Raw genomic sequence first — 66,696 nt, 5'->3', positions numbered from 1 at the left:
ATCGTCTGTTGCCAGCTGACAGCTCTCGCTTCTGAAGCTCGTCCTCCTCGTTACAGGCTTGGGAGGTTTTCAGAAATGAAGAACGAAACATCCGAGCGCAGGCAACGGCAGTTTTCACTTCTGAACGAGGACAGGTGACAATAACAGGGCTCTCCTGGGCGGGCTGTTCTGCAGCAGGCTGGAGAGGCCACAAAGCAGAGACCATCCGTGGTCTTTTAGGACCAAACGGGAATGACTCGATACCTTCGGTTTCTTTCAAAATGTGGGAGCGTTTTGGATACCCCTGGCTGTCGTAACGCAAAGACAGCCGCCAGCTCCATTCCCAGCCTGTGTGCTGGTGGAAGGACCCACACCTTCGTCCTCTGCCCGCCCCAGTGTGGGCCGGGTGCTGCTGGAGAAGCACCAGGAGAAAGGATGCCCCAGTGAAACCCAGCACTTACACCTCTTTTGGAGGCCAGGAGCTGGGCAGAACGACATGTAGAACATGAGGAGCGGCTGAGGGCACTGGGGGTGTTCAGCCTGGAGAAAAGGAGGCTGAGGGGAGACCTTCTCGCTCCCTACAACTGCCTGAAAAGAGGGTGTCGCCAAGGGGGGCTTGGGCTCTTCTCTCAAGGAACTGGCCATGGGACAAAAGGAAACAGCCTCAAGTTGCACCAAGGGAGGTTTAGGATGGATATTAGGAAAAAATTCTTCACCCAAAGGGCTGTCAAGCATTGGAACAGGCTGCCCAGGGACATGGTGGAATCGCCATCCCTGGAGGGATTTAAAAGCCGGGCAGACGTGATGCTGAGGGACATGGGGTAGTGGTAGTTTGGGCGGTGTTGGGTTGATGTTTGGACTCAATGATCTTAAATTTCCCTTTCAGTCTAGACAATTCTATGATTCTATGTTCTGCTGCGGGAAAAGCAGGCACCCAGACCTCTGAAGACCTGCCCAGGACATGGTTAAAAGAAAGGCAAGAGCTGGGAATTGGTGAAGATTCTTGGAAGAGAGAAGGAACAGTCTTGGCGTATCGACAGAACTGGTTGATAAACAGAACAGCAGAGTTTAAATACATACGTGTTAGTCACAGACTGGTAAGATGCTTCAGGAATGATACAACCGCTTCTTTTCCCTTGTTTGCAATTTCCCTTGAGTCTGTCCCAGCTATTTAAATGTGGAGCTTGTTTTTCCTCCAGGCACCTTCACGAAAAGATGACGGGCTTTGAGCGCCGATAAGAAATTTAAATACCAACTCGTTTTTCCATGGTGTTGTAAGAAGGGCTCGGTGGCAGGGATTGTCACTTTTCACGGTACGTCCCTCCACGTACAGCCACCAGTAAGTGGATTAAATACCACCCAGCAGCAAGTGCCAACCCCAGTAAGTTAAAAAGGAAGGCAGGACTTTTTACAAGACCTTTCCAAGGAGTTTTGTAATCCTCATCCGTGGCAAGAAAACCTGCTGCCCTCTGGCATCAGCATCCTTCAAACATGCTGCATTTGGATGAAGTAAACTCCCTTCCGGGTCACTGCTTTTCCCGCTGCATCAAAACCCAGCCATGAGGAACGTTGTCCCACCGCTCGCTGTCAGCTGTATGCAGCCCATGGCGAAGAGCGCTTGGGGACACAAGGATGTCCCCAGGAGCTCTGGGCCAGGCAAAGCAGGGATAAGGACACACGGACCTGGAACAGGAGGGTGTCCTGCCTGCACGGGGGGAACGAGAAGAGGAAAGGTGTTGGAAGACACTTGTCTAAGCCAGCTCATCTTCTCCTGCAGGAAGGGTGTTCAGCCGTCAGGAGACAAAAAGACAGGGACCGTCTGCACTGCGCAGAGCTGGCCCTGGCTGTGCACATCTGCCCTGGCATCCAGCGTCTCCTACTCAGAGCCTTCTCCTCCACGGAGCTGCTCCCACGGCTTACGTGGAAAGAGGGATCCACTATGTGTTGCCAAAAGAAATGGTTTTGTGGCCCTGGAATGAATCCCCTCCAGTCGTAGGATAATATCCCCGCATGCAATTTCCCTGCGTTTTCCCAGCCATCCCCACTTGAAGCAGCAGGAAATCAGTGCAGCCCCGTTGGGAGGCAGGACTGGGGACTCTGATGGGACCGGGACATCCATGTGGCCTTTCCTTACAGGCAACGTTGAGGGAAGACGGCTCCATCCACTCCCAGGGAAGGCGGTGGAGCTGGAGGAGAGCACAAGGAGGAGCTGCCTCTGCCATTGGGTGCTCAGCATTTTGGAGCCACCGGGGCCTTGCGGTGAGGGCAGGTGGGAATCCATGGAGAGCCAGGAACGGCAGCGGGTGGATTTTGTGGCATGCTTTGAAAAGCAAAACCTCCTGCTATGGATACGGCAACTGCTAAGGAGCCCTCGTTCGCCCAACCCCCTGGCCCCATGGCACGCGTGGTTCACAGGGAACGGGGGTCCTTCCCACGGGGCAGCTCTTCTCAGCCAGGTCCCTCCCAGCAAAAGTACCCCTGAGGGGGTTTAGAGTGACCAAACGCCAATGGGAAAGATGGGGGTATGTCCGGGATGTGTATCGTAGTGCTGTATGCATAGGTACGTGCTTTGTAAAGAAGATGTCACCAACAGCAGAGGCCAAAACCAGACTAGATCTCACAAACCCACCTCCTCATACGGCTCAGCTGCCAGAGAAACCCGTCCACCAGAGACATGCGAGCCCCCGGCACAGACAGCTTTGCCTCTTCTGAAGAGAAATCCCAGGCACGGTACAAAGATTTCAAGCGATAGCTGCGCCCCCCCGCCCGTAAATCGTCCTTTGGCTAATGCCGCTGCTTCAACTTTACAGCACGTTTCTACCCTGAATTTCTCTCTCGTTATGTCTTTGCCCGCTGAAGAGCCACGAGCTATTGGAAACCGTCTCGTCATTTATCTGCTCGTGAATATTAGTTTACCTTTGGCTCCCGCGACAACATGGACCTACAAGAAGGCCTTGTTGAGCGCATCCGAAGAGACGCGCTGTCCCAAGCCCCACTGTTGAACCGGGGTATGCTTTCACTCGCTAGCAATACAAAATGAAGATGAATTAATTAATGCCTGCATCACCAAGACGTGAATTTGGCTCCCCGGCGCAGAGAAGTTAGGGCAAAGCTCACGGCTATTTTGGGCTGTTTATAAACTGCTTCCTAGTTACCCAAGTTTGCCCTTTTCATCACTAAGAAGACATGCTATTATGTAGTTACAATATTTCTAAATATACCCACTCCTCGCGAGATTGAGAAGGGAATGGGGGTGCCCGGAGCCAGTCCGAGAACAGAGCAATGTCTGCAAGAAGAGCCGTGAGGCGGGCACAAACTCAACCTTTCCCTTTAAAATACCTTATTTTGCGCTTCGGAGCAATTCCCGCACATCCCAGCTAACAGCCAACGTCCCACCAGCCGCTGCACAACGAGGGGGCAAAGGAGGGAGGGAAGAACAGGAGGGAAGAGGAAAAATAGGTGTGGAGAGAGGAGAGCAGCCGCGCGGGTCAGCGTGGCCCCGGTCCCGGCGGGCTGCGGGAGCTGGAGGGGCCGTGGCACGGCGGGGGCTGCCACCCAGCCACCTCCCAGCTTTGCAAAATGAGTTTTAGCAATAACGACACAGCCCGAGGCGCCGCTGCGGAGCTGGGCTGGCAAATCCCTCGTATTTTCTGTCCTCAGTGCCTTCATGCAAGGCAACTGCGGACCTGTAAGCTCTCTGCGGTTCAAGGACAAGAATCTAACCTCCTGTCCCTCCCCATGGAAGAGACATCACAGACGCAGCATAACATCTTCCAGATGTCCAGAGGGCCAGTCCCGCTGGAAGGACCTCCCATTCCTTCCCTGCCCTCGTGCCCGCGCTTCCCTTCCACGCTCACGAGTCTGCCTCTCGCTCGCAAAGGTTTTGCTCGATGGATTCAATCAGGGATGCCGGGCGCTGCGTGGGTTTGCAATGCACGATGCTGGGAGCCATCCAGGGAGAGGGGCAGGGAGGGACACGGCCGGGGCGATGCCACCCCCGTGGGTGTGCAGCCATAACGCCGGTGTTGGCAGGCACAAGTGCTTCGCTGCCTGCTGCAACGCGAAATCCACTGATAAGAGAGAGGGATTTGTCATCAGAGGCCTGAGTGCTCTGAGCAGACGGGTGAGAGCTCGGGAGGTGCCTGGGATGCTCCGGGTGGCTCCGTGTTCTCATTCCATCCTGCAGCAAAACACAGCCCTGTGGTTCCTTGGGTGGAGGGGATCATCGGCTTCCTGGGCTGGTTGCTGTGATTGCTTCTGTGGTCCAGTGATCCCGTCCCACCCTTTCCTATGCCATGCCATGCCATGCCATGCCATGCCATCCCATCCCATCCCGTCGTCGTGCCCCACGGTGGAGCAAAGGCCCTGCTCCACCACCGGCATGTGCTGACCTGCCAGCGCTGCGAGCTGGCATTTTCTCGGTGCTAATCCCAGGTCCTAACAATGCCAAGGAGGAAGGGGCGGAGGATATTTTTTTCTTGGCCTCCAGGGATTGAAATAGAAGAAGAAAGTCAGTTCTGCTATATCTAGTTACTGCAACGCAATCTAACCGGGCCGGTTTCACTGACAAATTTGACCGGCTGCCAACTTGCTTTGTCTTCCACGGCCCGACGCTACCGAGGTTCGAAGGAGAGCACAACGAGCGCTTTTCTCAGGACCTCCGTGTCCTCCATCGCTGCCCTCCCCGCCGGCTGGAGCTCTACACCCTCTCCCGAGCACCTCTCCTCCCCGTGCCATCCCCTGCCGCCATCCCGAGTCCTCTCCCGCAGCACAGACACGCACACACCCCCCCACACGCAGCTTCCAAATAACGTAGTGTTTAACCAGCCAATTTCCCAGTTTTCCAATTTCCTCCCTTTCTCCTGATCACGGACACTTCCCTGTCCCGATTCCCACTCGGCTCCTCATCTTCCCACGGCGAAAAACACAATAGCATCACTACCGATGCCGAACGCGAGTTCCCCCCTCCCCGGCCTGAAAAAAGCAGCTTTTTCAGTGCCAGCTCTCAGTGCCGGCTGCGAGCCGGGACCACCTGCAAACCAGTGCAAACCCCTGCGGCATCACTGGGATAACTGGTCCCACACGACACCACTTCTCTTTCCCGACGGGTTTGTCCTGCGGCGCCTGCAGTTCCCCACCGCGGGGGAGATTTTTCCGCCCGCTCGCTGGTGGGAAAACAAACCCAGCGCTCTGGCGGCGCGGGGCACGGCGCTTTCTGTCCCCCCGGCCCACGCCAAACGCCACATATAGAAGGTGAAGGCTGTGAGTGCCTCGTCCTCCCAGCCAGACGAAAGCTCCCAGCTTGGAGAGGGGTGGGGGGAACTATTTAACCCCTTGTTCAGGTCTCCAGAATAAACCTTCATTTATTTCTCCTATAGCTGCGATTTTCATCTCTTTCTCTCTGTTTTCCCCCAGGACCCAGTCAGGAGAGGACCCTCCTGGAATACACATCCATAAAGAGCTGTTTCCAAGTGCTCACGGGCCAGTTAGAGCTCGGTTACTCAGCTGGGAGGTCCAGGTTCCTGCTGGGTGAGCTGGAATAGGTAAGGAATCGGAGCCCCAGGGGTATCCACATAATCCTCTGCTCTGCTTACGCTGCTGATCCTCCCCAGCCCCGTCCTGTCCCGGCAGACGCGAATCCAGCCTGGGCTATGAAATCTGCCCGCGACTCCACAGATAAATAGCCGAAGAGTCTCCTTCTTTCACCCTCTGGCTCAGCCTGCCGTGAAAAACTCGGGAAACCAAACGCTTCCCAGCCTCCCACGCACGGGGCACATACCAAATATTCTCAGTGCAGAGGTTAATAAACGTTAGAGAGAAGTGGGACTGGCTCCCACTGAGGCAAAAAGATGAGAGGGATGGGCATGAAGCTTTCTCGCTGAAAGCAAGCTATTAAAGGATTTGCCAGGGGCAAAGGAGGAGATAAATGTGCTCAAATCAAAACAAAAGAATGAATTTTAACCGAGCAACAAATACGAAACAAACAGTTTGGGGCAAAACCTGCTTCTCGGGGTGATTTCCACAAAGCAGCGAACTTTTTTTTTTTTGTTTTTTTTTTTATTCCACAAGAACCAGAGAGAGTTTAAGCTTTTGCACAAGCGGAACTGAAGGGACTGAGAGGCCGCAGCTCTTCAAAGGAAAAAAAAAAAAAAAGAAAAAAAAAAAAAGGCGGGGGGGGGGGGAAGGAAAAAGAAACGCAGCCTGCGGGATCGCTGTCACTGCACCGGCCCCTCCGGCCACCTTCTGAGAGCACCATCTCTGCTCCCAGCCCTGCCTGAGGATGTTCGAGCAAAGGCAGAGAGAAAATCCCTGGCACTGGCACAGGATTTGGCTTTGCGCGTAACACCAGGATTTCAAGAAATACCCCGTTCCCTCCCGGAGTGCCTGGACCAGCTCCTGCCTGGCTCCTCCGGCCTCTACACGACAGCTATTCCTCTTTAACGGGCACGGCAGCCTTTTCTCGGGGTTCGTGTTTTCCATCTCGTCCCCCACAACAGCCCAGCGGGGTTCCCAGGTGTTGCCCCTGCATTCCTCACAAAACCAGCTCAAGCGTGGGGAGATGTGACTTACGTCTATCGACTGCTCCCTCTGAAGACGTTTCCTGGTCTCCTTTTCGCAGTGATTGAGCATGGCATCGCAGTTTTGCGGGCCAGGCGGGGAATTTTCAGTTTGGTTCTTCTGACCGGGCTCCAGAGGGATGCTTCCATCCGTATCCACCACATCCAGCTCCTTTTCCAGCTCTTCCATCTCCTCCGGAGACAGAGTAGACAACAAACTGTCAATATCTGGATCTTCACTAACTTGTCGCCGATATTTGGCCACTTTGGACATCTTGGCTCGCTGGCGAGACACGGTTGCGGTTGTGTGTGGTACCCAAGGAAGGAGAAAAAACAGAAGCCGAAGCTCCACCACTGCTTCCCCCAGCGGCAGCAGGTGCTGAAGTGTTAAATCTCAGCAGCTCTCAATCCCTGCAGCCCGGGATATAGTAGTTATAAAGAGGGGACACCCCTCGGTCCAAGAGTTGGCCAATAACAGGATCCAGCCGCGATTCGGGTGCTGGGAAGCCAATGGAGCCCAGCGGGAGGCGGGGAATGGTGCTATCAGAGGAGCCTGAAACCCGAGGACATTCCAGGGAACCATGCAGAGCTGCATGACCAAATTTAGTCCGGAGCATTTAGCCTTTTAAAGGCAATGGGCCAACCTAGTGAGAAAACACGCAAAAATGCACAAGCTGGCAGGCTGGGGATCTGGGGGTGGGGGAGGCAGAGCCCTAGCACGTGCCCATCGGTGCCGGAGGGCTACTAAAGAGGTCAGCGTGGCTCTGAAGATATGGGGTGTCTTCTCCGTTACAGGAGGGGAGAGTTTCTGCTGTGACAGTGACAGGTCTTGGCTGAAATCGGCAATGAAGGGCCCAACCAGGGGAAAGTTTTCATCTTTACCCCGCTGCCCTCCCGGATCCGCACGGTTAGCCAAAGCGCACAGCCCTTTGGGAAAGAGGTGGCCGGTGGTTATGTTGCTGGCGCCGACCGGTTTCTTTAAGAAGGATGTGCAAAGTCGGGCGCTTTTGAAGCGGGGAGGAAGGAGGCAGCGAGTGCCAGCCCAGCCCGGGGCCGGCTCCTCGCTCGGCAGAGCCTGACCCCAGCGCCGTCCCTGGGGCGCTTTATCAGAGCTGACGCCCCATCCTCTGCAGGGCTGTTTCTGCAGCTGCTCTTCAGCACGACACCCCCATTTCCCCTCGCCAAGCCCCAGAGACGGCCCTCCTTCTGCACAAGACTAAATCCCTGAGTCTCTCCTCCTCCTTGTTCAGACGGCGCCCTAAGCCTGGGCTTTGGCTGGAGGCACCTACTTTCCATCAACCTTAATCCATAAAGAAGCTTACTGGCACCTGCGACTTCTCCCAGAGGGAGAGGGGCAGACGGGCTCTTCTCTCCAAGTCTGAAGGCAGCTTTACCCCGTGCACAGGATTTTGTACCCGTTCGTTATGCTGCCAGCTTCATCCTTTTTTCTTCATCCTTTATCATCCTCCTAAAATTTACTGTCTGCTCTCAGGCCTCACCCTTTGCTAGTCCAAGCAAGCAGCCCTTTGGTTCTCTTCCGTAAAATAAGGTCTCCTAAGACTTTCCTCGTCAGCCTAATTACCTTCTCTGCCCACCTCCCTAGCTCAGATCCCACCCGGAGCAGAGGCACAGGGTCTTCTAGGTGAGTTTCCCAATGCCTTGCGTTACAAACTAGACATTCCCCATCTTGACGGGAAACGCACATTCTTGTCGCATTCTAGGATTTCACTTATCTCCAGCATCACAGCGCCTGGCTCCTGCTCATAGCCTTCCTGTGATTCACCAGCACCACTGAGATTTTTTTCCAGGCTGGAGAAAAAAAAAACCTGTTGATTTTAGTTTCCAAGTGCATAACCTTAAACATCGTCGCATTGAGTTTCATCCCACTTCACCCCATCACTTCTGTCGCCCCGATATCATGACCCTCGTCTCGGTGCTCACTTGCGCCAAGGACTAGGAGGGACACGGGCATCCCCTTCATCATCTTCTCTTGGTCTCGGCCCAGTCAGACTCTCCTCCGTTCCTCACCCCAAAACTGCCATGGCTGCAACAGCGCGGAAGGCAACAGGAACCAGAGTGAATTTAGCATATTGGTGTCCTTTTGGTGCCCTTTTTGCCTGAAGAAGCCAAATGAGTGTCTTGCTTGTTCCACCTTGCTACAGCCTGGACCTCTCTAACGCACTCTCTGGTTGCTTTTCAGGATGCACAATTCAAAAAGGCTTTAACACCGCGTCTTCTGGAAGAGAAATTTGAGTTACCGGAGTCTGGCGATGGAAGAAATGGCCAAATGCCTGGTGTTTCTACGCAGTGTCGCTGCCCTCGGTCACCAAGTGTTTGTAAGCGGTAAGCAACAAACTGGAAGCTCAGTTCCCAACTGGAGAGGGCAGGGAAAAAAGGAAAGAAGGAATCATAGCTACGTGTCTCCCTCTTCCAGGAAAGATCGGAGCTTTGTCAGGTGTGCCACCCCTGGCCCCAGGGACAGGGTACGTGTGCAGCCCCAGGGACAATTTGCAATGCTAAAACAGAGAAAGAACTTTTTCCACCACTGAGTAAACCCTGGAATTGTCTTTCTGTCTCTCTGCCTTTCCTTCATGACTGTTTTGTGTGCTGCAAACTGGTTTTCAACAGAATAAAATCACGATCGACACCCCGATGAGGTCTCTGCTTTGTTGTTCCTGAATCTTGACTCCTGTGATGAGAAGCACCAGGCACCGAGTTCCATAAGAAACCGTAAACGCGACCTGGGAGGCTCCGAGTTTCTCCTGAAGCACCGCACATCCTTCCCCGATTTGGGAGCCCACGTCTGCCGGGCTCTGCTCCGCTGAACTGCAGAGCTGGCTCCGCACAGATAACACAGAGTCAGAGTTTTGCAGAGAAATAAATATTTCTTCCTTAGCAGAAAAAGCGGGAGAGAACCAGGGGTCACTCTAAACTTGTCGTGGTTTATAGCGGATGGTCTTCCTGCGGTTTATCTTGGCTGTCACACGTCTCTTTTTAGACGGGGATATTAGCAGAGCTCTCACTGCACCGTATTCCACAGAGTTCTCGTTGCTGCATGAAAAAAAAGAACAAACGACACAGAAAGAAAATCTAGTGTTTTCACCCCAGAATAAGAGGAGCTCTGGATACGTCTGCACTGGCGGCTCTTTCAAGGGCCACCAGCAACTGGGACCGGAGACGTGCGTGGGGATCCTTGAGCCTTCTCCGCAGCGGCTCCGGCCACCGCAGGACGATGCTGTCCCTTTGAAGCTGTGCCAGTCACTGGAGTGCGGTGCGGTGCGGCACGGTGCGGTTTGGCGCAGAGCAGCTCCCAGCAGCTCCGAATTTCCACCGAGGCTCCGTCAGTCTCCGCATTTATCAGGATCCCCATCTCCATAGCAACTGAGCGCCTCGGAGGCACTAATGAATATTTCTGCACAACGCTCCTTCGAAACACGGCAAAACGATTAGCCACGTCTTAGAGACGAGGAACTGAGACAGAGTCAGATTAAGTACCAGGCACATGTACAGGATCTATGGCAGAGCTGGGAAAGCCTTCCGTGTCCCCATCTCTTGTGCCACCACCGAGGACTGTCCATCTCCCTTTATTTTTTCCTATTAGCTGATAAAGGACAACTGCAAATTGAATGGATTCCTCTAATCTGTTTTATTTCCCTTTCCTTCAGAGCCTGCAGGAGGGAAGGTTAAACACACTGATCTTTTTATCATTTCAGAAGATGTTCCTTGAGAAAGCAAGTGACATCTGCCTGCCTGCTTGTGACACGTGGTTGCTCTGGAACATGTTGGTCTCTCCACCAGTGAGAGAAACCGCTCCCAAACCCAACTGCGACTTCACCCAAATCCTCCCTCTGCTAGCACGAGAGCGGAGGAAGTGTGGAAAAGACATTATAGATCAGGAAAGGAACCAGCTCTTGGCCACAGGGAAATTCTGAAAACCCCAGGAATGCGGCCCAGGGGTGCCACCAGTGCCCCCAGCTGATCTACTGGGGATCACTTTGGCCACTGCAGCTCAAGGACCACACGAGCTCCGCAGGGAGTTTCGCAAGCTCTCCCACGCCTTGTGGAAGGGATGAGTATCGTTGAGCCTGATGTAATTAACCTGCCACTCATTAGGGGGGGACGGGCAAGGGCAACTGCGAGAAATCGCCACCCTAAGGAGGGTCAGACCAGTGTGAGCAGGAACAGAGGATGGGAGAGTGGAGAGACCAGTTGGGACCAGGCTGAGATTTTCCACTCTTCCCATCTCCCCTCCTTGGCCAAAGCAGAAGCCACAATACCACCTCCTGGTGATCTCCATTACTGCAGCCCTCTCCGCTCCCATTCTGCCCGAAGCACAAACCTGCCGCCGCTGCACGCAAACCACGAAGGCTTACATTCACAAGGAGTCTTTTAAAGCCTTCAAAACCAACAAATGAAAGCCGGGGGAGCATTTCAGCTCCTTCCCATTGCTTCAGCCCATGATTTATTAGAGCAATTAAGCGTCCCGGTGCGCAATCCACGTCGCCTGTTGCAACCGAATGATTTACCGCCCGTACAAGAGAGCGCGGTGTGTAAGGTTAAATGAGGAGTGTGAAAAGAATAGGCGATTTACAACTTAGGGTGCTTGCAAACATGAAAGGCTTTGGGGGCTTTGCAGGCTGCCTTGGCATTTGCTGCCAGGACAGACACTAATTCTGCTGTTTTCAGCTCTGCCTTCCCGGCCTCTCCGGAGAACTGCCCTCTCGCAGGCACCATGTCTTGAGGGGGAGCTCAAAGCCCAGCCCTCGTCCACGCTGCCCGGCCCACAGACGCGTCGCCAGGGACACCCCCAGGTCAGCCCAGCTGCTTCAGCAGTGCCAGGACCGAGGCGGGTGCCACTCCCGAGCGCCTCAGCAGCTCCGGTGGGATGGATGCCCTCGGCCGTGAGCCCCGCACCGACCCCTCGGTCACCGGCCAGCCATCCTCCTCCCGTTCAGCCAGGTGCCGCCAGGCTTCCACTTCCAGGGCGCTCATAGCATTTTCTCTCAGGATGCATTTACAGACAGAGCGGTCGCCTGAGGACTGGCAGAGCAGATCCCTGCCCCCCAGATTTGCTCACGCTTTTACTGCAGGCACGATTTATTAGAGGGCTAAATAAAAGCTGCTTTGTGTTTCATGCGGCTGTCAGTGCTGTGACACAGGCCTAGCCCTAACAGAGGCAGTATATATAGAATCATAGAACGGTTAGAGTTTGGGAGGGACCTTAAAGCTCAGCCAGTGCCACCCCCTGCCCTGGGCAGGGACACCTCCCACCAGCCCAGGTTGCTCCAAGCCCCGTCCAACCTGGCCTTGAACCCCTCCAGGGATGGGCACGACATCATTCTCACTCAAGCTGCACTTTTGTGATTTTTAGACTTTCACGCACAAAATTCACTTCACAGAAATGACTGAGATTTACCCAGCTGACCACAGGCGAACAGTCTGAAATCCTACCAGACACCCCCCGCCATCCACTTCACTGTTTTTCCAAGTTTGATCATTTCTCTTAATGAATCAATTTTGTTTATTTTAAAACCCTGCGCACAACGCACAGGCTCCCAGGCAGCTCTGCACAGAGCTGCTTAAAACATTGTAGACCCATAGAATGGTTTGGGTGGGAAGGGACATTAAAGATCATCTTGTCCCACCCCCCTGCCCTGGGCAGGGACACCTCCCACCAGCCCAGGTTGCTCCAAGCCCCGTCCAACTTGGCCTTGAACCCCTCCAGGGATGGGGCAGCCACAGCTTCTCTGGGCAACCTGGGCCAGGGGCTCACCACCCTCACAGCAAAGAGTTTCTTCCCGATATCTCATCTAAATCTCCCCTCTTTCCGTTTGAAGCCATTCCCCCTCGTCCCATGGCTCCCCTCCCTGATCCAGGGTCCCTCCCCAGCTTTCCTGTACGGCCTTTTCCCCCACTGGAGTCTCTCCGTAGCCCCCCACCCGCACTCACGGGGTACCACTGCCAGCCTTGGAGAGCCCTGTGGGGCCAGCCCCCTCTCCGTGCCCTCTCCCCCTCCCCAGGGACACACGCTGATGGCTGTGCCCGAGGGCGGCACAGCGGGGCCGGCGGGTGACCCCGGCAGGTGAAGAGGGCCCAGGGGATGAGGCGGGTCTGGCAGACCTAGGGGGCCTGGTGGACGGAGCGGGCGCGGCAGGTGGAGCGGACCCAGTACATAGAGTGGGCGTAGCAGGGTGAAACGGACGCAGCAACCGGAGCGAGCCCTCCCCACAGCGCGACCCCACGGCGGGCGGAGGCCCCGGAAAAGCGCCGCCGCCGCCAGTCAGCGCGGGGCGAAGGGGTCACGGCGCATGCGCAGCCCCCTCCGCGCAGGCCTTAGTCCCGCCCTCCGCCGCCATTGGCCACGCCGCGGCCCGTGAGCCAATCAGGCGGCGGGAAGGCGGGCGAGGGCGGTGGTGGCTGGCAAGATGGAGGAGTACGCGCGGGAGCCCTGGTGAGGGGTGGCTGCGGGGCTCGGTGCGGGCCTGGGGGCACGGGCGTGGACCGGGACTAGTGCGGGGACACCGGGGAGAGGGAGGGACCGGGGAGAGGTGGGGAGAAAGCCGGGAGGGCGCTCCGCGGCGGGGGGGTGCGGGTGTGACCTTGGCCGGGCCCCTCTGAGGGAGCGGCGGCGGGGGGAGTCCGGGCCGCGCCGGCCGAGGGGCTCCCCCGTGGCTCCCCCGTGGCTCGGGGCCTGCGTGGGCAAAGCGCTGCCGGTACCGAGTCCTGCGGAGCCTCCCTGAGGGGAAAAGGTACCGCTTGGCGGTTAGGCCCTGCGGCCTGCCCCGCGTCTGCGCCTCCGAGGGCCGCAGACGCTGCGGGGTCGGGCGCGCTTCGTCCCCTCGGGCCCGGTGACTCTGCCCTTCTCCTTCCCCCGCTTCCATGCGGCCGGAGCACACCGGCCTGGCCGCACAGGCGGCCTTACTACGGAGCTGGCGACATCTCACGCCCATCGCGTCTCAGCAGCGGCTTTGTAAACGTTCGCAGCCGCGTTGGTTGCAACCTTAAGGTTTTATTTGTAATAAAACATTTAAGTGAAGGCTAGGCTCAGGATTTAGTATGCAGCCTGTACAAATAAAGACCTGTGCCTCTTTGCGAGGCTTTTCCCAAAGCTTTGCAGATTGCTCTGCGGCCACGTTTTAAGTTTCCCAATAAATTTCAGCTCCGCCTTTCTACAGCATAAAGTTTGGGACATCAGCAAAATAAACTTTATTTATTGATTGATTGCTGTGGCCTCCAGGTAATCTCATTCTGGTTTCAGTAGGGTCATGCAATAGGGATGTGTTGTAGCTGAGCTGGGAGGGGGCTGTCGGGGGCCCCACGCTGTTTTGTCCCATTTGCTGCTGGTCACCCCGTTATCTCTGTCCCCTGCAGCGGCGGCGGGGGGGCGGGGGGGTGGTGTTCAGCCCACTGGGAGCTGGTGTTTCTGGGAGTGGTGTGACCTCGCTGGAAGGTGACACTATAATTTCCATCGCAGTCACCTTCGTTAGAAGCACGGATCGTTGCGTAGTCTGGTCTGTGCTGGGAACGGCCCGAGCGGCTGACGGGGGAGGCAGGGGTTGGGCTGTTCAGGCTGGCATGACACGACGGTTCAACAGCAAGGATGAAGTGCTGCCTCTTCTGCAGTGGAGCTGGTGTCGGGTTGGCGCCCTGTTGAACTCTCGGCACTGAGGAAAAGCAGCTTTGTTTATTTAAAATGCTTTAAAACGTGGTGCCCTCTGACTCTTGTGGTTCATCGACTGTTAGAGCTGCAGGCAGCTGTGGAGCTCGGAGGGACGATTCACCCCTCTGAGCGAGGGTCTTGGTCATGGACAGTCAGAGCTGGCGTGGCGCCTGCTGGCTGTCCTCGCTCTGCTGGCCCTGCCGCCCTCTCCTCTTTTAATCGAGCCAAACAGTGCCATGAGCAAGCGCAGCTCCCTCTGCGTGCGGAGCCGAGGTGTGGGGTATCCTCAGGCTCTCTCCCCTCAGTGGAGCTGCCCCGGGGCCCCGGCATAAGTGAAGTCCTGGCCTCTGCTCTCCTCATCTCTAAGTGATCTCGGTTGCCATCGGGAGTAGGAATCCGACCTTAGGGAATCCGACCTTATCCTGTGTGTAGCAGCGAGCACATCATTTCCCTGCTGTGAGGGCTCCCCTTAAAGTCAGGGAAACAATTAACAGTAACATTAAGCTTGTAGATAAGTGCCAAGTTAATAATGGAACAATCTCTTTTATTCTCTTCCGATTGTTCCCTCTACTGAGGTCAAACACTGACAGGGGCTGGGGGGTGTTTTGTGTCAGCTTTGAGATGCACGCGGCATCTATCCGGGAGTTCAAAGGAGCTGACATATGAAATGGCTGTGCTGGTATCAAAGGCATTTTCTCATTTAAAAGCTGCTTCTGCGGAGGCTTTGGGGATAGTTTAAAAGGAAAAATTAAGAACCCCAAAGGTAACAGCTAATGAGCTTGACATCTGAAGTAGGGTTAAAGATGGAAAAAAATCTGGGAAAGCATTCCATGATTGGGGTCTAATTAACGAAGCTTCTGTAAAGAACGGTCGCGATTTGCTAAATTGGAATTCTTTGACCTTGTGGGTAAAGGAAGACCACTTTACATAATCTATTTAGATTTCCAGAAAGCCTTTTAACAATATCACTGTTAGCAAGCTAACGAAGGAAGAGAGTTGTGATGAGATGTTTTATTCATAACAGAGTAGATCAAAATCTGGACAGAAGATGTGGAGAAGAACAAAACAAGAAAAAAAAGCCCCAAGAAGAAAGGCTTCGTCGCTTTTCATCTCGGCATCTCCGACAACAGTGTGCCTGTAACCTTTTTCTGATCATTAAGTGCAGGAAATAGGGGAAGAAAAATAAAATGTGAAGCGGGGCTAAATTATTTAATTTAGTCAAAGCTAGAGGGGATTTGCAAGGAGTATGAGATGAAAGCGTGTTACAGGCAGGGCAATAAAGAAGAAGGGTGATGGCGTGGTGGGATAACGTACAATCCTTCCACTGGTTTCTGAATCAGTGTGGGTTTGGGACTGGATGTCGCTGTCACTGGGGAAGATCACGGGTGACATTTGAGTGGGGTTGTGGTGCGTTCGGAACAACCAAGCGATGCCAAGATGGAAAAGCAAAGCAAGCGAACAATGCCATGTGTGCAAACAAGCAATTTACCATCGCTTAGAAGGCTGCGGGGGAGATTCAGAAGTAGGTCAGGAAAGCGAGGAGGCAGGGAGAATGTGTAGGAGGAGGGACTGCAAGTTTGGGAATTTTTTGCAGGAATTAAAAAAAAAAAACAACCGAAACCAACCCTCGTGACAAAATATGCCGTACAGCGCAGGGTCTGGGGAAAAGAGATGGTGTTTGTCACTCCTTACGGCAGAAGAGCATTAGCATACTCTGTGAAGTAGAGAAGTGGCAGATTCGGAAGGCATCGGTGAAGACGTACTCTCACGTGGGGGAGCTGGGTGCCGTGGGGAGTCTTCACGGACGGAAACGTGAAATTCAGAGTGAAACTGGAAATGCACATCGACGCTCAGATCTGAGATTCGCTAATGTGAACGCTGAGCTCGCCCCGGCGTTCGGTTTTGTCACCCTGCGTGGTGGTGTAGCCTGTTTTGTGCTAGGCTTTCTGATTATTGACAGCGCAGGAGCTGTAATCATCTGAGTGCTTGGCTTCTGCTGTAAGATTTTGATATAAGATGAAAGAAACAAAATAACTTTGTTATTTTATGCTTCAAAATTACCCGCAGTGGCAACAGAGCAGGTTAGCGCTCACCTAGTTTAGGAGTTCAGTTTATGGCGGTGAGTTACAAGGCTCTAGTGTTTGGCAATGGATTTTGAACCCCAAATGAAAGCTCATCTCACTGGTGTTGAAAGCATTTGCTGCGAGGGAGTTGCTTTTTCTGTTGCAAAGCTTTTGCTCGCTGGTCGGAAACACTCGACGCTGCGTGTCGTTGGAGGCAGGAATCGTGGCCCTCTGGCCCTCTGACTAGGTCTGTGTTTTGTCTGAATGAATTTCAAAGATCCAGGATGCATCAGGAAAAACCTTTTCAGTTTAACGAAAGACGACTTTGAAGTCTCTCGTTTAAATAACCAGAACTAATGAAAAGCAGGAGTGATCCAGGAAAGCGGTGTTTTGTGCCAGCTGTGAGCTGAGTCTCATTGAATTTGCCACCTAAGTTTTTTGTAGGTCAAGATGAAATTGAGAATAATAAATTTAAAGTATTTACACTCCGTAAGTAGGGCAGAGCCAGAATTCTGCAGAAGTTTTCCATGACGGAAATACGTCTTTCTGCCTTGTGTGAGGAGTTCAGGCCATTCTTCTGTGTATTTGATGCTGCCACTCAAGGGAGACGGGTTGGTAGACTCCGCAAACCTTGAGTTTGTTTTGCTGTAATGTTACCTGTGTTTTGTTGATGTCTGCTCAGCAAGCTGGATGTGAGACAATCCAGCTGGCAGGCGTGATTTTCGCTCCAGTTACCCTCAGTGCATGAGTGGCGGATTCGTTATTGTCGCTTGCGTGGTTTAACGTGGTGGAATTTAGTATTTTCATCTTTATTTTTCTTTATAGTCCCTGGAGGATAGTAGATGACTGCGGAGGTGCTTTCACGATGGGAGCGATAGGAGGTGGCATTTTCCAAGCTATCAAGGGGTTCAGAAATTCCCCAGTGGTAAGTAAAATCATTTGAGAGTGCATTCCGAGTGCGGTCCTGCTTTCTCTGTCCGTCAGCGGCGAATCTGGCCAGCTGAAGGTAGAGGAGAAGGAACGCCTGTGCAGGGAGTGGGACCGATTAACGTCCTGCATGTTATTAATCCAAACCAGGGGGGTGCATCTGGTGCCTGGCTCAGGATCCAGATGGCTCCTTCGTCTTTCTGGGGAGAAGTTCTGCTTTCCCTGTGTGATCTGTGGGCAGCAGTGGGACGCTGGCAGCCGGCTGCCCTCCCTGGCCAAGAGATGTCTCCCTTGGGATGGGGAAGTGGAGGGCGCAGCAGAATACGTCTGTCTTGGCTGATCTTCCTCCTTTGGTTCTGTCTGCATGGAAAGATGTGGAGCCTGGGCTTTTCTTCCTTTTCTGGCCCACCCCTCTGCCTTCCTTTGCAGAAATGGAAAGAATCAAAGAAAGGATCTTTTTTCTGCTTCAGATTTATATTAGGGGGTGTTATTTTCTTTAATTACTCTCTTATTTAATCATTAAGATTTTTTATTAACTGGGGTTTTTTTGATAGGTTTTGTTTAAATGCAGAAGTGTGTGTAAATGTGAAAGTTGAAGTTTAGCTGATGCAAATCAGTTTTCACTTTCGGGATTTCCGCTGCAAAATTTTGGCTATAAACCCGTTGTAGAGATATTTGCTAAAATAAGATCCAATTTCTACTAGAACGTTTGTTTTAAAACGTTTCTCTGGCTTCATATAAAAGGGATTTTTGTTGAGGTTTTTTGGTGTTACTATGTGACACTTAATAAGCCATCAGTTTGAGGTAAGTTTTGTAAATAAATAACTGTTTCCAAACTAGTCAGACCCTGCAGATACTTAACGTGAAAAGGATTATATGCTTAACTACATTCTTAATTTTGCTTAAGACTTATTAAATAAAGCTGTCCACACTTCTGAGTGGTGGTATCAAAAATAAAACTTGGGCGTGTGTTCTTTAAATCTTCTTAAAGTGTAGGAAAATATCTGGTGATAATTCTATGGGGTCCTGGATGACGTGTTTAGCGTTAGACTCTGGAAGGCTCAGCACCACATTTAGAAGCTGAATTCCTCGCTTCTCTCGGCTGCTGAGGCTGGGCTGACGAAACAAGGACTAAATCCACCACCTGAGCAGCAGGAATGACTAAATTCGGGACAACTAGTGAGGTTGCTGCTGCCAGCCGAGCACAGTGCTCCTGGCACATGGGCATCTGCGATAGGGTTGAGGTGCTTGTACCGAATAGATAAAATACTGATGGAGGTGTGACCTACCAGCATGCAGTTTTCCTCTAGCGCAGCGCCCCGGCACTCTCATCGGCTGGATTTCCCTGTCCTCCTCCTCGGACAGTCTCCTCCCTGCGGTTACCTGCGCCTGATGCTGCCGTTTGCCACGCTGGTGTCTTTTGTACAAACTGCGTGGAGCGACCGGGCATCAGATAGGAGCAAAGAAATGATACACGTGAAAAATAAATACGCTTATCTTGCTAAAAGTGTTAGTTTAAATGTCGCGTTCGATCGCCGCTAGAATCAAACAAACTTTGAGCTCAAATTGTTTAGTGCCTGATGGCTGTAATTCATTTCTGTAGTTGGCAGGTATATTATAAGGGAGTGGTAAATACTAAAGTATGTGCAAAATGCAGTTTCTGTCAGCTCCTGCTCGCGGCTCTTGAGGGTGCTTAGAAATATGCCGGGCCTGTGGCAAGTTTTTGCTCTATACAGGCAGATCGTCTGTGAGACTTCACTCTCTTATTTTAACTGTTGTTTCTCTTTTATCGTAGGGTGTAAACCACCGGCTGCGGGGAAGTTTGACAGCTATTAAAACGAGAGCTCCACAGCTGGGAGGTAATGAATTTTGTGGTGGTGTTGCGGTCAGTTGACTGTTGGTAGATAACCCAGTAGTGGGTAGATAAGCCAATTTGGGAATGTAACATGGTACAAGAGCCTGTGGGGCAGCTGTGCTTCAGCGGGGTTTTTCAGTCCAAGGAGTGAGTAAAGGCGGTTCTCATGCATGCAGGATTAGTTTACGTGGGGAGGAACGATGCTTGTGTTCATGGTGTGATAAGCCAGGGCTGACGGACAGTGGGACTGAGTGTACCCTCAGCAAGTTTGCCGATGACACCACGCTGTGTGGAATGGTCGACACGCTGGAGGGAAGGGATGCCATCCAGAGGGACCTGGACAGGCTGGAGAGGTGGGCCCATGCGAACCTTATGAGGTTCAAGAGGGCCAAGCGCAAGGTCCTGCGCCTGGGTTGGGGCAATCCCAAGCATAAATCCAGGCTGGGCGGAGAATGGCTTGAGAGCAGCCCTGGGGAGAAGGACTTGGGGGTGTTGGTGGGTGAGAAGATCCACACGCCCCAGCAACGTGCGCTGGCAGCCCAGAAACCCCCCGCAGCCTGGGCTGCATCCCCAGCAGCGTGGGCAGCAGGGCGAGGGGGGGATTCTGCCCCTCTGCTCCGCTCTGGGAGACCCCCCTGCAGTGCTGCCTCCAGCCCTGGGGCACCAATAGCAGAAGGAGACGGAGCTGTTGGAGCGGGGCCAGAGGAGGCCCCGGAGATGCTGGGAGGGCTGGAGCCCCTCTGCTGTGGGGACAGGCTGAGAGAGCTGGGGGGGTTCAGCCTGGAGAAGAGAAGGCTCCGGGGAGACCTTCCAGACCCTTCCAGTCCCTAAAGGGGCTCCAGGAAAGCTGGGGAGGGACTCTGGAGCAGGGAGGGGAGCCATGGGACGAGGGGGAATGGCTTCAAACGGAAAGAGGGGAGATTTAGATGAGATATCATGAAGAAATTCTTGGCTGTGAGGGTGGTGAGCCCCTGGCCCAGGTTGCCCAGAGAAGCTGTGGCTGCCCCATCCCTGGAGAGGTTCAAGGCCAGGTTGGACGGGGCCTGGAGCAACCTGGGCTGGTGGGAGGTGTCCCTGCCCAGGGCAGAGGGGTGGGACAAGATGATCTTCAAGGTCCCTTCCAACCCAAACCATTCTATGGGTCTACAATGTTTTAAGCAGCTCTGTGCAGAGCTGCCTGGGAGCCTGTGCGTTGTGTGCAGGGTTTTAAAATAAACAAAATTGATTCATTAAGAGAAATGATCAAACTTGGAAGAACAGTGAAGTGGATGGGGGGGGGGTTGTCTGGTAGGATTTCAGACTGTTCGCCTGTGGTCAGCTGGGTAAATCTCAGTCATTTTTGTGAAGTGAATTTTGTGCGTGAAAGTCTAAAAATCACAAAAGTGCAGCTTGAGTGAGAATGATGTTGTGCCCTCTTAAAGGTCACACTCTGGTCGTGCACTGCGCTGTGCCGTTCTGCCGGGCAAATTGAGTTAATGCATTACAGAAGGAGAAAATGGGAGCATGGTGTTGAGCGGGGAAACAGCGGCTGCGGCAGAACCACTGACAGAAATGGGGGCCAGAGGCTGCGAAGGCTTCATGGCCGCAGCCTGTGACCATGTACTGAGAGGGGCACCTCCTCCTGGATTTTAGCTGGCGTTAAGATGGCATAAAGCGTTAAGACATCCCAACTCAAGGAGGGATGAACTTATTCTAAATAGTGCTTTTCCCAAAATGAGCCTGGACGTCAATATTTATTTTTGTTTGTAATACACATTATTGTTAAAAGACTTCAGAATTTGCATTCTGAAAACTATCACAGTCTCTTTGCATCTGCCAGACACCACAGACCAGTACTGATCTTCTGAGATCATACAATCATGGAATGGTTTGGGTGGGAAGGGACCTTAAAGCCCAGCCAGTGCCACCCCCTGCCCTGGGCAGGGACACCTCCCACCAGCCCAGGTTGCTCCAAGCCCCGTCCAACCTGGCCTTGAACCCCTCCAGGGATGGGGCAGCCACAGCTTCTCTGGGCAACCTGGGCCAGGGGCTCACCACCCTCACAGCAAGGAATTTCTTCATGATATCTCATCTAAATCTCCCCTCTTTCCGTTTAAAACCCTTCCCCCTCGTCCCATGGCTCCCCTCCCTGCTCCAGAGTCCCTCCCCAGCTTTCCTGGAGCCCCTTTAGGGACTGGAAGGGGCTGGAAGGTCTCCCCGGAGCCTTCTCTTCTCCAGGCTGAACCCCCCCAGCTCTCTCAGCCTGTCCCCACAGCAGAGGGGTTCTGGCCCTCGGATCTGAGATGCTGGGAGCAGCGTTAGGATAAAGTGCAAAATTACTCTGCATCATTCTCTATGTGGAAATATGTTTTAAAAATGAAAAACGTGAAAGTTCCCTGAGCTAATCTGGCTTTATTGGGATGGAAGTTCCATTATAATCACTGTTGGATAAACTTCCTGTTATTAAATATAAATTAGTGGGGTTATATATAAGGGGTGTGTGTGTGTGTGTAATCTATGTGTCACCTGGCAAGTTGAGAATTTATCTCAATATTGATTTTAACCGATGTTTGATTCTTTGTGGGTTTGATTGTACTTTGGTGTCTGAAAGCCAGCGTGCTCGCGCCGCACCGTCTCTTGACTGGGTGGCCGCAGCAGGGCCGGCTCCGCCGCTTTCTCTGAACTGCTTTCTGTTCATTTTTTACCAGGTAGCTTTGCCGTCTGGGGAGGTCTCTTCTCCATGATCGACTGCAGTATGGTCAGAATGAGAGGGAAAGAAGATCCGTGGAATTCGATCACAAGCGGAGCCCTGACCGGAGCCATATTGGCTGCCAGAAGTAAGAAACCGAATGCTGGGGAGGATGTTAATTGAAAAACTTCTGTATTCTAAATGCGCGGTGCTCCTCGGTCACAGCGAAGCAGCAGGCTGCGGTACCCAAATTGGGATTTACTTTCTCAGGGAAATTGAAAGATAATCTGAAACTTTTGTCCTGTGCTTAGGAAAGTAATAATTACGTTCCCAGGCATTACCGGCGTTCCTTTGTTTCCTTGAGGAAGAGAGGGGGGAGTTGCGCAGTAATTATCCTTTTACTGGTGATGCGAATGAGGCTTAATGGATGCAAAATTGCTGCTTCTGAGTCTGCTTATAGGAGAGATTATAACTGAAGAAAGAGGGTTATAATATGCAAAGTAATGCAGCAGAGAAATAAAAAGCGTTGTTTTGTGCTTTGTATTTTTAGATGGACCTGTTGCCATGGTCGGATCTGCCGCCATGGGAGGGATTCTCCTCGCATTAATTGAAGGAGCTGGTATTCTCTTAACAAGATTTGCCTCCACACAGTTTCCGAACGGTGAGGAACCGTCAGCCTCCGGTATCGCGAGGCTTTTGTAGCGCAGTCTGTGCTAACGGAGCTCTTCCAGTCCTCAGGCTTATCGCAGGGTCCATCTGCTCTGCCGGCTGCTAAGGCTGCAGAAAGCCGAGGAGGAGCCGCGCGTTGCTGATGAGACAAGAGCATCATCAGCTCTGTCCCGCTGCGCGACCGGAGGCCAAAGCAGGGACGTCCCTGCTGTCCCGCCCCGTCCCCTGGGGCAGCTGTCGGGCGGTGGCAGCAGTGTTTTAGGGGGCGGTGGGTGACCCAGCAGGTCTGAGGGAAGGGCAGGCTGTGGGGAAGGGATGGCTCCGGCAGGCCAGCTACGCCCTGTGTGCCAGCGTACGGGTAACCCTGGGTTCAGCGGGGTGATCGAGATCCGTGGACAAATGCAGACAAAAGTTTTCAAAGAGGGGGTGGTGGCGGCAGCATTTTTTTTTTTTCTAAACTGCTTCAAAAACTAGATGCCTTTTGTTTTTTCGAAGTAAAATGCCGGCTGAGGTGTCAGTTAGCCGAGTCGGGAACCATTTGTGTTAATACCTGTGCAAAATCCTCAATACCTCTGTCGCCCCACCTGATTTTGGGAGGAATACGGACAAAACCACTAGTCTTGAAAGGATTAGTAGCAAGCCACTAATTCCCGAGAGGTTTCCTCTCACTGATGTCCTTTGTTCAATTTAAATTGGAAGAATTTCCGTTCTTAATACGACGGCGTTTTGAAATTCAGCTGCTTTAGAGAAAGGGTGTCGTTTGTCTGTTACGATTTATTCTCTCTCGAATTGGCGTACAGTAAACGTATTGCTTCCCTCCAGCAGAACGTCAGCAAGAGGAGTCGGGAAGCTGACTCCACAATGATTTGTTCCGTTTCACTGGCTTGCTTTATTGTCGGGCAAGTTACGGTGGGTAAACCTTTACAGGGTGGCTAAGTTCAACCCCAGGGCAATGAGGCATAGGTTTCAGCTCCTTTAGGTGACTGAAAACATCTCCTTCTCGCTCCTCTGATTCATTTCCCCCTTAATAAAGGAGATAAAAATACGGGCCTTATTGGGCTGAGGCTCCGTCAACGCGTAAAGCTCTTGAATGTCTTTGAGTGGGGGAAAAAAAAAAATAAATCAAATGTAAAGTCTTGTCGTTGGCCTCGTTAATTTTAGAGGGGATTTATATTAAAAATGCTGTGGATGTGTTTTGTGCTGTGAGCGGGAAGAATCTCTCGTCTTTCGGAATTTATGATCTGCCTTTTTTTGTTGTTTTTTCTTCCCCCGCCCCCCCAACCTCGCCTTATTCGCAGGCCCTCAGTTTTCAGATGACCCCTCGCAGTTGCAGCCCTCTCCGTTTGGCGACTACAGACAATACCAGTGATGGTTCTCCTCGTTCTCCTGGTTCACGTTGTACCCGAGCTGAAATTTCAAATGCTGGAGGAGCCAGAGGCGGTATGGTATGTCTTTACAGCGGTGGTAGTCTCTTACACGACCCATGCCGAGGGGACCTTCAGCGCTTTTCAGTGTAAAGCCGCACAGGAGAACTTCTAGAAGATGACAAATCTATTTATTCCCGATAGATTCCATTGCTGTAATGTTAACACATGTCTGATAGAATACACGGAGATTTGAGACAAGGACCAAATGGAGTCTTGTCATCCTTTGGACATGGACCGAAGTGAAAGTCTTTGGAGTCTTCTCTGGGATGTGGCAGTGACAGCGAACGCAGCTGGAGTTTAGCCTCTTCCCCACCGGATTTAGGTCGCCACACATATTTCAGCTTAAGGAAACTAATCCACACGCGGTTTTACATTCCTAAAGTGAATATTATTGGGAGAATGTGCAAGCCAGTGAAAATTATTTCCAGCAATATATATTTCACGGCTGTTGTTTCCTACGCCTGCCGCCGTGCAGCCCCAGTTCTTCGGTCAAAGCCGAATCTGCCTTTTGTGGATGCGCGGGGCTGCGGCGTTCCCCCCCCTTCCCCTAAACCCGCAAGGCCTTTGAGCCCCCTTTGGCAAGAGGTGGCAGCAAACTACTTCCTCACCTCTGCTGCTGGCCTTTCCGCCTCGGATCCGGTCCTAAGCACAATTAAAACGTCTGCTCCGTGGTTTTGTTCTTAAACTCCAGGCGTGGAGGCACGTTCCCTCTTGCCAGCGGTTAAAAAATCATCCCGTGCGATTTTCCGTTGTTAATGCTAGTTTATACTATTGCTTGCTGGCATCGTGCTTGCATGATGCGTTCTGTCGGTTCCTGATAGAATATCCGTATTCAAAAAGACTTGATTAATATGATCTGAGCCGCTTCATGGCTTTTCCTCCCCCCGGGAAGGCGTTTGATCCCTGCCCCGCGGCAGGAGCCCGTCAGAGCCGTGCGGTGGGAGGAGAGGAGGGAAATGAGGCAGAAGCGGTCACGGTAGTGGTTGACAAGGGGGTGAGCGGGGATTGTAGGAAGGGCGCACGCGAGTGCAGGATCCCGACCATCTCCTGCGTCCTGGTGCCCTGTAAAAGTGACATTTTCCTGTTCCCACCCCCCTGCCTGTCCGGGAACCGCTCCAGGGCTGCCGGGGCCTTGTGTCTCTGCTCCCTTACTGTTCCACGTTGTTGCTGCTGGTGTGTCGTTTTCAAAAACCTGAAGCACAAAAAGCACTCTGTGTGTGTGTTTGGGGGTGAAGGCTCGTCTTCCTTTGCCGCTTACTCGGCTCCTCGGCTGAATTTTAAAGACCATTTTCTCGATCTGTGTCACCCGGCCAGCACGCTCTGCTGTTCGCGGTTGAGACCCTCAGCCGTAGAGCTGGTCTCAGAGAGAGAATTACTCTCAGCAGCTGTGGGGCCTCCCCTGTGCATCCAGCTTTTCATTTTAATCACACGGGTGTTTTCCCGAACTCTTTATATGGGATTAGAGCACTCGGGTGTTGCTCAACTCCGGCCGGCTCGAGGGTTTCGGCCTCTGGCGTGGCCCTCGCACCCCAGGGCTGTCCTTTGGGGGTTTGGTGGGAGGGGAGAGGACTCAGCAAGTCCCCTCCTGGCCTGGGGGTCGTGGGTGACCTCTCCCAGCGGTGCTGTGGCCGGGATGGGATACGGGGATGTGCAGGAGCTGCTGTAGGTCGAGCTGCAGCCGGGGAACCTGCCGCTCCCCGCCCCGGGGGCTCCACCAGGCCCCCAAAGCCAGGCCACATCCAAACAGCTCCAAAAAGGGGCCACCACACAACCCTTCCCCACAGCAGGAGGGACAGAGGGAGGGTGGGGACGTGTGCCACCGGTGACGGCTGCGGTGGCCCTGGCAGGCGTTCCTCCCTCACCCCTCTGTAAGGTAACGGGCTCGGGCTGCCGCAGAGCTTTGCTCAGCTCAGCTCTTCCCCCCCTAATCCCCCGTGATCACCCCAGAGACGTTGATTTGGGGTGCCATCCTCCCTCCCCCACGCACCAGCCGGGCTGCGGCAGCTCAGGGCACCCCCTCCTCATCCTCACCAACCCCTGTGGGGGGGGAAGCCCTTGGTCCTGACAGGGAAGAATTTCCTCCCCCGGCAGGGCTCCCTCTGCTTTATCTCACCCCTCGGGGCTGTCCAGTCTCACTGCCCCCCTCATGGGTGCTCCTGGGGGTGCTCAGCACCCACACCCCCAGCCACTTCCCTACTCCCAACCCAAAAAACGAGACGGACGGCACCGGCACGACACTGAACTATTGACCTTTTTATTTCAATCAGCTACAGCAGCTCTACATTCCCCTAACACACTGTCCTTCCTTCACTACCACAGACAGCGAGGGAGCCGAGTACACTGCGGTGGCAGCAAGTCTTTTTAAAGCTTAGTATTAAATATTAAATATTCTCTCATTTATGTTTACATTACTTTGTCAAGGAAAACAAACAAACAAACAAACAAAAAATATAAGACAATTAAAACTTAAGTTACACGAATCTGTGCCCTGGGCAGCGGAGCTGGGAGGGAGGGGGGGGGCTGCAGAGCTGCCCCCTCCTCCTCTGCTGCGAGGGATATGCAAAAAAAAAAATAATCTCTGGTAGTGCGTGTCGCTGCCGGCTCCGGCGGTGAGCTGGGGTGGTGGGGGGGGCTCGGCCGGGCCGGGAACTGGGGGTTCCGCACCCTTGGCTTTAGGGAATCATGCCTGGGAAAGTGGGATCACCCCGGACTGGCCGGAGGAGGAGGTGAGAGCGCAGCCGGGGGCCGCCTCGCCTCCCCCCCCAGCCCCAGCGAAGCGTGTGGCAACGGGGGTGAGGATTTGGTCGATAATGCTAAAGAATTTTTCTGTTTCTTTTTTTTTTTTTTTTCTTAAAAAAAAAAAAAAAAAACCAACCAACCAAACACAAACAAACAAAACCCAACCAACAACCCCAAACGAGTTTTGAGTCTTCCTTTGATTTTAGCAAAGACAGAGTTTAAAAAGCACTTAGGAAGCTTGTACTAAAACCAGGCGCTCTCAGAGCAGAGAGTCGTCTGTGCACCCCCCTTCCAGTCCGTAGCGAAACTCCTGCAGGTTCGACACCCCGTAGAAGTGGACGAAGGCCGCCGCCACCACCAGCACGTGGAAGATCTGATGCGACTGAAACTGCGGGGAAGCGAAAAAGCCCTTTAGACGGGACCAAAGGGCACAAAGTAACGCCGGGAACACCTCTTCCTCCTCCTCCTCCTCCTCCTTCTCCTCCTCCTCCTCCTCCTCCTCGCTGCTTCTGCACCACCCCAGGACTGCCTGAACTCCACTTTTCCCCGCTCCTTGCTCCCAGGCAGCGTTTTCCACCCCTGTACTTTGCCTGCCCTGCCTGCTGGCAGTGACCAGTCAAGGTCTGGCTGCCTGACGTGCGCTGGGGTGCAGCAGGACACCCCCACCCTCCTCCTCCTCCCCTTGGAGCTCACCCCACCCTCCATCCGCTCAGCGCCCCGCACTTGCCGCCTCCGCTCCGCACTCACCCAGATGTCGAACTTGCCCGGGAAGAAGCGCTCGGGGATGCGGGCGGCGTAGAGCCCCGCGCCTGTGATGTACATGACGGCCATGAGGAAGAACCAGCCCATCTGGCCGACGGTGGTGGCTTTGACGAAGCCTTCGGCGATGGTGAAGTGCATGGTGGGCACCACGCCGCTCAGCCCCAGCCCCAGAAAGACGCCTGCGGCCGAGAGGAGAGATCAGCAAACCGCTGCTGCTCCCCTCGCCCCCTCGTCCTGGAGGCACCAGCAGCTTTTCCTCGCTCAGTCCTGGATTATCCAACCCCCACGGCATTTATCCTTCAAAAAATGAGGGATCTACAGCTCTACGTCCCAGTCGAAACCAGTGCTGACAGCCCCTCCCAGTGCTGACTGGGCAGAGCTCACCACCTGCAGGGTTGTGGCAGCTCCCGCTCCTGGCTCCGGGAATGGCCCTTCGGGAAGGTGCCAGCCCGTCGGATGGCACCGGAGCCTCGCAGGCGCGAGGAAGGCAGCAGCCCCAGCCAGCCCTTCCAGGAGGGGCTGCGCCAGAGTCATTTGTTGGGTGAAGCTGCCTGGACCTCAAGGCGAAGGTGCTAATTAGCGGTGATGAAATTTTCAACTCTGGCATCTAATTAGTTCGGCGGAGAGCAAACGGCACCGCAGCGAGACACCAGCCCAGAGCGGCTGCGGCTTGTGCTCACAGCGGGCTTTGGCCCAGCCAACGCTCTCGTTTGGCACCAGGGGAGGCCAGCAGCCCCCTCCGGGAGCCGCAGCTGGGGCAGCGGTGGGGCTGGCAGCCCCCCCTTGTCCCCTGCCCTCCTCCCAGGGGGTGTCCTGCCTCACGCGCCAGCGCTGCTGCCCGGCCCCCAGCTCAGCACATCGTCTCTCGCCAGGCAGCGACGAGGCTGCTACAAGAGACGCTTTGCTGCAGGAGCCCCCCCGGGAGGGGAGGGCGGGCAGAGGCGTTTCTCTGCGCTCACTGAGGCTGGTTTAACCTGCAGCAGGGCTGAGACAGGGCGTACGTGCGGAGCGGGCCAGGGGTGGCCTCACCCTGCCACCTCCAGGAAGGCAGGAACATGCCAGCGCGTAACTGGCAGGGGAGAGACGAGGGAACCTCTCCCTTCTCCGCCCGAGCTGCAGGTTCACGCTGCCAAACTGCTTCCCGGAGAAGGTGGCTTCGCGCGGCACAGCCCCAGGCCACCCGGCCGCCGCTTACAGGGCTATTTTTAAACGGTGTTTGTCTGCTCCAAACCTCGGGCTCGCCGAGTGCCAGGCGGAGCTCGGGCCCTGCTGAGCCGAGGATCTAAACCCCCGAGGAGGAAGGAGACTCTCCCTGCCAGGAGCTGCTGCAGGGCAGCGTAGTGCTCTGGGGGAGTTCGTTCTGCAGATGCCGGGAGCTCTGCCCGGAGGGGAAGAGCCACCCCACAAGGGGATCTTCCCAAAGTCCCTCCCGGGGCTGGGGACTCGGGGTGAGGAGGGAGAACTCCTACCTGCTCTTGTCTGCCTGTGCTTGGGGGTGGCAAACCGGTCCCACTGCGCAACGATGATGGCAGAGATGCCCAGGACACAGACGATGGAGAGGTAGATGAGTCTTGGCTGCGGGGAGCAGTAGAACGAATAGTAGAGCCATGGGACAAAGCTCCCCATGATCAGCAGTGCAATTCCTGAATAATCCAACCTGCAGCCGGGGTATAACGACAGAGAGTCACTGGTGAGCCCTAAACTCCACCCCCCTGCCCCCCGGCGTCCTCTCAGTAACGGTGTGTCAGTGCCCCAACGGAGCCCCCGCGGCCCGGCAGGCAGCCACAGCCCCGCGGGTGAAGCCGAGTGCCCAGAGAGGGGAGATCTTGGGTCTCACCAACGCCATTTGGGGCAGGAGAAAGGGCCTGGGCGCGTACGCGGCTTCTGGGGATGCAGCGCTCGGCAGGAGCGCAGGGGATGAACAGGAGCCGGCTGGATACGAGAGGGGGCCGGGCGCTGAAACCACCATATGGATTTCGCTATTCTCCTCCGCTGCAAAGTGCTTTCGATCTATCGATCCAGGAACCATTTCAGCACCGAAAGCACCCGCTTGCGTTACCCCCCCCCACCACCGCGGCGGCCGTGGCAAGCGCCTTCCCCGGTAGGCAAGGACATTTCTGCTGAGGGCACAGCAGCAGGGTTTGTTCTATGGACACGATCTCTGGGAGACCCGCCGGATCTCCGGGGTTCACGCAAAGGAGATTGGCAGGATTTCCCAGCAAGAAGCACCCAAATAAAGGCCTCTGACAGATCCTATTTGAAAGACTCGCTGCTGCTCCGCCTGACGTGAGCTTGCCTCTAAGAGCAGCCCGCGCACCGCCCTCGGGGAGAGGCACTGGCCACTGCCCAGCTTTTCCACTTTGCCGGGAAGCCTGTTTGTTTTCTTTCCATTTGGTTTCAATCCAAATTGGATCCGAACCAGCGTTTTTGAAAGCAGCCGGTAAACTGGCAACGGCCAAACTGCCGTGTCTCATGAGAGCGAGACCCCTCCTCAGTTCACTGCTACGAGGGGCACAAAGGCTGTTCCCTTGGGAGCGGCGGGTTCCCACTCTTTATTATCCACCTCATCGTACGAGCGGCGGATTTAAGGTGCTCAGGCGCAGGGCAGAGCCCTCCAGCACCCAGCTGTGGTTCACAGGATTCGGTGACCGCTCCCTTCCCCGCCAAGGATCAAACTTTTGGGAACGCAGCGCTTTCCAAGAGGAAACGCTGTGACAACTCGAAACCTCCTACGAGACCACACAACCGCCCTTGTGCTGACTCACTTTGAAAAAGTCCGTGAGACCTTCTCCGAGTGACAGTAGACAGTGTGGAAAAGCCAGGAGAAGCTGAGGCACAGCACTGCTCCCAGGAAGAACATCCCGAACACCACCTTCTCCTGGAGAGGAGCCATGAAATACATGTTGGGCCGCAGCATGGTCAGGATCCCCAAGCAGAGGAACAAGACAAAACCTGCAGGGAACACACCAAACGGAGAGTCAGGCAGAAGGCAAGTGAACGAATTCAACAAAACGCAAAGAGAAACAAGTCCCTGGGGGCAAGGGCACGGTCAGGCGCAGGGTGAAGAGCCACCGACCATCCCCAGGTTTCAGAGGAACGTGCTCCGAGGCTTTCCTGTCTTGCCCCAGGACACGTTTTTCTGTCCCACACGAGAAGCAAAGCCACAAACGGTCGCTGAACCCAGCCCGGGGGCCCCGCTGTGAGGAAATGTCCTGGTCTCTTCCCCCAGGGAGCTCCGGGAGCCCTCGGGCACCTCGCGACCAGCTGCCTGCGCACACCGGACCAGGCAGGGGTAAGGTGACCCTCCAACGGGAGGCCCCGGGCACGGAGAGGACCCCAGCACCAAGCAAGTCCTGGCCATAAAAGGCCACCCTTGTGCGTGGGGGACAAGCCCACCTTCAGCCCCAGGGCTCCCAAACCCCCCCAGTCACCTAGCAAGTGCGTCCAGATGTTGCCCGTCTCGGTGTGTATTCGGAAGATGCTCTTGAAGCAGGCTCGGAAAGACGGCATGGGAGGCCTGTGGCCGTGCAGGAGGTAATCGTTGTCCTTCAGCCAGTCAGGCAGCACGTCGTAAGGGATCACGCGCCAGCGCCCTTCCCACACCTGCAACATGCCAAGCTGGGCTGGTGGCCCCCAGAGCATCGAGCCAGCCCAAAGGCTCACGTTTACTCACACCAGGAGCCAAAAGTCACATGCGGAACAAGCCCAGCCAGGGCTGAAAATGCCCCGTAAGGCTCCTCGGAGAGAGGGAATTTAGCCCTTGCGAAATCAGGCACCCCCTTAAGCCACCCACATCCTGCAGAGCGCTCCCCACACGCACCCCAGGGAGCCAGAGCCGATTTGCACCCTCAGGTTTAACCCTTCTGTGCCCAAAGTAACTGTTCCCTGCAGTGGGGAAGTCCCTTCCTTTTTGGTCAGGGAAGAGGGAGCCCTGGCTGGCAACAGAACCGGGCTGGCCCTCAGCCGGTGCCACTGCTTACTGAACCGCAGGGACCGCGGGCACAGGCACCCGGTGAAACCAGCAACAGTGCTTGGTCCCCGGTAGAGGAACGCAGACGCACTGGGGCGGCTCCCCAGGTCGCTGCTCATCCCGCACGGCTGGGCACAACCTCCAACACCCAACGGCACCTCCCAGCTGCCGCCATCCCCTTCCTGTACCATTCCCAGGAGACACTACCGGGAGCAGGCAGCCGGCAGAGCCACATGGAGCCCCGGGAACTTCACCCAGAGAAAGCAACACGTCCCAGCCCCTGCCTGTTACCCTGAGCCCGGGGCATCCTGGCCTCATTAATATTCCAAAATGAGGATTGGGGATCACACCAGGCTCCCATACCTTATACACAAACTCTTCCATCTTCTCCATCGCGTGATGAGCCTGCAGAGGCAGAGTCAGCACACGGACCACCTCCTCCTCTTCCTCACGGGCCGCGGGGCACGGCGGGTCTTCTGCCTAGAGGGAGAAAGGCCGGGAGGAAGTCATTCCTGCCCGCGGGAGGAGGAACAGCGTGTGGAGAGCAGCGAGTCCCTTTCGAGAGCACCTGGGGCTTCATCCCTTCCCGAGGGGACAGGCCGGACCCGCCGGTCACCGCCACTTATGCAACACGCTGCTGTCTTAACCATCTCGGGCAGGCTAATCCCAGATTTATCCTTGCTGAAAAGCAGGATTACCCTGGGGGATTTTCATCCCTACACCCCTGGAACAACCATTTGGCCCAGCCAGGAAACCCGGCCCCCCAACCCAGCCACGAGCCCAAGGGAGAGCACGGCCAGCGGCTCCCTGGCACCCTCCCGAGCTGGGAACACTCTGTCCATCCTGCCTCTGCTCCCAACCTCCTCCTTTTCCGCTGGTGGGTTTGGGAAGGCGATTTCCAGCCCTAAAGCTGCCAACACCCCCTTCAAACACCCTCTTCACTCTGAGCAGCAGCGCTGCCACGCAGAGACAATGCATCTCGGCCATCCCAGGCCTGCGCCCGCACGACGGGAATGGTTCTTGGGCCAGCTCAGCTCCGGGACCAGCCAGACCCTCTGCCCCTCACGGCCTCTGGCCCCTCACGGCCTCTCTGCGCTGACACAACGCGAGGAACAGCCCCGGGGCCCCGCAAAACCCACCCTGCCGCCGCATCGTTCAAGCTGCTAATGGGATAAGGGGCAAATTCCCCGGTTAATCCGCAAGGACGGAGTGGGGAGTCCCAGGATGGGGGCGCCGGGGCCTCGGGGGGCGAGGGAGGGCTTACACTGGCCGAGCTGGCGGCTCCTTGGTCCCCCTTCTCCTCCAGCAGCGGCCCCAGCTCGGCCAGCTCCAAGTGGGCTCTGTCCCGGCCGGCGGCCGCCAGCCCGTTGCCCTGCCCGGCGGCGGAGGCTTTGCGGGACGCCATGGCGGCGGGCTCGGTGCTGGGGGGCAGCCGGTGCAGGTCCCTCCGCGTCCTTCTGCCGCCGCGCTGGGGAGGGAGGAAGGAAGAAGGGAGTCACCGGGAATCGCGGGCCGCGCGCCCCGCCCCGGCCCCTCCGCGGGCTGGCACCGGCGGGCCCGGACCGGCACCCCCGCGGGCTGGCACCGGCGGGCCCGCCCCTCCCCGGGACACCGTCAGGGCCGAAGTCGCCGCCCGCCCCGTCCCCCCCGCACTCACCGGCCGCTACATCCCGCGCTGGGCGGCGGCGGCGGCACCGGAAGCGACGCTGAGGGAACGGGCCGCTTCCGGCGGCGAGGCCCCGCCCCGCGCCGCGACAACGCTCCACCGGGCGGAGCGGCGGGGGGGCGCTGCGCGGGCTCCGCGCTCTGATTGGCCGCCGCCGCTGTCTGTCTCTCTCTCCCCCCCCACCCGCCGCTGCGATTGGCCGAGCCGCCCGCCTGACGTGCCGGCGGGAGGCGCTCTAGCCCGGCCGCGCGTCTCTCTGCCCGCGCGCTCGGCTGCCCCCTAGTGGCGGGGCGGGACGCCGCGCCGGGAGCGCCACCTGCGGGAGTCCCGCGATGGCGGCGGGCGGGCCCGGGGGACCGGGGGGAGCCGGGGCGGTCGCGCACCCCGCGGCCCTACCGGGGAGGGGGCACAGACCCCCGCGGGGCGAGGGCCGGGCTCACACCGCCCTTGGGCCTGCTGATAGTGACCCTACTGCCCCATCATGGCCGCCCTGAGGGGTGCCAGGCCAGGCCCCGTCCATCCCCCTGTCCCTGTCCCTCTGTCCCCGATGGCCGTCGGCCACCCCGCCGCCGCCGGTCCCCTGTGAAGGCCGTCGAGGGCTTCCCCGGCTGCCGACAGCCCCGGCGAGCAAATGTCCGCAGCAATAATTGATGGCCGAGGTCGTCCTCGGCCTGTCGGGGCAGCTCGTCTTTCCCTGCCCGGAGGTTTAATTACCTCCGCTAACGACAGCCGGGGCTGGAGACTCCCCTCCGCCGCCCAGCACAATGGCGGATCCTGTTCCCCATCAATCATTCATGTCCCCACCGATGGAAGGGGTTTCTCGGGGGCTGCTGGTCTGGGAAAGGGGGGCTGGGGGGCGGAATTTCCGACCTTCCTGCCGTTAAATAGGCGCTGACGGTGCCGAGGTGGGCTGGAGGCGGCCGGGTCACCCGCTGTCCCCGCAGGGTGAGTGGTGGCGGGGCTTGGAGGGGATGTGAGGTTTGGAGGGGACGTGGGGTTTGGAGGGGACACGGAGTTTGGAGGGGATGTGGGCTTTGGAGGGGACACGGGGTTGGAGGGGACACGAGGTTTGGAGGGGACACGGGGTTGGAGGGGACGTGGGCTTTGGAGGGGACACGGGGTTGGAGGGGACAGGGGGTTTGGAGGGGACACGGGGTTGGAGGGGACAGGGGGTTTGGAGGGGACGTGGGTTTGGAGGGGACACGGGGTATGGAGGGGACACGAGGTTTGGAGGGGACACGGGGTTGGAGGGGACGTGGGCTTTGGAGGGGACACGGGGTTGGAGGGGACACGGGGTTTGGAGGGGACGCGGGGTTGGAGGGGACGTGGGCTTTGGAGGGGACACGGGGTTGGAGGAGACACAGGGTTTGGAGGGGACACAGGGTTTGGAGGGGACACGGGGTTTGGGGCTCTTTGGGGGTGGGAGGTGCTTTGGGGATTTTGGGCACCCCCGTGTCCCGCTGGAGCCGGGGGGCCAGGCTGGGTTGGGGCTGGTGGTGGCCAGGGCTCTGCTCTCCCCTCTGCAGGGACAAACACTGCGCTGTGTCCCCCCCCGCCGGTGTCCCCATGGGTGTCTTGAGCTGCATGAAGTACCTGATGTTCATCTTCAACGTGCTGGTGTTTGTGAGTCCTTGGGGGCCCGGCGTGGTGGAGGGGACCCGTCCCCTGGGTGGGGGACACCAGTCCGTGGGGGGGGACCCCAGCAGAGGTTAGAGCATCCCCGAGTCCCCGTGGGGTCCCTGCGCCCCATAACCCCAGCGTGTCCCACAGGCTGGGGGGACGTGCCTGGCAGGTGTGGGGATCTGGGTGGCCGTGGACCCGGCTGGTTTCCAGGACATTGTGGCTACCAAGGCGGTGCTGAGGGCGGGTGCCTACCTGCTGCTGGCCGTGGGCATCGCCCTGGCGCTGCTGGGCTTCCTGGGGTGCTGCGGGGCCCTGCGCCGGAGCCGGCCCCTGCTGCTGGTGGTGAGAGAGGGGAGACGGGAGGCGGGGGGTGGGTTGCTGGGGGGCTGGAGCCTGCGGGATGTGGGGAGCAGGGGATGGAGGGTGCTGGGGGACGCAGGGACCGGGGGGTGGAGGGTGCTGGAGGTTGTGGGGACCAGGGGGTGGAGGGGGATGGAGGATGGGGGGACCAGGGGATGGAGGATGCAGGGACCAGGGGATGGAGGGTGCTGGGGGTGGGGACCAGGGGATGGAGGGTGTTGGAGGACGCAGGGACCAGGGGGTGGAGGGTGCTGCGGGACTCGGGGTCCAAGGGATGGAGGGTGCTGGGGGATGCAGGGACCAGGAGATGGAGGGTGTTCGGGGTGGGGACCAGAAGATGGAGGGTGTTGGAGGTGGTAGGGACCAGGGAGTGGAGGGGGATGGAGGACGCAGGGGCCAGGGGATGGAGGGTGCTCAGGAATGGGGGGACCAGGGGATGGAGGGTGTTGGGGGATGCGGGGTGTCCCCGGAGGATCCAGAAGCCCGGTGTTTCCCATCCTGGCCCTGTCAGATCTCAACGCCTCCCCCCTAATCCAGCCCCCACCTTGTGAGTCTTTCAATTTCGAGCCCAGAGGATTTTATAAAGCCAGTGAGTGGGGTCACTTCTCTCCGCAGCCGCTGGCTTGTCCCATGTGGGACAACTTTTCCCCCCAATGGCGAGAGCTAGAAACCCCTTTCTGAGCGCCGACACCCCAATTTCTTTGGCATCCCCAAGCTCTGGCAGCTGGTGGTCCTCAGAGATGTGGCACATGTCCCCTGTGTCCCCACGGTCTGAAGGGCGCAGGGCTCGGGCAGGGCTGGGGAGGAAGAGCCGGAGTGAGCTGCCGGCGGGGTCGGGCTGGTCTCTGACTGCTCCATCCCGCTGCCTTCCAGTTCTTCATCCTGGTGAGCCTTGTCTTCGTCACGCAGCTCGTCGGGGCCATTCTCTTCCTGGTGCACTGGAAACAGGTACCGTCCCCGCGTCCTGACGCTGTGCCCGGGATGGCCACCCCCTCTCCTCCCTCCGTCATGCCATGGGTCATGGCCCCAAAACCCCCAGGGTAGTGGACTGGTACAGGGATGTCCTTTCTCACCCTCATCTTCATCAGCAACACCCTGATGCAAGCCCGAAATCGTGTGGGTGGGTCCCATGGGTGGGTGCCCATGTCCTCTCGAAGAGAGCCAGCGCCCCGGGGTGGGTGCGCAGCCCCCAGGGCCCTGTCCCTGGCACTGGTCCCCCAGTGCTCACAGGTGGCACCGATCCCACAGATCCAGCCCGAGCTCTTCCTCTCCGAGCTGCGGAGGAACTACCGTGGGGACGAGGGCGCCGAGGTCTTCTCCACCGCCTGGAACACCCTCATGGTCACGGTGAGCAGCCGGGAGGCTCCTGGTGGGCTACGGGGCTGGGGGGTGGAGCACCCACAGGACCTGCCGAGGGTGACCCCGAATGCAGGCGAGGGGCTCGTGGACCCCAGACACTGAGCTCCACGCTGGGCTGTTCCTCCTCCCTCCGTCACCTCCCCAAGTGATGTCCCCCCCTCATTTTGAGTGCGTGTTGATGGCATTTCCCTTCTGTTTCAGTTCTCGTGTTGTGGCGTTTTAGGACCCGAAGACTTTGGGAATGGCTCCTGCTTCCAGGAGCTGCACCCGGGGACGCCCTGGCCACGGGCTTGCTGCGCCCGGGATGGGCTGCTGCAGGCGGGCAAGCTGCTGGGCTGGGAGCAGTGCCGGGAGAGGAGCCCCGGCTACATCCACGAGCAGGTGGGACACGATCCCACCGCCTCCCTCTCCCATCCCCAGCGCTTCCCAGGCTCAGGGCAGTGGGACAGCACCGTCCTCTGCCCCCAAGCGTCGGGGACAGGAGCCTGGGACACTGCCCACCCGGTGACTCCCCAAGTCCTCAGCTCGTCCTGCCCCACCACGGTGCCCCCCACACCCCCCGATCTCACCCTCTGAGCTCCCTGAAGCCATGGGGAGCACGAGCGAGCGCCTCCGTCGTCTCTCTCCCCGCCCAGGGCTGCTTCTCCGCCTTCGGCAGGACCTTGCAGAAATACATCTCCGTCCCCGGGACTTGCAGCCTGGCCATGCTGGGCATCGAGGTGCTGAGCGGGGCCGGAGGGGAGAGGGCGGATGGGAAGGAACAGGGTGGACGGGAAGGGACAGGGCAGGCAGCGGGTCACCTCGCAGGGGCTCTCTTTTTGCCGGGAGGGTGGTCTGAGGGTGAAGGCACCACAAATGAGCTCAGGGTGGACCCTCCCCAGGTGTCTAGCTGTCTTGGTCACAGCCAGGAAGCGGGTGCAGGTACAGCGGGTCTGGCTCGGGGTGTAAAACCAACCTCCCGCTGCGGGTGAAAGGGCTGGGGAGGGTTTATTTGGCTCCACCAGCCCGGGAGGGGAGAGGTGTCAGGCTCAGGAAGGTCCCAAGCGCCTCCTCCCCCATCCCTTAGTCTTTGGGCTCTCTGAGTCCAGCTGCAGCGAGGTGCGAGCGTGGCCGGGCAGCGGGGGCCTGACCCGCTCCCCCCTCCTGCCGTTTCAGATCTTCGCCATGTTCTTTGCCTTTTGCCTTTATTACAACTTCGACTGAGCAGGACGAGGCGCGGCAGAGACAAGCCCAGGGCTCCGGAAACAGCAGCAGGCGAGGCCTCCCCATCTCCTGTCACGTTGGAGCTCAGCACCCCCGCTACTGCCCCGTCCTGTCCCTGATCCGGCGGGAGCGTGAGGATGGGCCAAGGCTGGCTTTGCTCAGAGCAGGGACAGGACACAGGTTAAATTCCTTAGAGGCACCGGCAGGGCAGGAGGCTGAGCATCCCAGACTGGCCGGGGGGTGGGAAGGGACCTCTGGGGATCACCCAGTCCCACCCCCTGCCAGAGCAGGGTCACCCAGAGCAGGTGGCACAGGAACGCGTCCAGGTGGGGTTGGGATGTCTCCAGAGACGGAGACTCCCCCACCTCTCTGGGCAGCCTGTGCCAGGGCTCTGCCACCCTCACAGCAAAGAAGTTCCTCCTCATGTTGAGATGGAACTTCCCATGGGCAAGTTTGTGCCCGTTACCCCTTGTCCTGTCCCCGGGCACCACTGAGAAGAGCCTGGCCCCATCCTCCTGACACCCCCCCTTTCAGTATTTATCAGCGTTGATAAGGTCCCCCCTCAGCCGTCTTTTTTCCAGACTGAAGAGACCCAAATCCCTCAACCTTTCCTCATCAGAGAGATGTTCCAGTCCCCTCAGCATCTTGGTGGCCCTTTGCTGTCCCCTCTCCAGCAGTTCCCTGTCCTTCTGGAACCGCGGAGCCCAGAACTGGCCCCAGTGCTCCAGCTGTGGCCTCCCCAGGGCAGAGCCGAGGGGGAGGATGAACCTCCCTCCACCCGCTGGCCACGCTCTGTTTAACGCCCCCCAGGAGACCCTTGTCCTTCTTGGCCACCAGGGCACATCGCTGGCTCACGGGCAACTTGGTGTCCACCAGGACTCCCCGGTCCCTCTCTGCAGAGCTGCTCCCACTGCGCTCTGCCATCGATCTTCACAAAATTAAACAGCTCTGGTGACAGGGACCCCCCCCACCCCGTGCACCACCCAAACCTCTCCTCCTTCCTCCTCAGCCCCTCCGGCTCCTTGTCCCGCACGGAGAAGGATTTCCACAAAGTGGTCCCAGTGTGGCCGCTGCTCAGCCCCTGCTGTTCGTGCCGAAACAGGGACAGTAAAACAGGATCTGAAATACCTGGTGCTGTTCCCATTTCTCCGAGAGGAAGCTGGAAATGGGAAGCTGAACCGGTACTTCCAGTTTTCCCTTTTCTTCTCAATATTCCCAAAATTCCACACAACAAAACAGAAAAATAGATATAAATTAAAGCTTTATATTTTATTTATTTAATGGAACTTCTCACACACACAAAAAAACAACCCTAGGAAACAGAAAAGCAAAGCCAGCTACACGTCAGTTAAAATATTCAGGAAAACCTGTGTACAGGGCCAAGGACAGGGAAAGCGGAGGTGCCAGCCAGCCACACCACCACCACAACCCGCTCAGGAATCCAGGCGAGATTTCTTCTCCTTCTTGCTGAGGTTACTCCCTTTTCTCTTCTGCACGGCAGAGCCATCGGCAGCACTCCTTTCGCTTTGGTTTATTTTCTCTTCCAAAGGCTTGGAAGCCTGGGAGAACGCAAGAAATAAAAGCCAGAGCCGCGAATAATTCAGTTTTACAGCCCTTGGCACCGCTGCGTGTTCCCAGCTGTGTGTGTGCGCACCTTGGAATGCCCTGCCTTCCGCCAAGATCAGAACTGAGCTTTCCCGACCCTTTATCCTGCTCCCAGGGCTGGGAAGTTTAGGAAGGGGATTGACAGGGGAGCGGGGGAATGACTGAGCCTGGAAGCGCCACGTACGGGTATGAGCCAGGCCGCTCCGGGGCCAGCGTGTTGCTGAGGGTCGTTGAACAGATCCCTCACCCCGAGCCCTTTAACAACCCACGCAATGAACTTACAAACGCATTGAGAGCGGAAGCAGCCGGCACCGCTCCGGAGCTTCCAGGTAGGAGACATTTCCCTCTCGGAAAGCACGTTGTCCGAGTCAGGTGCGGGGAGGGAAAGGAGAAGGCCCAAACAGAACCGATTTTTTTGGTTTTGATCTGCTTAAATGCAGTTTGTTTTTATGTGACAACCCCTCCCCGCCCCCCGCCCCACCGTGAGATAAGCCAGGGGGCAGAAGGGAAGAGAGGCCGGGGGGCGGCAGGAAGGCTGTTCTCTGCCGGGAATTGGGGAGACTGGTCTGGGAAGGGAGAAGCAGGTGGAGCACGGGCGCAGCTGAGCGCGAGAGACAGCCACAGCGGAACAGAGCAGAGAAATAAACAGGGCTGCAGCATCCCCGGGGAGGGGTTTTATCAGGTTTCAGCTTTACTCGTCCTTCCTCCACTGCAATTATTTGTGAATGAACACATTTATTTGGAAGGAGGGAACCTAATGATCTTAAAAAAAAAAAAAAGTATAATGAAATTAAATACACCCCCAAGACACAGAAGAGAAGGGGAGGAAAGAACGAAAGCGGCCAAAGGCAGTGGGCACAAAGTGGTGGCGAAAGGCAAAGTGAGATGAGACGGACCGTTCGCAAAGACGGAGTTACCCTCAGCTGAGAAAGCGGAGCGCGTTCCTTACCCTCTTCTGCTGGCTCGCGTATTTCTCAGTCCACTCCTTGGCGTTTCGCAAGAAGAGTTGCTTGTTGTACTTGTACTCCGAGGACTAAATGTAACGAGCAAGACAAAAAAGACAAGAGATTTGATTTAACACAAACATCAGACCGAGGCGCTGGGACCAAGCTCTGGCTTTAGGACTCCTAGAACCAGACCGGAACCACTACAAGCACACGGCATGAAGCACAAAATTCATTTTGCTTGTTTTCGTTTGCTTGCAGAAGGTACGCAGTCGTTTGCGCTGGCAGGGTTGACGATAAAACCTTTCCCATCTCTTTTCCACCGCTGGCATGAACCCTGTGCCGCACGTCCCAACCGCTTCGGGGAAACACAGTCGCCAAGCCACGCTGCGACGGAACGTTCTAGCGTGTCAATCCGGAGCGAGCAAGGCGGAAGCACAGCCTAAATCTAGCCCACCGTTCCTTCCCGGCCTGCGCCCACGGCCACAAGAGAGGAAGAGGAGGTCACGTACTATGTCTGCCATGAGCGGGTCGTCAGGGTTGGGCTCCGCCATCAGCAGCTGGATGGAGGTCAGCAGCGTGGAGATGTTCAAGGCAGGTCTCCACGCGCCCTTCGAGAAAACGGGACAGAGCAGCAGTTCAGCAGAGCCCACGGGCTGCCTAGAGACACCTCAGGACGTAGGGCATTTAAACCCAACCTGCCCACAAGCTGCCTCAGGACTCAGAGCACTTAATCCCCCCCAGAAAACACCAGATCTGCTCTCAACACACAGGCTGTGGCCTCTCCGAGGAAGCCTGACTGACAACCACAGGCCGTAGCCTGCGCCTCTCTGCCGGGTCGGCATCGGGGTAGCCCGTTTTCACAGGGACACCTAATGCCTTCTGACTCCAATCCTTAAAACCTTAGAAATTTATCTGGAACAAAGAAGGTCATGTTCTAGTCTCTAAACAAAGGAGATGCCGCTCAAAAACTTTACTCCTGTGCTCCTATGTAAATAAGTCAGTAGCGAACAGACATTCAATAAGGCTTTTACAAGAAAAAGATAAGGAGTTCATTTTCCTCTCCAGGCTCGCTTACCCATGCCCAAGTGGCTATCTTACCTTTGGTGGTAATTTAAGAACATCCAGGCAAATCCTTCCAGCAGAGTCAATGTTAGGATGATAGATAGGGGTCAGAAAGCGAATCTTTGGGGGCTCAAACGGGTACCTTCAAGAGAGAAGTGTTAAGAAACAAAAAAATTGTTTTTATATTTGTCTGCCAGTTGCTTCATCACGCATGCAATGCTGTCATTTCCTCCTCCCAGCCATTTACTGAGTGACATCCTTCCTCACAAGTTTTGGGAGGAGACAGTGCTCTGCCTTCGATGCTTTCGGCTTTCGCACTTCCCTGCGTAGCTTTGCCCAGAGCAGCAAACACGACAGGAAGCTTTTTACTCATGAACAAGCTCCTTTCCAGAAAGCTTTGAGACAACGCAATCAGGCAGAGATCTTCTCATAACGCTTTTAGGCTGTTAATCACGCATCTGAGGATGCCCAGTGTGAAATACGCGTATCAGCCAATGGAAATAACAGTTACATTCCTTAAAGGGTCTCACACAATCAACCACGTTCTTTGCTGGGGGCCTAAAGAAAAGACCAAAATGGTAGCACTTGTATAAAATACCTTACATCAGTTAATTTATATTTCATAGAGTTGTCTAGGTTGGAAAGGACCTTTCAGATCATCAAGTCCAACCATCGACCTAACACTGACAAAACCGTTTGAAGGAAGCACTACTTAACTAGATGTCGTTGCCCGCTTACCTTTCAGGAACAACTATTTCCAGGTTGAATATTCCTTTCTCATACGGTGTGTCTGCACCTCCCAAAATTTCTTTAAAAGAAGATTAAAACATAAGCATTATATTCAAAATTCACTTGAAATTATCCAACAGCCTCTGCATACCCTCCAGTTACAGAGCTCTAACACTGCTCAGAGCCAGGAATAAAAAAATGTCATCTGATCTGAGACCAATTCCACCCCATGGCCATCAAAGCCATAGGCAGACTGGCTGAGCCATCAGCCAGACTATGTTTAAAGAAAGACAAGAAAAAAACCAACAGTGTTTTCCTAAAATTCCACGCTTCCATGAAACCTATAAAGTACCCACCACCCAGTGAATCCAAACCCGTCAGCAAACTCTAACGCAGCCCTTACTCGGAGACAAGCCCCAGCGGAGAAGTACGTACGTGCTCGTAGGTTATCCAGCTGGTTTTCATTTTGCCAGCAGGTGATGCCTGGTGGCGGCTCTGTGGTCAAGAGGGAGAGCTCCCTCTTCAGTCGTGAGGCTCTTTGCATTGTGCTGAAACTGAGAGGCTGGATTTTATCACTGGCAAAATTAGCGCTTCAAAAAAGCACTTAATATTGAGGCTTTTTTTTTTTTTTGGCTAAGAAGAAATAACCTGGGTTTCAAGTCGTTATCCTGGTGTGATAACCAGAGTCTCAGGAGCCTGTTCCTGGAGCTGGTCTCGCATCCAGCTGGAGGAAAAGAACCAAATCCCCCACTTTATAACCAGTCCCACTCCTCAGTCCCCAGCTGAATCTAACAAATCCTCCTGGTCCAGGGGCTCCACACCCCTAACAGGGCTGCAACACCTGGGACAACCCTTGTCCCTTCAGGGTGAAATGCTGTCCCTTCATGGACAGGGGCACACATGGCCCTGCTGGGGCCATCTGTGCCCAGAGGAGCCTCAGACAGGGACACCCACCAGTGCCCCGTCCCTCCAAACCTCCAGCAGACAGGGACATCCCCTCCCACCCCAAAGGCACCCTGCTCTCCCTTTCAGTGCAACAGGAAAACCCAAAACTGCCTTAGAGATGGGACACCCCCCCAGGCAAGATCTCCAACCCCGGCTCTGCCCTTCCCATCTCCATGGACAGGGCACCTCTTCCTGAGCGCACAGACCCACCTCCCATAGACAGGGGCCCCGAGGCGGGGGAACAGCGGGGACCTGGTTCACATAACCCAACCCAGACTGACCCACTCGCCCCTAAGGAGGGGAACCTCCTCCCTGGCTTAACCACCCCCCAAGGCCTCACCTCTTCCCCCCCACCCCCAGCACAACGAACCCCACACAGACCCAGCCACACCACCCCCACGGCCTGAACCCCCCAAGGAACTACATAACCCCCCTCAGCCCAGCTGCACCCCCCAGCCTAACCACCCCCAAGGGGAAGCAGTTGCACTCCCCTCCCTTAGCCTAATTATCCCCTCACACAGACAAGGACACACACACCCCGGGGCTAACTGCCCCCTCACAGGGGCGACAATGGCCTCCCCTGGCCTGAGCCCCCCCGCCCTTGCAGAATCCCCCCAGGAACAGCTGCCTCCCCCCCCCCGCCCGGGCCTTGCTGCTTCCCTCATGCTAATTACCCCCCCTCAGCCTAATTATGCTAATTATTAACCTCTCACACAGACAAGGATTACCCCTCCTCTCCCTCCCCAGGCCTAACTGCCCCCTCACAGGGGTGGCAACAGGCTCCCCTGGCCAAACCCCTCCAGGAGCCCCCTCCCTCACAGAATCCCACCAGAAACAGACTCCCCCCCAGCCTCGTTGCTTCCCCCACACTAATTACCCCCCTCATTCTAATTATCCCCTCACACAGACAAGGATTACCCCCCCCTCGGGGCCTAACTGCCCCCTCACAGGCATGGCAATGGCCTCCCCTGGCCTGAGCCCCCTACCCCACTCTGCCAGGAACAGCCTTCCCCCCTCCCAGCCTCGCTGCTTCCCCCACACTAATTACCCCCCAACCGCCTAATTACCCCCCTCACCCTAATTACCGCCCCGGTTTAACGCCCCCCTCACACACCGGCGGCGCGCGGCGGTCCCGGCTTGTGCGCGGCGGGGGCGGGACTTCCCCGGGCGCCTAGCAACGGGGGGCGACGCCTCGCAGGCAGCCCCGCCCCACGGCCCGCTGCACCGGCGCTGATTGGACACCGTCCAGCCCCGCCCCCTCGGCGGCGGCTCTTCGAATTCGAAAGGAAGGAGCGCTGCCATTGGACCAGGCCGGCGGGCGGGAGCACAAGCCCCGCCCCCTAAATAAAACCCCGCTATGTGGGCGTGGCTTGCGCAGTGCGGGGCGAGCCGCGGCGCTGACAGGACGGCGGGGGAGCGGGGCCTGAGGCGGGCCCGGCCCCATGGCCCGGCCCCGCCTCTCCGCCCCCGGCCGGCGTTGTGTAACGGGGCATGGCGAGGCCAGGGGCTGGGCGCCGGCCTCCGGGAGGAACCACGGGCCGCGGGGAAGGAGGTAAAGGCGGAGCGCGGGCTTTGGGGGCCGGGCCGCTCACCCCCCGCCCGCCTGAGGACCCCACACGGGCTCCCCTGCTGGGGAAGCGCCGGCCAAGCTCCTTCAGGCGGGTGGTTTTGGGTCCCTATTCCTGGTGCGACTTAAAATGTCATTTTCTTGTATCAAGTGCTATATATTTATCACCTAAGCTACCAGAACAAGAGGAAATAAGGCGGAGGTGTTGGGCTGACAGCAGCCTCAGGTCTGGCTCGATGTGCAGGCTGGGATAATGTAACCAAATTAATCCAAAAGACTGGGGTTCTTCTTAAATCCCAATTGAGGAATTGTTCTCCAGCCTGTCAAGTCTGAATACCATTAAGCAACTTGATGGTGATAATTATTCTGCTTCAAAAGCCCAGGCTGCAGTTTCAGAGGGCAGTCACGAGGCTGCTTTTTCCAGCTGGCTGACAGGTGTATTTAAAGCTTTATAATTGCATTACTGTCGCTTCCTAAGCAGCCAGGCTTATAGTCAAGGAGAATATCCGTGGTTTGACTTAACTGGACAATCGAGAGTGCCCGCAGAGGAAATTAAACTGTTAAAAGTTTCCCTTCCCTGCGCCTTCCTCAGCCCCTGCGTGCCCCGTCTTGCCCCATCCGCCCTCCTCCGCGCGCAGGAATTACACAAAACCTCACGTCGCTCAAACCGTCCTTGGTGCGGAATCCACCTCGATGCGTGGATTTACGCTATTTAGGAGTGTTTAAACCCGGGCGACTGATTTCCCAATGCTTGTAGGAACAGGATGGTGACGCTCTGACGACGGCCGCATCCCTCCAGCACATCTCTGCCCGCAGAGAGAAATGCTTTCTGGCGGCAGAGCCATGATCGACGCTTGCCTGGCATCCTCTTCTCGGGGTAACGTGTAAAGATCCCAGTGCATCAGCCAGGTAAACCCTTGAGGTAAGGCCCTGTTGGCTGATTTGGGGGTTTCCCTGCTTTCCGTCTTGTACCTCTCCCCAAGGGTGGGGATGCAGCAGGTGCGAGGTGTATTTTCTGCCCGCGCTGGTTGATTTTTGATGAGCAGACGTGGCACAGACGTGGCAGGGCGCCTGCCCGGCCTTGCTGGGGGAACGGCCTCAAGCCACCCGTTCATGGAGACTTTGAAGATAAATCCTAATACAACATCTGCCAACAGACGGTGCCTGCTCTCCCTTCCCCCACCCCAGAGGATCTTCCCCTTCCTCCTGGCGGGGCTGGAGCATCTGAGGGTGCCGTCCCTTGGTGTTGAGCCACCACCTCCTTTCCGACACCACCCATCCTTCCCACCCATTGGTGGGTCCCAGCTCCCCACCCAGCGCTGACACCCCCTTGGCTCTGGGCTCAGCTGCTCCCCAGTGTGCCCCAGTCCCTTTTAATGGAACCCCTACTCCCCGCCAGCTCCGATTCCCCCAGTCCCCTGCGCTGGGATCCCCAGAGCTACCCCTAACCCTCTTCCCTTCTAGCCCTGGCCTGGTGTCCCCCTGCCCTGCTCCCAGTCCCTGCTCTGGTGTGTCCCCACTCCCCACGGCTGTGCCCCACTGGCCCTGCAGGGGATGGCACCGCTGGAAGGTCTGGGTTGGACCCCCGCTGGGACACCCTGGGCTTGGGGCCATCCCATGGGCTGGGAGCCCCCAGGCTTGGGCTGGCCCCATGGACTATGTGGGACCCCAAGTTTGGTGCTGCTCCACAAGCTGTATGGGGCATTGGGCTCAGGGTGGCCCCATAGGCTGTGTGGGGGTGTAGGGCCCCATAGGTTGTGTCCTGAGATGGCAGAGTACTCAAAGGCTGTATGAGAAGACCCCCCCCAGGCTGCCCAGCCCTGGGCTCAGACCAGTCCTCGAGGCTGTGTGGGGCTGTGAGGCTCCACAGGCTGCCTGGGGCTGTGGGGCACTGGCTTTGGGGTGACCCTGTGGGCTTTATGGGGCCCTGGATTTGGGGTGGCCCTGCAGACTGTGGGGCCGCAGAGCTTGGGATGGCCCCAAAGGCCATGTGGGGCCTTGGAGCCCTGGGCTCAGGGCAGCCCCTCGGTGAGGCCGGCTGGTGCAGGCTGGTCCTGTGCTCCCGCCACAGGATGCAGGGGGCTCATCCAGCACCCTTTGCATGTTTTTTTTTTTTATCCCAAAGTGCCATCTGGGTGCTCCCCAGAGCAGCAGGAGAGTCGCCTTGTTTTTCCTGTTCTCCTGGGAGGTGTGGGCAGGGCGGTGCCGGAGCCGGGGCGCGAGGCAGAGCACCCCGCAAAGCCCCAAACCCTGCGCTTTTTGCCGTGAATTTGCCGGGTTCACTTATCAGGGGGTTGCGACGGGCTGTGTCACAGCCTGGGAGCGCAGCTGGGTTTGTCTCGGTGACGCTGATGAGCGTTTTTGGGGACAGGTCAAGGAAAATTATCTTTTATGATAATAAAAGCTGTTGATTGTGGGTCGTGCGGGGACAAGGGGCCGGATCACCTCTTGCAGCCATTTGGGAGGGTGTGAGCGGAGCAGTTTGGCTGGAAGAGCTGAACTGGATGAGAGATTGTTGTTTGGTTCTTTGCTAATCCCTAATCTCTTAATTCTTCTCTGGGTGGTAACGCTTGAATCGGACGCGGGTGTGGACCCGGATTGGAGGTGGGTGTTGAGCTTCCCCCCTTCGCCGTGGGAGAGGGCGAGGTGGGGAGACGTCGCTGGGTTTGGTACAAACACAAGGTGGCAGCTGGGCTCGTCCTTTCTGTTTGCTGCCGTCTGCTAGATCCGTCCCCTGTGAGCAGAGCAAGCAGCAGCTGTGGGGCAGCTTCTCAGGCTCTTCCCCGAGCTACCCCAGACGGAGAGCCAAGATCCGGCCTCCTGCCCATCAAATTAATGTGTGCTAATCCGTACAGCAGCCCCATTTTAGAAAAAGATTAGTTTTCTGCAGTTATCACCACCCGGCTCTGCTATGGAGAGAGAAGGGTTTTTCTCCTGACGCCTGGAAGCACCACGAGGTCTCCTGGCGTTAGGAAAGGTGGATAAAAACTACAGCAAACTGATGGATTGAGATATTATGCTCCTGTTTCGGTGTTGGTTGGGCTGTGCTTTGCTTTCCCTTGTGTCCTGGTTTGGGCGACACAGGAAAAATTTCTCTTTAATGCTTGGGAACGCTGCACTTTTAGAAGGCCCTGGTGTCTGAATTCATGAAAATATTTGCTAGGCTACGTGCGATTCAAGGCTTCAGTGTTTTTGAGCTCACCAGGTGTGGGGACGAGGAGGAGCGAGACCCGGGCACTCGACCCAAGCTGCCAACGGGGTTATTTCATACCATGAATGGCACATTCAATAGAAATTAGAAAGTTTGCTGAGGAGTTCCCTCTCTCCCCCCTGATGGCTGCCATCCTGAGCACTCCTCGCCCCGGTGTCGGAGCCCTGAGCCCTTCCCTTCTTCCCGAAGCCACAGCGCTCGCAGGGTCCTGCATCGGCCATCCCTGCGGGGAGCACACGGCTCCTGCTGATGGAATGGGCTGAGTACAGTTCTCGTGTATTTTATATTGGTATCAGGATCAATACTGGTTCTTTAGTGTTACTAATGTTAATTATTTAGTCTTATCCTATTAAATCTATTTATATTTCAACCTTTGTGTTTCCTTTTTTTCCCCCTGATTCCCCTTCCAGGGTGGGGAGGGGCCATCGGGTGATAGAATAATTGTCTAAACGACAATAAATTGTTATGGGTTTCTCAAAGCATGATGCCTTGTTTCACCTGGCAGCCTTAACAGTCTGTTCGCGAGGAAACACGCCGTGTCTTTCAGATGGCTCCTGCTGAAATCCAGAAAAGGCTTTTCAGTGCCCAAGCGAGGGCCGGTTCAGGTCTCCGATGAGCTGTTCTCCCCGCAGCCTGCTGCGGGCAAACGGAGACAGAGCTCCCTCCGTCATCTTCTCGCTGTTGACTTACGGAGGGTTTGCTGATGGGGTGGTAAAGTGTTTCTGCAGTAAATGGACCTCTGGCAGCTCTCGTCTGTTTTGATTCCTTCCTGCTGGTGAGCACTGTTGGGATGTAATTTAATTTAGGGATTTAACTTAAGGACTTGCGTGACTCCTTTGGGGAAGAGGCCGTTCTCTGTGGAGCAGGGTGGTGATACAGCTGCTGGATGGTGGGACCTGGCAGAGGAGCCTGAGAAGAGCGGTTTGGTCCTGCTTCTGCTTTTCTCTCTGACGAAGATTTACCAAAACGCAGAAGAGATTGGCAGTAAAAAGACATGGGGGCTGTTTGCAGCTCCGTTTCTAATTGCTAATTGACCTTGTTCTTTAACAGGGATTGTGTATCCCCAAAGCCAACGGTTCCCTTCCTCTCTCAGAGTTCTGGTAAGAAGAGCCAGGATGCCGCATCGCACCATTCATCTTTTCCGAAAGGGACTTCGGCTTCATGACAACCCAACACTGCTGGCTGCGCTGGAGTCCTCGGAGGTCCTCTTCCCCGTCTACATCCTGGACAGAAAGTTCATGACGTCCGTGATGCACATAGGGGCCCTGCGGTGGCATTTTCTGCTGCAGTCCCTGGAGGATCTCCAGAAGAACTTGTGTCAACTGGGCTCTTGCTTGTTGGTTATTCAAGGAGAGTACGAGTCCGTTCTTCGGGATCACATCCAGAAGTGGAATATCACACAAGTGACTCTGGATGCGGAGATGGAACCGTTTTACAAGGAGATGGAGGCCAAGATACGATGTCTGGGAGAAGAGCTGGGGTTTGAGGTGCTTTCTCTGGTGGGCCACAGTCTTTACGATACCAAACGGTATGTGATTACCCCAAAGACCAGTGAGGTGTCTCCAGGAAGGTTTATTTTAGATTTAGCAAGCATCAGGCCAAGTATCTTAGTCCTTCCAGATCCTAATGTGTTCCTTTTGAGAAAATTGGGCTATCTGAGATGGACATAGCTCTGTTTGCTGGAGATTTTTTCCTGTGTTGGTCTGCTGGAAGTAGCAGAAGAGATTTTGGAGGGTTGCACAGGCGTTAGGATCTTGGGCTGTGATCTGAGACTAAAGAGCTTGTTAATTTTTTTCCCTTTGGGCAGTTTAATTCACTTCAAAACGTACAATAGCTGCTCTTTTAAACAGAGTGGAATAAATTATTGAACGCATTTAATAGGACTTCTATATAATTTTTTTTGCCAGATTTTTTTTTTAATCTTTCTAATGGACTTTCACTGGTGTCTGGATACACTTGGATCCGAGCTGGTATTCAGGGCTGAATGACTGAAGATATTGAAATTAATAATAAGGGGGTGGTAATCAGTAGTAGCTAAAACAGCCTTAACAGTACAGTCCTGGGAAGCCCCTAATTTACATAAATGAATGGATAACTTGCCATCTTGAATTCAAGCTGTCTGTTTGCACAGGTCATTGCTCACATAAAAGAATCTTTTAGTGCCCTGAAGCTGTTTTTTGTGATCGGTCTCCCTCTGGCAGCCCCAGAGGTGTCCTGCACCTTCCTCTGGGCAGTCCTGGCGATGTCTGGCTCTGCAGAGCCGCCCAAGTTGAAGCCATCGTTGGCATCCCAGTCCCAGTTTTGTTGTCTCGGGTTTCGAGAGTCTGCTCTCGGGACGGATGTGTGTTCACTCAGGGAAGTTTTACTTGTAAAATCTGTAATTTCCACATCCAGTTGCACAAACTGGGGCTTTTCCAGCCTCTGCTGTCACCTTCCTATCCACTGGCAGCTCCAGCTTCCTTCTTGCTTTACATTATGTTGAAAAATGATCTTGTTTTATTTAGGATTTTGGACCTGAATGGTGGCACTCCCCCATTAACGTACAAGAGGTTCCTTCACATTCTGTCTCTGCTCGGCGACCCTGAGGTGCCTGTCCGAAACCTCACCGCTGAAGACTTCCAGTAAGTACCAGCTAGCCAGCAGGGAACTGCAGGTTCCTTTTCTCTGCCCCAAAAAAGAGCCAGGGCCAAACGCTGATGGGGTGTTTCGGCTGTTATGTTGCATTATGTCTATGCACGGAGGGTTATTGCTTTTATTTACAGGGGATGTGACTCTGCTGTTGGGAGGGGAGAGCAGATGAGAGGTGGCACGGTCCAAAGACTTCAAACTTGCAAGGCACATCGAGACAAACTTTTAAGATATGTAAAAGTTTAACAGAGGAATCACTAAGGAATGACAAGTCTCTTTCTCAAAGGCATGTTCTAGATTCCTCTCAAATCGAGATGTAGGGCAGGAATTGGATGAACCACTATAGGTTTTTTTATGCAGGAAGTTTGGTGGAATAATCATACTGTTCCCTTCTGGCTTTAAATCTCTTCTCTCCTCCCCTCTGCTGTGTGGGAAGGAGGGACGGAGCTCATGTCTCCTGGGAGTTGAGAAGAAGCTCAGAGTCAAGGATGTCTTATGATTAGCTCTGCATGAGGAGAGGTCAGTGATCCGAAGGGAGGTAAGGCTGGGGTAGGAGAGAGGTGGCCACTGGGGATGGGACTGCAGATCCTTGGGGCGTCTGTGCCAGGCGCCTCCTGCGTGGCCTCAGCTCTGTGTCCGTAACCCAGGCTTGGGTTTTCCCATCTTGTGGGAATCCCATTAATTCCTGAATTTTGTCCTCGGATAATCCCATTATAAGACCCATGTAAGTACTGGGATAGATCAGTTCCTGTATTTTTTTTCTTGCACTGTTTTTTGTTTTTTTGTTTTTTTCTTTTTCCTTTTTTTTCCCCCCTAATTTGTTTCTTTACACTTTTCAAATTAATGATGATGAGAGATAAGTGGTTGACATGCTTCCCAGCAGGCCTCTGTTATGCTCTGAGAGCTGCACTGGCCCCTTCTTCTGTAGGTGTCTGCAACAGAGCTGAGCTCAGTTTTTCCAGGTAAGCAGAAAGATCTCTCTTGATCTCTTGAGTTCATTCGTGGTTTTTGAGAAGCCTGCATACCACTGACGCTTCCCTGAACCTCCTCTGTGTTTTACAGGGGGGTAAAAAACATACCCTGGTGCTGTTCCAGCCTCACAGGGGGCAGAGACCTTGGGGAAGCCTCAGCAGCTGAGGCTGCAGAGGAGATGGGGGGGGGCTGCTCAGAGGCGTGGGCTCGGGGAGCCCCCACCTTGGCTGGGAGGTGGCCCAGGGGGGCTATTCTGCCTCCTCCCTTACAAAACCTCTCTCAGAGCGACCTTTCCCCAGAGGCACGGGAGCTGGAGCGGTGGAGGCAGCAGCAGTGCCCCGTTTAGAGTCTGAGGAGGCTCTTGGCTCCCTCCCCGGGATGGATGAGGCAGCTGGGGGAAGGAGAGGAGGCGCCTCCGAGTAGGGGATGGGAAGCGAGAGGGACGTCTGAGCTGGGGGGGCTGCAGCGACTGCTCTGACCGCTGTAATTTGGTGGGTCCGTTCCTCTTCCCCCAATTCAGGCTAGAATTACCCGGAGCGATTGCAGGACGAGCTCTTTCTTCCCCAGGGAGAGTGCAGCCTGGGGGTTCTGGCTGTGCTTTGGTTCCCCCTGTGCTCTGGCTGTGCCACGACAGAGGAGATCTTGGCCTGTGCAATGGGCGGGGGTCTTCCTCCCTCTTCTGGCTCCGGTTCCCCCTTTGAAAGAGGCCTCTCTCTCACATTAGGAGATGTAGGCCCCCTGACCCAGGCCTGGCTGAGGGTTACAGGGTGCCTCTCCCCGTGGATTTGAAGATCCCTCCGGAGAGCCTTTCCCCCTGGAGAGGAGGGGAGACCGAAGGGCTACAGCGCCTGGAGCAACACTTGACTGACCAGGTCAGCCTTGATTTTTACATGGGTGATGCTGGTGGCTCGAGGTGGGCTGAGGTTAGTGTCCTCCTTTAATGTCTGGTTGTGTCTGGACCTCGAGAAGCTGCTCAGCCTGTTCCAGCTCCAGCTGCGTTTTTCCCCACTGGGGTTCAGCTCCTGGCAGCCGAGCCTGCCTTCGTGCCGGCCACTTTTAAGCGGATGCTTTACCCGCTCCCAATTTCGTAAAGTGGAAAAGATCTTCAATGTGGTGCTCTTGGACCAAGAGAGCAGTTCCCTGGTTTACAGAATCCCCCGGCACTCTGGGGAGGGCAGAGCTTCACAGCACCCGTGGGTGGGACGTGGCCTTGACCTTGGGCTTGGAGGTGGTCTATGTATTTGGAAATCTTGGGGGAAGATGGCGGCCTGGTCTCAAGATGATGTTGTCCTTGATGGTGGCATTTGTGGGTGGATGGGCGGTGGGAGTATTTTCCCTGTGGGACATTGTGATGTAGAAGCCAATTGCCAAGAGGTTTTTTTTCCTCTCTTTCGTTAGCTGGACGTTTGTCACCGTGTTCTGCCTGAACCTGGATTTATGTTTTCATTCTAGGGTTGGGTGGCCAGTTTTACTAAACCGAGAACAGTCCCAAATTCACTGCTTCCAAGCACCACGGGCCTGAGCCCGTATTTCAGTATGGGCTGCCTGTCAGTTCGCACCTTTTTTTATAGGTTGTCAAACATCTACGCTCAGGTAAGAAAAATAATTGGTCATGGTTAAGCAAATCCAGAACTCTCACGTGTCTGGCATGTGAGGCTAGGATTTAACACTCGGATCATCTTGGGAGAGACCTGGTGTATCAGAAAATGTTACTTTGCTAATGTCTTCTCACAGCATCTTGTGAAATCTGTGAGTGGTTTTGTATGTTGTGTGAAACACCGGGGAACGTAAACAGCTTTTCCCGATCAAGTCTTAGAAATACAATAAATAGGGAGCAGTGAGACCTGGAAGTTGCAGGAAAGCCCAGGAAAACCTCCCTAAAATTCAAGGAGTTCAAGGCGTCTGCCTGGTGTCGAAGTGAAGTTTTTGATCAGTTTAGCCTGTTCAAGCAGTTTTGTTTTCAGAAAGCATCTATTTTCATCTTAGACGAGTTTTAACTACAGCATAAGCCAAAGCCGGCTTCTGAAAACTTGTTTGACTCTTAAAAAGTGTGGTTGAAACCAAGCCAAGAAGAGCAAGGTCTCCCTGAACCTCCTTCTTATCTCTTGAGAGGTGGCTGAGCCACCTGAACTCAGCTAGCCGAGCAGTTAATATGTTCATGAACACGTTTGGTTTAAGAAGTCCCAGCGTGACACCATTTTGGAAGGCAGATGGAGAATGTCTGAGGTGACGCTGATGTCTGACAGAGTTCGGCTTTGCTTTTGGGCGTACAGCATTGCTTCAGAGCTTTGATTTCTCTGGCTTTCGTGGTAAAGTGCCATGAAGCCAGTAGTGTAGTTAGATGAATCTTTACTTTATGGGCCTGACGGTCAAAAAACGAGTGAGACTGCAACAGTACGTATGAACCGAAGCGTTCACCTCGTGTCCTTTGCAGGCCAAGCATCACTCTCTGCCCCCAGTGTCACTCCAAGGGCAGCTTCTATGGAGAGAATTCTTCTACACAGTGGCATCAGCAACACCAAACTTCACCAGAATGGCTGGGAACCCCATCTGCCTTCAGATCAGTTGGTATGAGGACGCAGAGAGGCTCCACAAGTGGAAAACAGTAAGAGGACGCATTGCTACAACTGCTGCATTTCAGTTTAGAGTTTTTCCTGTTGCTCTGGGATTGTTCCCTGCTGTCTGTTTGAGGTGGGGCCTACAGCCCTGGGAGGGGTGGCTGACACAGCAGAAGGCCGTGCCGCCATCCAGAGAGACCTGGCCAGGCTGGAGAGTTGGGCGGAGAGAAACCTTATGAAATTCAACCAGGGCAAGTGTCGGGTGCTGCACCTGGGGAAGAATAACCCCCTGCACCAGGACAGGTTGGGGGTGACCTGCTGGAGAGCAGCGTTGTGGAAAGGGACCTGGGAGTCCTGGTGGACATCAGGGTGCCCATGAGCCAGCAATGTGCTCTGGTGGCCAAGAAGGCCAATGGCATCCTGGGGTCCATCAAGAAGAGTGTGGCCAGCAGGTGGAGGGAGGTTCATCCTCCCCGTCGGCTCTGCCCTGGGGAGGCCACAGCTGGAGCACTGGGGCCAGTTCTGGGCTCCGCGGTTGCAGAAGGACGGGGAACTGCTGGAGAGGGGACAGCAAAGGGCTACCAAGGTGATGAGGGGACTGGAACATCTCTCTGATGAAGAAAGGCTGAGGGATTTGGGTCTCTTCAGTCTGGAAAAAAGATGTCTGAGGGGGGACCTTATCAATGCTGATAAATACTGAAAGGGGGGGTGTCAGGAGGATGGGGCCAGGCTCTTCTCAGTGGTGCCCGGTGACAGGACAAGGGGCAACGGGCACAAACTTGACCATGGGAAGTTCCACCTCAACATGAGGAGGAACTTCTTTGCTGTGAGGGTGGCAGAGCCCTGGCACAGGCTGCCCAGAGAGGTGGGGGAGTCTCCGTCTCTGGAGACATCCCAAACCCGCCTGGACGCGTTCCTGTGTCACCTGCTCTGGGTGACCCTGCTCTGGCAGGGGGTGGGACTGGGTGATCCCCAGAGGTCCCTTCCAACCCCGGCCATTCTGTGATTCTGTGAAAGAAGTTTCATGCGGGAAGGCTTATTTTTATTTTCTGCTGCAGGCACAGACGGGGTTCCCGTGGATCGACGCAATTATGACCCAGCTGCGCCAGGAAGGCTGGATCCATCACCTTGCTCGGCATGCTGTTGCCTGCTTCCTGACGCGAGGGGACCTTTGGATCAGCTGGGAAGAGGGAATGAAGGTTCACTTTCACGTTTTGGTTTTCTGTGTTCTGGCTGACCTTGAGAAACCCCCGCAGAGCGGGGGCCTGGCAGCGGGAGGTGGTTCTGTAGAGCAGCGCTTCGATACTGAGCCTCGCTAGAGATCGCGTGGTCTCTCGCTCGAGTGTGAGCCCTGCTGCGCTGCAACGCAGCGGTGAGAGGTCGTTCCCATCCCCAAGGGTTGATGATTTCGGATATTGGAGACCTGCTCAGCCTGCAGCAGGCCTCAAAGGCAGACCTTTGGGCTTTGGGTTGCTCTGTCACTGGGTCCTGCTCTGGCTTCCTTCTGGCAAACTGTCCTGCTGGAGAGCCTTCCCTCTGCCCTGTGAGAAGGGTAGCCCGGACCAGCACAGTGCCAAGCTTCACCCTTTGTCTCCCAGCCTGTCTGTTTTTTTTTTTTTTTTTTTGCTACGAAGGCAGCCAGCTCAGGGGTGTTTCTTTCTTTCTGTTCCCATCCCATTCAAGCGCAGGTGTTTGAAGAGCTGCTTTTAGACGCCGACTACAGCATCAACGCAGGGAACTGGATGTGGCTGTCGGCCAGCGCGTTCTTCCACCAGTACACGCGGATTTTCTGCCCCGTCCGCTTTGGGAAGCGCACGGACCCCGAGGGGCAGTACATCAGGTAGGGCCACACGCGGCACCGTCCGCTCCGTTACCGCTTCCCTGGCTCCTCCTACAGCAGGAGCTGGTGAACTCGGTCTGTTTGAAACATAAACCCCCATGAAACAGGGCTGCTAGCAATTATTTTGTTTAACACATAAGGAAGCTGAGGCACAGAGAAGCAAAGAGACATGCCCATGGTTGCAGAGGTGGTGAGTGAGCAGGGCTGCGGACTGATTTGTGAGCAGCTGTCGGCTCCAGCACCGTGTTCCATCACTAGGCTGACTCCTCTTTCGAAAGGACTTGAGTAAAACTTCCCACAGCTCCCTCTACTCCAGTCAGTGCAGTGTTTCTTGGTTTTGTAGGCGGGTTGATTCATTTCAGACACTTCAGTTTTATTTCCCACTCTGAGTGAGTCCTCTTGGCTTCAAAGTCCCAGTTTCCTTCTCTCTGGATGAGGTACTGACGGGCGTCCTCACAAGCAGTGGGTGATTTTGCCGCTGACTGCAGTTGGAGCAGGCTGTGTTGATGTCTGAGCAAACAACTCCACTTCCCCACTCCTCCTCTTCCTCGCATCCTGGCTCGCTGTGTGTCTTACAGAATCATAGAATGGTTCGGGTTGGGAGGGACCTTAAAGATCATCTCGTTCCAACCCCCCTGCCCTGGGCAGGGACACCTCCCACCAGCCCAGGTTGCTCCAAGCCCCGTCCAACCTGGCCTTGAACCCCTCCAGGGATGGGGCAGCCACAGCTTCTCTGGGCAGCCTGGGCCAGGGGCTCACCGCCCTCACAGCAAAGAATTTCTTCCTAATATCTAATCTAAATCTCCCCTCCTTCAGTTTGAAATCATTCGCCCTTGTCCTATCATTACACTCCCTGATCCAAAGTCCCTCCCCATCCTTCCTGTAGGCCCCCTTTAGGGACTGGCAGGGGCTGGAAGGTCTCCCCGGAGCCTTCTCTTCCCCAGACTGAACCCCCCCAACTCTCTCAGCCTGTCCTCACAGCAGAGGGGCTCCAGCCCTCTGATCATCTTTGTGGCCCTCTGCTGGACCCATTCCAACAGCTCTGTGTCCTTCTTGTGCTGAGAACTCCAGAGATGGATGCAGCGCTCCAGGTGGGGTCTCACCAGAGCGAAGCAGAGGGGCAGAATCACCTCCCTCGCCCTGCTGGCCACGCTTCTTTTGATGCGGCCCAGGATGCGGTTGGCTTTCTGGGTTGCAGGCACGCATTGCCAGCTCACGTTGAGCTTCTTGTCCACCAGCACCCCCAAGTCCACTCCTCAGGGCTGCTCTCCAGCCGTTCTCCGCCCAGCCTGCATTTGTGCCTGGGATTGCCATGACCCAGGTGCAGGACCTTGCACTTGGCCTGGTTGAACTTCTTGTTGAGGGGAAGCCTGTGCCGATGTACCTGACAGACTGGGGCAGAAAATGACTTTCCCGTTCTGTAGGAATTTTTTAGATTTTTTTTTCATTAGTTTGTTTTTGAAATTTACTAGAATTGAGGATGAAATGTCAGTGAAAATGTTAAAAACACTAAATATTTTGGATGAAGTCAAAACCGAAGTAATGTTTAAATCAACTCCTTTATGCTTTTCTATAAAATTAACTTTTGGAAGATATCACCCTATGGAAGTTTCAGAACATAAACCGGTTGGTTTTTGGGTTTTTTTGGTGCAAAATGAATCAGAACTTTTCCATGGCTTGTTGTATCAATACAATCACCAAGAATTAACATGGCGTAGGTTGGTTTACACTTCTCTTAAAGGTATGAGTGTTTATCTGCAGGGTTATAAAAGCCCATATTATTCCTGTTTTGTAGGAAATACTTGCCTATACTAAAGAACTTTCCCTCCAAGTACATCTACGAGCCCTGGACGGCCTCTGAAGAGGAGCAGAAGCAAGCGGGGTGTATCATAGGTGATTCATTCGGATGCCTCGCTAAGGGTTTTGCTGCTGCTAACTGTCCAAAATAATTACATGCATGAGCTGGAAGCGTCACACTTCCAACACAAGCCATGCATTTATCTTCTGAAAATGGATTAATCCAGCAGTCTACCTTCTGTCAATTCTCCTTTCAAGTTTTTTACCGGAGAATAATCTCAGAGTATGTATTTTTGCCTCAACTGCATGTCCTAAAACTGTCGTATCGCTGTAAGTTGTTGCCTGTGCACTTATCTGTCTGGGATGCTCAGCTGTCTTTAAATAGTATCGGAACATCTTGTGCTTTTACACTTGCTCTAATGCATCTTTGAAGCCTGTTATAAACTTGTGGCCAAATGGGAGCTCTTACTCTTTGATGGAGAGAAACAGACACTTCTGAAGAGCGGGTCACGCGGTCTACTTTAGATGCCGTTTATTTTAAGAAAGGCTGCCAGCGTTTGCCCCGGTGCAAATCCAGCGCATTGTCCTTGTTAGTTCTGTAAAAGCTGCTGCCTCTGTGTCCCACCAGGTCGCGATTACCCCTTCCCCATGGTGAACCACAAGGAAGCCAGCGATCACAACCTGCAGCTGATGAGACAGGTGAGAGAGGAGCAGCCCAGAACAGCCCAGCTCACCAGAGGTAAGAGGGGCTGCAGCGCTGGATGTTTGGTGGACTGCGATGCAGAGGCCGTCACCGGCTTTGGGCTTTGGTTTTGTGTTGATTTCGTAGAATCACAGAATGGTTCGGGTTGGAAGGGACCTTAAAGCCCATCTAGTTCCAACCCCCCTGCCCTGGGCTGAGACACCTCCCACCAGCCCAGGTTGCTCCAAGCCCCGTCCAACCTGCCCTTGAACCCCTCCAGGAATGGGGCAGCCACAGCTTCTCTGGGCAACCTGTTCCAGTGCCTCACCACCCTCACAGCAAAGAATTTCTTCCTAATATCTAATCTAAATCTCCCCTCCTTCAGTTTGAAATCATTCGCCCTTGTCCTATCATTACACTCCCTGCTCCAAAGTCCCTCCCCATCCTTCCTGTAGGCCCCCTTTAGGGACTGGAAGGGGCTGGAAGGTCTCCCCGGAGCCTTCTCTTCCCCAGACTGAAGCCCCCAACTCTCTCAGCCTGTCCTCACAGCAGAGGGGCTCCAGCCCTCTGATCATCTTCATGGCCTCTTCTGGCCCAACTCCAACAGCTCTGTGTCCTTCTTGTGCTGAGGGCTCCAGAGCTCCACGCAGTACTCCAGGTGGGGTCTCACCAGAGCGAAGCAGAGGGGCAGAATCACCTCCCTCGCCCTGCTGGCCACACTTCTTTTGATGCAGCCCAGGGTGCAGGTGGCTTTCTGGGCTGCAAGCGCGCATTGCCAGCTCATGTTGAGCTTCTTGTCCACCAGCACCCTCAAGTCCTTCTCCTCAGGGCTGCTCTCCAGCCGTTCTCCGCCCAGCCTGCATTTGTGCCTGGGATTGCCATGACCCAGGTGCAGGGCCTTGCGCTTGGCCTGGTTGAACTTCATGAGGTTTGCACGGGCCCACCTCTCCAGCCTTCAAGGTCCCTCTGGATGGCATCCCTTCCCTCCAGCGTGTCGACCATTCCACACAGCTTGGTGTCGTCAGCAAACTTGCTGAGGGTGCGCTCAATCCCACACTACCAACTTCTTTCCTCTTGGTTCCCAACACCGTGCGCTGCTTTTCTAGTTACTGTTAAGATGGTGTCCCAAGAGGGAAAACCAGACGTTGAGCAGTGTCCCTTCCCTTCCGGCTGCCCTTGCAGGATGGGAGCTTGCTTCTGCCTGCTGGAGGAATGCCTGCCCAAAAGCAGACCTTCTCTACCTTCTGGAGGTCTGCACAAAGAGACGCCCCAGCCCCCAGGGAAGCCAGGTGCATCTCCAAGGCGCAGAAATCTCTGCAGCTCTGCCCGCGCCTCTTGCGAGCCAGAGCATCGTTGTTTGTCCTTTTTACCATGCCCCGTGGCAAAATTATTTGAGATTCCCACTGACCGCTAATGAGCAAAAAGCCCTTGAGAGCTCAATTGCTCTAAGAAATTTACTGTTTGACCTTGTTTTCTAAATAGGTTAAGCATATGTATAACAAACTGGTAATTATCAGGTAAGGCTGGAACGCTCAAACTTTGGGGGAGCCTGAATTAATTAGGTATTTCCAGTCACGCATATGTTTCACTTACGGCACCTGCGCTCTTAAAATTGAAATCCTAGGGCCTGTGCTGAGCTCTTAGCCTCAGGGGAATCCTCTGCAGGACTGTCAGTGAAGCGATGCTTTTGTATTTAACAGTGCGCCGTAGCAGCCTCTCTATTACAGAAATCCAACATGTAGCAACTGAGGGGAGTCTTAAGTATTCCTGCCTCAATTGCCACGGTCAGATGGAATTAATTTTTCCCAATCCTGTGCATGCTAACGTATCCAGGAGGTTCCAGATGTAACAAATGTATGCTGACGGTTCTTGCACAAACCCCGCAGTACACAGAATCACAGAATCCAGAATGGCAGGGGTTGGAAGGGACCTTTGGAGATCACCCAGTCCCACCCCCTGCCAGAGCAGGGTCACCCAGAGCAGGTGGCACAGGAACGCGTCCAGGCGGGTTTGGGATGTCTCCAGAGACGGAGACTCCCCCACCTCTCTGGGCAGCCTGTGCCAGGGCTCTGCCACCCTCAGGGTGAAGAAGTTCCTCCTCATGTTGAGATGGAACTTCCCATGGTCAAGTTTGTGCCCATTGCCCCTTGTCCTGTCCCCGGGCACCACTGAGAAGAGCCTGGCCCCATCCTCCTGACACCCCCCCCTTTCAGTATTTATCAGCGTTGATAAGGTCCCCCCTCGGTTGTCTTTTGCAAGACCCAAATCCCTCAGCCTTTCTTCATCAGAGAGATGTTCCAGTCCCCTCAGCATCTTGGTAGCCCTTTGCTGTCCCCTCTCCAGCAGTTCCCTGGCCTTCTGCAACCGGGGAGCCCAGAACTGGACCCAGTGCTCCAGCTGTGGCCTCCCCAGGGCAGAGCAGAGGGGGAGGATGAACCTCCCTCCACCTGCTGGCCACACTCTTCTTGATGCCCCCCAGGATGCCATTGGCCTTCTTGGCCACAAGGGCAGTAAATGTTGTGATTGCTGATGGAGATCTGGAAAACCAAAATCGGAGAACCAGAGTCCCCTACTGCCACCGCTGTTCTTGTTGCCTGTAAATAGAAGCATTTTCTGCTGTACTTTGTAGCTTCAGCCACCACCGTCATTGCGGGCTGTTGCACTGAAGTCGGAGAAGGACTCGCAAACCTTAATTCTTCTTTCCTTCTTGCCACAGATGATACAGACGACCCAATGGAAATGAAGGTAAAGCGTGACCGCTCTGAAGAAAACGTATCAAAAGGAAAAGTGGCCAGGATGGCAGAACAAACCGAGATCCCGTCAGGGAGTACCCATCGGGAACGAAAAAATGGCAAGAAGGGAGAGCCAGAGGGCAGCTGAACTGCACAAACTGCACTCAGGGCATTGCCCTGCAGGTGGTGCCTCTGGTTTGTGAACTGACCGCCAGGAAAAGTGTCGGATCTTGAATGCGTTTGTTAGTGCAGTTATTTCAAATGAAATGGTCCGTCTGTGAACAGTTTACAAACTGTTCCAGCTGTTGACTAAATTCAAGAGGTGACTGTTTTTGACGAGACGTGGTGGTTTAGTATCGTTCAAATCCGCTCGATGTTCGTGCATCTGTGTAAAGAGCTTTAGTGATAAACAGCGGTCTTTCCAACACACCAGATAAACGTCAGTTGAAGAATATAGGCACATTAATGTGTTCACGCGTTAGTGTTAAAAGCTTTACCTGTCTTGTAGAGACAGCGATTTAGGGATTTTAAGTTCACAGTTTGTGCTTGCAGTCCCCAGTTTGGGGAGGGACAGCAGAATCCAGCCCCTTGTAAGGTTGTCTGTAGTTCTTATGACTTAAATGAGATTCCTTATGCGTTTTAAGGGTAACGTTGCAAAATCTCTCACTGAATTAGGGCTGAGGTACGGCTTCATTCACCCTAACTCTGCTTCTTGGCTAATTCCTCTAGAACTGTAGGCTAAGTATTATTTCTGTCATGTACCACGTGTAAAAAGTTACCCTTCCGTTGAAGCATCTCATTGTGCAGTTTTACAAGGCTGGATTAGTCAGTGATCTTTGTAATGGTTGGGGTTTTGGTGAGGGTGGGGGAGGTGGAGTGGGGTTTTTAATTGCCGTAGGTACTATTTTTGTTTTTAAAAGAAATAAAAATGATTTCTGACAGGAAAAATGTAAGGTCTGGAGAGCAATCTGTTATCACAGTTGGCCTCCATCGGTCCTCTACGGAAACCTGGCTGCAAGACGACTCCAGCAGCAACCTGGTGCTCCCAAACTCCTCCCCTTTGGAAGCATCCGTGGACGTGGCGCCGCAGCTGCACAAGACCCAAGTGCAACAGGAGGAGGCCAAACACTGCTCCTAACAGCGCCTTCCACCGCTGCTGGTGACGTGCAGGACCTGCCAGGTTGAGGGCACAACGGCACGAGGATACAAATACAAACGCCGCAGGGACTGTCAGATGGATCCGAGAGGCTGGTTGTTGCCTCCTGCCGCGCCAAGCCTGCATCGAGCTCCCGGAGGTGCTGATGTTACTCGACGTGTTAGCTCTTCAGGAAGCCTCATGCTTTGCAAGGACGACCAGGATGAGAGGCTGTTACTGAACCCATGATGAGGGGACGAAGGCCAATGCAGTGCTTCTTACTTTGGGGATGATGAGTGCTGCTCTGGAGCCTCCTGGCATCCATTGTCTTTTTAATTGGGTTTTTCCTTCCTGCTGACGGGGATTTATTGCCTCCGGCTCGCAGTGCTGTAGCCCAGCGCAGGTGGCCACAGGAATGCAGAGCTGGTTCTTGCCTCATGTTTTAAGGCATAGTCATTACTTTCAGCTCCTAAATGGGCTGGTCTTCAGCCACCTAAAACATCTTTATCTTGGAGTGCTTTGTGTCACCTGAGCTGCATTGAGAGCCCTGGAAAGAGCCTAGTAGAGCAGAAGACAGGACCACCAGCAGCCATCGAATGTCTTTTGCTGTTCAGCGTCACCTCTAACATTGTGGTGCAGGAGATGACTTTGGACATGAGCGTGCAGGCAGCCAGGGTGGCATCCACCCTAGGAGGAGAGACTTCCAACTGCGTTGGTGGCCCTGGTCAGCCATCAAAGGAGCCAGGAGGATCAAGGCCTCTTTAGGAGGCCTTTTGTTGCAAAGGAGCCACAAGGTCTGGTCTTTGGTTGGAAGGGGTAGGGCTGGGGGCTGCTGAGGGGCTGAAGCAGGAGTAGGAGCGCTGCTTGAGCAGGAAATGGCAAGGGCAAGTGAGCTCTTGTAGAGCTTCTGGCTGACAAAGTAGCAATGGAGAAGTTCCTGTGAAGCAGAAGGACCAAGGTCTAGTTTGTGCCCTCATGGCAAAAAGACCTGTTCAGTAAAAATGCGCCAACAATCTGCCCTTGTGGCCAAGAAGGCCAATGGCATCCTGGGGTCCATCAAGAAGAGCGTGGCCAGCAGGTGGAGGGAGGTTCATCCTCCCCCTCTGCTCTGCTCTGCCCTGGGGAGGCCACAGCTGGAGCACTGGGGCCAGTTCTGGGCTCCGCGGTTGCAGAAGGCCAGGGAACTGCTGGAGAGGGGACAGCAAAGGGCCACCAAGATGCTGAGGGGACTGGAACATCTCTCTGATGAAGAAAGGCTGAGGGATTTGGGTCTCTTCAGTCTGGAAAAAAGACGACTGAGGGGGGACCTTATCAACGCTGATAATACTGAAAGGGGGGGTGTCAGGAGGGATGGGGCCAGGCTCTTCTCAGTGGTGCCCGGGGACAGGACAAGGGGCAACGGGCACAAACTTGACCATGGGAAGTTCCATCTCAACATGAGGAGGAACCTCTTTCCTGTGAGGGTGGCAGAGCCCTGGCACAGGCTGCCCAGAGAGGTGGGGGAGTCTCTGTCTCTGGAGACATCCCAAACCCCCCCTGGACGCGTTCCTGTGCCACCTGCTCTGGGTGACCCTGCTCTGGCAGGGGGTGGGACTGGGTCTCCAGAGGTCCCTTCCCACCCTACTGTTCTTTGGTTCTGTGAAAATGAATTACCGAAAAAGAATATTCCTCTCCATCTTTTCCTCTGCTGTGGGAAACTGGACTGTGGAAGCAGCAGTATTTCCCTGTGGAACTGGTCAGATTTTGAGCCAGCAACATGCACCTGGATTTCTGCTGATGCAGATCCCTGAGTCCTGGGGCACGGAGACGAGTGATGGCGTCTTCGTTGTGCACTCCTGGTGTGGGGCAGAGCCCCCCTAGCTGGGCAGTGCTAACAGCTGAGTCCGGCTCACGTTAACTGCATTTACCACAGGAGAGAGAGGGGCCTGATGCTGACTGATATCTTTTTTTTTTTTTTCACCGCTCCTGCCCCTCCCTTGGCTCCCTCGCTCCTCTCCAACGTGCAAAAAGCCGCTCTGTGTGTCCAGGTGATATTTTTTCCTCATTCTTCCTTGTTTAGGAGGCTCATCTTTTTCAGTTTACATTATGGGGGTTGTGAGTTAAGGCTTTGGGCGTCTTTTCTGATCTCATTTCCTTTGGTTTGTGGCACAGTCGATGCTGCGGTGAATCGTGCCAGAGGTAGGTGGCCAAATTAGGTCATCTGGTTGCCTGCGGTGACTTCTGCTTTGGTGGGGACCTTTCCCAACCAGATGCGGTGTTTTCAGAGCCGCTTTAGCCTTTTGACACCAGGGGGTTTGGTGACGCGGCTTCCTGCCTTGCTGTTGAAGAAACCTTCGTTGCCGATATCGTTCACTGGTTCAACCAACTTCACGGGCTGGTTCGAAGGGCTGCAGTCACTATCTGGGACCAGGAGCTGCTCTATAACCTCATCCTGGAGGAATTCTCCCTGGGAGGTGATGGGTGGGTCTCTGCCAGGAGTGACAGCTGAGGGCAGTTCCACCCCTCACCTCAATAAGGTCATCTCCAGGTGTTACGGTTTGAGAAACACACAACAATTTATTGTCATTTAGACAATTGTTCTGTCACCCGATGGCCCCTCCCCAGCTGGGAAGGGGAATCAGGAAAAAACAAGGAAAGCTAAGGATAGAAATATAAACTGATTTAATAGGATAAGACTAGATAATTAACATTAATAGCACTAAAGAACCAATATTGATCCCAAAACTAATATGGAATATACCAGGATTATACTCAGCCCGTTCTATCAGAGGAAGTAAACTGCTTTAATGAAATGCTAATAATAAAATAAATAGGAAATAATGAAATAGATACAGTATATACAAAACTGTATCAAGCTCCCAGGATGACGTCACCGGCAGGCACTGGGGGCAAATAACGAAAATAATTTGGCACTGGGGGAGTCCCCCACAGGGAAGGCCGATGCGGGACCCTGCGAGCGCTGCGGCTTTGGGAGGAAGGGAAGGACTCAAGGCTCCGGCACTGGGCAAGAAGTACTCAGGATGGCAGCCATCAAGGCGGAGAGAGAGAGAGAGAGAGAGAGAGAGATAGAACTCCTCAGCAAACTTTCTAATTTCTATTGAATGTGCCGTTCATGGTATGAAATAACCCCGTTGGCAGCTTGGGTCGAGTGCCCGGGTCTCGCTCCTCCTCGTCCCCACACCTGGTGAGCTCAAAAACACCGAGACCTGGAATCGCACATAGCCTAGCTGGCTATAGAGTAAATATTTTCATGAATTCAGACACTAGAGTCTTCTAAAAGTGCAGTTTTCCCAAGCGTTAAAAGACAAATTAGTCCTGTGTCACTCAAACCAAGTGACACCAAGGCATGGCATCTGCTAGAGCAAACCCTGCCCGGGAAGTGCAGCTGCGACTGACTTTATTTGTCTTGCATTTTCAGTGCTGAAGCATTTGTGTTCCAACATCTTCACTTCAGCAAAGCAGTACGTGCAAACTGTTGTGGTTTTGGCCAAATCGGCCAATGGCCGGCGACAGATGCTCCCCCCCAGCCTCTCGTGCACGGAGAGGAGGAGGAGAGGTAAAGCGATTTAAGAGTTTAGAAGAAACTAAACTACTCTAATGAAATATTAATAATGAAATAAAAAGGAAAATAATGAAATAGATACAATATATACAAAACTGTACCAAGCTCCCAGGATGACGTCACCAGCAGGCACTGGGGGAGTCCCAGACTGGACTCAGCGGCGGGTGGGAACTGGGTTCCAGAGCTGGAGTCAGGAACACACGGATGGGGATCAAAGGCAGATGAACAGACGGGGTCCTCCTCGGACATCGTCCATTGAAGGAAGAGACCGACCCTTTAATCCCTCAGCTTTTACACCGAGCGTGGGGCAGATGGGATGGAACACCCCTGTTGGTCAGTTTGGGGTCACCTCTCCTGTCCGCTCCTCCCAAAGGTGGGACCCCTCTAGGCTTTTCCGCTTCCAACCCTCTAACGGGGCAAATAACGAAATTAGCTGACCTCGGTTGTTACAGCATAAGTGTAAGCAAGAGCCTCTCTGCGTACCATCCCTTGGCACAAACCGTAGACATTGGCCGTATCACTCTGAACCAACCACTTTAGGCACGACACACTGTTAGTTTCAGAGGGTTAGAAGAGGCCTAGCTAAGAAATAAAATTACTGAACAGAAAGTTGGTTCCGTTTTACCTCAAACCAGGACACTGTCCTAGCTGGCTGAGGACTATGCAGCGAAGAACCATCAGGGAGATGTTTGATGCAAGCCTGGAGCTGACCATGAACTTGGAGTCACCCGTCCCTGCTTCCTATGGATGATGCTTTTCGGAAGAAAGTTACTCACTCCAAGCCCAAAGCACTGCAGTTTCACAGCTTCAGCTGAGCCCGGCTGCACGTTAAGGGCCGGGTTCCTCGGCGTGCTGTGACCGTTTGAACCTTCGCAGGCTGGGGAGCGTGAAGAGCAACTGCCTGTTCCCCAGACAACACCGTTAAAGGAGAAGCCGCTGCCTGAGCACTCCCAGAGCGTTCATGGTGTCGCACGCACGCACTCACTCCCGAGCTCTTCCTCCTTCTTCAGGCTTGACCCTCCATTTTCCGCAGCAGAGTCTCAGGCGTTGGTTTTCATAAAATAATTAATTTAATTGGAAGGTGCTGCAGCAAGAACAGCCCGGGCTGGGTCCCTCCAAAGACAGGGACCCTGAACAAAGAAATGCCTGGGCAACGACACCCTTGTGATCCACACACCCACCCCTCACGTGCCCTCCACCCGCTGTCCACACGTCTTTTAGTCCAATTCTGATTTTT

The 66,696-nt window shown here is 55.0% G+C and overlaps 6 protein-coding genes across 14 annotated transcripts in view; 3 read left to right on the top strand and 3 right to left on the bottom strand.

The window, feature by feature from the left end:
- Positions 1 to 6,944, bottom strand: part of LMOD1 (leiomodin 1) — a 22,584-nt gene extending 15,640 nt beyond the window's left edge. Inside the window, exon 1 of the mRNA XM_054181457.1 lies at positions 6,550 to 6,944. Within this exon, the coding sequence (XP_054037432.1) occupies positions 6,550 to 6,810 (261 nt within the window). The 5' untranslated portion in view covers positions 6,811 to 6,944. The remainder of the gene's footprint in view (positions 1 to 6,549) is intronic.
- Positions 6,945 to 12,907: 5,963 nt separating this feature from the next.
- On the top strand, positions 12,908 to 24,660 carry TIMM17A (translocase of inner mitochondrial membrane 17A). Its single transcript, XM_054181519.1, has 6 exons — positions 12,908 to 12,987; positions 17,085 to 17,184; positions 18,982 to 19,045; positions 21,729 to 21,857; positions 22,260 to 22,370; positions 23,677 to 24,660. Exons 1-6 carry the CDS (start codon positions 12,962 to 12,964, stop codon positions 23,745 to 23,747), a joined length of 501 nt encoding a protein of 166 aa, XP_054037494.1. The 5' UTR covers positions 12,908 to 12,961; the 3' UTR covers positions 23,748 to 24,660.
- A 1,385-nt stretch (positions 24,661 to 26,045) lies between these two features.
- ADIPOR1 (adiponectin receptor 1) lies at positions 26,046 to 33,026 on the bottom strand. The gene is made up of 8 exons (XM_054181484.1): positions 32,934 to 33,026; positions 32,541 to 32,744; positions 31,640 to 31,756; positions 30,738 to 30,909; positions 30,072 to 30,258; positions 28,776 to 28,963; positions 27,292 to 27,485; positions 26,046 to 26,932 (listed from the first exon to the last, which is right to left on the bottom strand). Exons 2-8 carry the CDS (start codon positions 32,679 to 32,681, stop codon positions 26,804 to 26,806), a joined length of 1,128 nt encoding a protein of 375 aa, XP_054037459.1. The 5' UTR covers positions 32,682 to 32,744; positions 32,934 to 33,026; the 3' UTR covers positions 26,046 to 26,803.
- A 2,206-nt stretch (positions 33,027 to 35,232) lies between these two features.
- On the top strand, positions 35,233 to 37,630 carry LOC128900450 (tetraspanin-18-like). Its single transcript, XM_054181592.1, has 6 exons — positions 35,233 to 35,271; positions 35,799 to 35,873; positions 36,174 to 36,272; positions 36,486 to 36,665; positions 36,920 to 37,003; positions 37,440 to 37,630. The coding sequence occupies exons 1-6, from the start codon at positions 35,233 to 35,235 to the stop codon at positions 37,485 to 37,487; spliced, it is 525 nt and encodes a 174-aa protein (XP_054037567.1). The 3' UTR covers positions 37,488 to 37,630.
- Positions 37,631 to 38,728: 1,098 nt separating this feature from the next.
- On the bottom strand, positions 38,729 to 43,932 carry UBE2T (ubiquitin conjugating enzyme E2 T). 5 transcript variants are annotated; one of them, XM_054181514.1, is made up of 8 exons: positions 43,890 to 43,932; positions 42,479 to 42,554; positions 42,266 to 42,392; positions 41,840 to 41,909; positions 41,138 to 41,243; positions 40,549 to 40,647; positions 40,042 to 40,125; positions 38,729 to 39,046 (listed from the first exon to the last, which is right to left on the bottom strand). In XM_054181514.1, exons 3-8 carry the CDS (start codon positions 42,372 to 42,374, stop codon positions 38,921 to 38,923), a joined length of 594 nt encoding a protein of 197 aa, XP_054037489.1. In that variant the 5' UTR covers positions 42,375 to 42,392; positions 42,479 to 42,554; positions 43,890 to 43,932; the 3' UTR covers positions 38,729 to 38,920. The 5 variants fall into 5 exon arrangements, with proteins under 5 accessions (XP_054037489.1, XP_054037488.1, XP_054037491.1 ...); XM_054181513.1 differs by having other exon boundaries at positions 42,266 to 42,384; positions 43,890 to 43,926; XM_054181516.1 differs by having other exon boundaries at positions 42,266 to 42,378; positions 43,890 to 43,926.
- A 232-nt stretch (positions 43,933 to 44,164) lies between these two features.
- LOC128900379 (cryptochrome-1-like) lies at positions 44,165 to 61,710 on the top strand. 5 transcript variants are annotated; one of them, XM_054181462.1, is made up of 13 exons: positions 44,165 to 44,327; positions 45,100 to 45,264; positions 48,059 to 48,328; positions 48,647 to 49,081; positions 50,058 to 50,174; positions 51,878 to 52,025; positions 52,606 to 52,746; positions 53,588 to 53,758; positions 54,770 to 54,910; positions 55,400 to 55,551; positions 57,347 to 57,444; positions 57,977 to 58,087; positions 60,747 to 61,710. In XM_054181462.1, the coding sequence occupies exons 4-13, from the start codon at positions 48,669 to 48,671 to the stop codon at positions 60,908 to 60,910; spliced, it is 1,656 nt and encodes a 551-aa protein (XP_054037437.1). In that variant the 5' UTR covers positions 44,165 to 44,327; positions 45,100 to 45,264; positions 48,059 to 48,328; positions 48,647 to 48,668; the 3' UTR covers positions 60,911 to 61,710. The 5 variants fall into 5 exon arrangements, with proteins under 5 accessions (XP_054037437.1, XP_054037434.1, XP_054037435.1 ...); XM_054181459.1 differs by having other exon boundaries at positions 48,604 to 49,081; XM_054181460.1 differs by lacking the exon at positions 48,059 to 48,328.
- The last annotated feature ends 4,986 nt before the right edge of the window (positions 61,711 to 66,696 follow it).

This window comes from Rissa tridactyla, chromosome 21 (assembly GCF_028500815.1).
Source record: "Rissa tridactyla isolate bRisTri1 chromosome 21, bRisTri1.patW.cur.20221130, whole genome shotgun sequence".
NCBI lineage: Eukaryota > Metazoa > Chordata > Aves > Charadriiformes > Laridae > Rissa > Rissa tridactyla.
Note: the sequence above shows the minus strand (reverse complement) of the source record. Positions and strands in the feature narration are given on the sequence as shown.

Coding starts and splice junctions, on each gene's coding strand:
- TIMM17A (XM_054181519.1), top strand. CDS start 12,962: ATGGAGGAGTACGCGCGGGAGCCCTG. Junction 19,046..21,728: donor GAGAGCTCCACAGCTGGGAG/GTAATGAATTTT, acceptor ATTTTTTACCAG/GTAGCTTTGCCGTCTGGGGA. Junction 21,858..22,259: donor AGCCATATTGGCTGCCAGAA/GTAAGAAACCGA, acceptor TTGTATTTTTAG/ATGGACCTGTTGCCATGGTC.
- ADIPOR1 (XM_054181484.1), bottom strand. CDS start 32,681: ATGGCGTCCCGCAAAGCCTCCGCCGCCGGGCAGGGCAACGGGCTGGCG. Junction 30,910..31,639: donor TGGAAGAGTTTGTGTATAAG/GTATGGGAGCCT, acceptor GGCATGTTGCAG/GTGTGGGAAGGGCGCTGGCG. Junction 30,259..30,737: donor CATCTGGACGCACTTGCTAG/GTGACTGGGGGG, acceptor TGTTCCCTGCAG/GTTTTGTCTTGTTCCTCTGC.
- LOC128900450 (XM_054181592.1), top strand. CDS start 35,233: ATGGAGGGTGTTCGGGGTGGGGACCAGAAGATGGAGGGT. Junction 35,874..36,173: donor TCCTGGTGCACTGGAAACAG/GTACCGTCCCCG, acceptor CCGATCCCACAG/ATCCAGCCCGAGCTCTTCCT. Junction 37,004..37,439: donor TGGCCATGCTGGGCATCGAG/GTGCTGAGCGGG, acceptor CTGCCGTTTCAG/ATCTTCGCCATGTTCTTTGC.
- UBE2T (XM_054181514.1), bottom strand. CDS start 42,374: ATGCAAAGAGCCTCACGACTGAAGAGGGAGCTCTCCCTCTTGACCACA. Junction 40,648..41,137: donor TTCTTAAATTACCACCAAAG/GTAAGATAGCCA, acceptor GTTTTCTCGAAG/GGCGCGTGGAGACCTGCCTT. Junction 40,126..40,548: donor ACCCGCTCATGGCAGACATA/GTACGTGACCTC, acceptor CGTTACATTTAG/TCCTCGGAGTACAAGTACAA.
- LOC128900379 (XM_054181460.1), top strand. CDS start 48,669: ATGCCGCATCGCACCATTCATCTTTTCCGAAAGGGACTTCGGCTTCAT. Junction 50,175..51,877: donor CTCACCGCTGAAGACTTCCA/GTAAGTACCAGC, acceptor CTCTCACATTAG/GAGATGTAGGCCCCCTGACC. Junction 55,552..57,346: donor CCCGAGGGGCAGTACATCAG/GTAGGGCCACAC, acceptor CCTGTTTTGTAG/GAAATACTTGCCTATACTAA.